This window comes from Sciurus carolinensis, chromosome 16 (assembly GCF_902686445.1).
Source record: "Sciurus carolinensis chromosome 16, mSciCar1.2, whole genome shotgun sequence".
Lineage (NCBI taxonomy): Eukaryota > Metazoa > Chordata > Mammalia > Rodentia > Sciuridae > Sciurus > Sciurus carolinensis.
This window is the reverse complement of record NC_062228.1, coordinates 55495594-55567682: the sequence shown is the minus strand read 5'-3', so window position 1 is coordinate 55567682 and position 72089 is coordinate 55495594. Positions and strand designations below refer to the sequence as shown.

General features: G+C 42.1%; 2 protein-coding genes and 1 long non-coding RNA gene across 4 annotated transcripts; 1 reads left to right on the top strand and 2 right to left on the bottom strand.

The window, feature by feature from the left end:
- Positions 1-20311: 20311 nt before the first annotated feature.
- On the bottom strand, positions 20312-31792 carry LOC124967274 (uncharacterized). Its single transcript, XR_007105501.1, has 3 exons — positions 31752-31792; positions 31503-31571; positions 20312-20788 (listed from the first exon to the last, which is right to left on the bottom strand). It is a non-coding gene; the product is annotated as an uncharacterized LOC124967274 (long non-coding RNA).
- A 3-nt stretch (positions 31793-31795) lies between these two features.
- Positions 31796-33625, bottom strand: LOC124966156 (insulin growth factor-like family member 2; the record flags this gene model as incomplete). Its single annotated transcript, XM_047527209.1, has 3 exons — positions 32528-33625; positions 32097-32150; positions 31796-32010 (listed from the first exon to the last, which is right to left on the bottom strand). Coding segments are annotated over exons 1-3 (450 nt in total), but the record flags the coding sequence as incomplete, so codon positions are not given.
- Positions 33626-50941: 17316 nt separating this feature from the next.
- Positions 50942-53562, top strand: LOC124967272 (insulin growth factor-like family member 3). 2 transcript variants are annotated; one of them, XM_047529388.1, is made up of 4 exons: positions 50942-51037; positions 52356-52406; positions 52523-52775; positions 52938-53562. In XM_047529388.1, exons 1-4 carry the CDS (start codon positions 51013-51015, stop codon positions 52939-52941), a joined length of 333 nt encoding a protein of 110 aa, XP_047385344.1. In that variant the 5' UTR covers positions 50942-51012; the 3' UTR covers positions 52942-53562. The 2 variants fall into 2 exon arrangements, with proteins under 2 accessions (XP_047385344.1, XP_047385343.1); XM_047529387.1 differs by lacking the exon at positions 50942-51037 and adding an exon at positions 52135-52215.
- Positions 53563-72089: the final 18527 nt, after the last annotated feature.

The window sequence follows — 72089 nt, the reverse complement described above, 5'->3', positions numbered from 1 at the left end:
TGGTGGCTGTGGGCACCAAAGTCTATGATCAACTGAAGTCTAACTCCTGCTTGAATCCTCCAGAAAGACTAGAAACTGGATCATTTCCTGCAGAAAGGACAAATAATCAGGAAGAGGAAGAGCGATGTGACTTTTATTCATTTTGCATCCAAATGTGGATTTATTTTGAGAGAGGGAGCTCCTGACCCAGACCATAGTTAGCTCAGGACACCCTCCCACGTGGCCTGGAAGTCCGCTTGCCCAGGTATTGGCGGGTGCCAAGTCCAAAATTGCTCCCAGGCCAGTGCAGGACCAACACCGGCATGATCCTGCTGTCACTGCGGCCATGCTGGAACTCTGCTTGGTGCACCGCTGTTGGGTCCCATCCCAGGCCGACTTTGCCAATGATACGTGAGGAAGCGATATGAATGTGACTACCAGGTGGCACCTGAGGACTGACCCCGAGGTCACTGGGTCGGATCTGGGTCTCCAAGGCTGGGAGGGCCACACTGCTGGCAGCCCAGACGCAGCGGGTCGCCCTCTTATGGCCTTTCTCAGCCCCAGGCAGTGTGAGGGCTACCCGCCCACCCCAAAAAGGGGACTTGGGGAAATTTGTGGGGCAGTTCCTGTGATCACTGGGCCCTGCAGACGTCAGCTGTTAATACTGTTATAGAAAGCTTGGTCCTTGTCCCAATGCCAATTCAATAATCTTTTCTCCTTTTTGAGAAAAAGGAAAAAGATGTTTTGCATTGCTATCAAAGGAGAAACACAAGGGACTCCTGTCCAGAGGCTGTGATTCTGCCCATCACGGGGAATAGGGAGTTTTTAAGGAGGTGATTCAAAGGTTCTCTGTTGGAGTTGGAGTTGACTTGTAATTGGCTTGTTTATTGGGGAGAGAGTCATTTCTGAGATCTTCTAGTGCCATCCCCAAAGTCTGAATTACTTCATTATTGTGAGGGTGTGTGCTTAGGGACAGATAACTCTACCTAGGATGGGGAAGAAAAGTAAACCTGTTTCTCCAAGGTTAGGGCAGGTGGGGAGATAGGCAGAAGCAGGGAGAGAGGCAGAGAAATAAATGTGTCTGTTTTACAAATAAGTTGCAAGGGCTACTATGTTCAAGCACAAAGTGAACACTGTCAATATGGGACAGACTTGCCTCATGTCCCTGGTTGGCACATGAGGTTGTCCTTCTCCAGAAGGGAATCTCATGGACATTACTGGGCACCAGAAGGAACAGAAGCCTGGCCCATGACACCCTCCCTGGACCTCTCAGGCAGGCACAGCTTAGTCCTGCCTTCGAAGGCCTGATGAAAGTTCTCCAAGGGGACAATGGCAGCTGCAGGACCTGGGGAGCCGGGCTGCAGGAGGGCTTGTCTGGGAACCCATTACTCTGGGCGTGAGGGGAGGCAGAAGGTCATGGCAGAAGCACCTGGTGGAGGAAAACTGCGCCAGTCAAGGCAGGGGGAGCAGAGAGAGCAAGGGAGGAAGAAGCCAGGAGAGGGAGATCAAATCCCCAAAGGAACATCCCAGCAACTGGCTTTCTCCAGCTGCACCCCACCCGCCTACAGTTACACCTAGTACCCTTTCAAGTTATTGATCCATCAAATGGACCAATCCATTGATTAAGTCACAGCTCTCACAATCTAATCATTTCACCTCTGACCTTTCCTGCATTGTCTCAGGGGTCACCTACTAGCAAGCAGAAAATGAAACTGGGAGAGACTGGAGGAGCTGGAGAGAGGCGGGTAGCAGAGAAGAGCAGGCACATGGTGGGAGGAGGGGCAGGTGGGGAGACAGCAGAAGAGACAGGAAATGGAAATTAGGAGGGGGGATAAACTGGAAGGCAGGGGGAGGAGGGGGGAGGTTGGGGGGCAGGGAGACACAGGGCCATACTGACGAAATGCCCTTCAGCCGGTGAATGGATAAATAAGGTGTGGTTCAGACATGCCACGGTCCTGCTCCTTAGCTCAGCATGTTTTTAAGATTTATCCATGTTGCTTTTTATTTCAGTGGTTTATTATTTTTATTTTTACATATTATTACTTCCTTTGACTTTATTTTATCCACCTAATATATCATTGTATTTGAAGTGAATTTTTATACATAGCATGCTTTTAAAAATTCACTGTTAATCCTTGCCTGTAATTAATTTAGGTAGACCACCTACATTTAATGCAATTATTAATATGGTAAGGCTTAAGTCTATCAAAATATTTTTGTTTTCTGTTTGATTGTAACTAAAAGCTTGGTCCTCATCCCCAGTGATAATCCAATAATGAAGACAAGGTTTTGAGAACAAGGAAAAAGAAGTTTTATTGCTCTGCTAGCAAAGGAGAAACACAAGAGATCCTGGACCCAAAGGCTGTGATTCTGCCCGTCAAGGGGAGCAGGGGTTTTTAAAGAGGTGATTCAGAGAAATGAGGTTAGGGAGGAGAGATCAGGGAGGAGAAGGTTGGGAAAAAGAAAAAAGCATGTAAGCGTTTAAATAATAGGGATACGGTCAAAGCACTTTAGTGAACCCCTGTGACATGATATCTATATATCCCTATTTTATTTCCCCTGTTTTCTTTTGGGGTACTTCAACATTATTTAGAAGTATGTTTCAGTTTATCTATACCTTTATTTTGGTACTGGGTGGAGCCAGGGCCTTGTACAAGCTGGCACCACTTCCTCCTCCCTCAGAATCACTTCTGCTCTATTGACTCTCATAAGAGATACTCAAAGCTTTGAAGTTGAAACTTTTTATTCAAAGTGCACAAAAGCAGTGAGTCTTCAATGGCATCAACTTTTATGGTGGGCTTATCAAAGCTGGCCAACTGCTAAAAGCAAAAGAGACATCATTAGATGTCTAGGTACTTGACTAGGACTTTCAGGAAGTTTGATTTTCTATGAATGATGAAAGAAACAGCTTACCAGAGTCAGTGTTTTCAACAAAAGCAGCCTTCGAGCACTGAACAGTAACCTAGATGACCATTATAATCAAAATTCACAGGTCAGATCTGTTACCTACAGAAAACCTAGTGGGAGACTAATAATGTACTGTCCATCTCTGCGAAACTCCAAATTAGTGATTTTTAAGTCAACTAAGAGCAAGTGGAGCTTGAGGGTTTATTTGGGGTTTTCCCCATAACATAGCCTGGCCCAAATGAATGGCTGCTGCTTCCTAACTGACCACTGCTTTAGTCCACTCGAGACTTTCCTCATTCTGGATAACATTATGAAGATACTTTGTGAGTCATCTTGGGCTGCCAGAAGAAAACATCACAGACTGGGTGGCTTCAACAATAGACATGTATCTTCTTACAGTTCTGGAGAAGGGGATAGGCCTTGGATCAAGGTGTCCATCAGTTCAGTTTCTGGTGAGGGCTGTCTTCCTGGTTTGCAGACAGCCACCTTCTCCTGTGTACTCTCAGGGTCTTTTGTTTAATTAAAAATTTTTAATTTGCACATAATAACTGAACATATTTATAGGGAACAGTGTAATAATTCAATATGAATGTACAGTATGTGATGATCAAATCAGATACTCCAATTCAATACATGCACAAAATGTACTGGAAATGAATGTTGAGGCTTCCCGTCACTCAGGTACTAGTGTATGCAAGAAAGGTGTTGGTAGGAGGAATCAAGTACATTCAAAGTCAGCCTGGAGGAAAATAAAGGGGCTCACTCCTCAAAGCAGGAGGGAAAATACAGTGAGGCTGCAGGATGGGCAGGGTCTCCATTAGCAAGGGTGCCAGTCTTCTTCAGAACCTTGAATCGACCTTGACCTCCTTGGATCAGCTCCTGCATTTTCTTTTCAGACAGACAGGTTACTCTTCTGATAGTTAATTGACCTGTTTTGTGTTAGTTGATGGCACAATAAATGCTGTTCACCATTGAACCATCTAGGTGGAGATTCTGTTTAGATTTTAGAATGGCAGACAGAAGGGAGGAGGAGCCCACTGCAATACTATCAAATGATCAAATATAAACCATTGAATGCTAAGAGACTAGCATTTCTATGTCCTCAAATGACCATTTCCTTGTGCTGGGAAGTTCTGACTTTCCTCCTCTAGTTATTCTGGAATGTGTAAGTAATTGGTGTAGATGAGAGCCACTCTATTTTGCTATGTAATGTCAGAATTAACCACTCCACCGCCCTCCCCACACTGTTTTGGAGCCCTTATCCATTCTCTCATGTTCCCCCTTTCCCTTTCCTTCCTGGCCTCAGGGTCCTGTATTCTACTCCCCACTTCTATGTGGTCAACTGTTTTAACTTCCAGAGTAAAAACAAGTGGTACTTGTCTGTGTCAAACTTACTTCAATGAACATAATGTCCTCCAGTTCCATTCATGTTACCTAAATGACAGAATTTCATTACTTCTTATAGGCATAGCATTTTATGTGCATGCAGGGAAGGAAGGAGAAAGAGAGGGTCGGGTAGAGGGAGAGAGTGAGAGGAGCTCTTTAGCAATTTTTTTTTCTCTTTGGGACACTGTTGCTGAAATTTTGACCTTGTCCCTGTTGTCAATTCAATAGTGAGAACACGGTTTTGAGAAAAGGGAAGAAGCTTTATTGCTTTGCTAGTAAAGGAGAAACACAGGGGACTCCTGTTCCAGAGGCTGTGATTCTTTCCATCAGCAGGAACAGGGGCGCTTTTATAGAGGTGATTCAAAGGTTCCATTCCACATGTGTTCTCTGTCTGGGGTGGTAATTCACTTGTTAATTGGGGAGATAGTCATTTCTGAGATCTTCTGAAACCATCCGCAAGGTCTGGATTACTTCATTCCTATGGTGGATGTGTACCCAAGGGCAGATAACTGTGCCTAGGATGGGGAAGAAAGGTAATCCTATTACCCCTGAGATTGGGCAGGGCAGATTAAAGAGCAGCAGGAAGAGAGGAAGAGAAAGAAGCATGGCCATTTTAAAAATCAGTTGCAGTGGCAGAGCAGCAAGGGCTGTGTTCAAAGCATAAAGAGGCCACTGTTCCAGCAGTAATCATTTTGGAACATAGTGCCACCCTTATGATCTCAATTAACCTTAGCACTCACTTTGTCCCATTGTCCTCGACGAGCAGCACCTAGGAAAACTTAAATATGGTATATAATATATAGCATAATTGTTAGGTCGGAATTTAGGTGACTGTAGAGGGCAGAGCTGAGCAGCTAGAACGAAGGCTCGTCCACCAAAGGGGACCAGCAAGGGGGCTAGAAAATTCCACTGACCTGTCACTCAACAGGACCCCCTCCCATCCCAGCCTATAAAAATCCTAGGCAGCCAGGGCCACGTGCGATTTTCTCTGGGTCCCTATACCCTGGGGGTCTAGGAATTTCGCTCAAGAGTCAAATTCCAATAAAGCTTGCTCTGGCCACTTTCCGTCTGATTTTATTTGACTGCTAACCGTGCCCACCGAGCCCGCCGAGCTTACATTTGGTCCCGCTGCTGAGCGCGCTGAGCTTACATTTGGTGCCGAAACCCGGGAGGGTTTTTTTTTTTTTTTTGAAGCTCCCCCACCGTTGGGGTTGAGACCCACCCCCTCCTCAGAAGAACCAGGAGATTCCATTCTGTTCCACCCAACTCTGCATCGTTCCGCTTCATCCTGCTTCTCTTTATCCAGCTTTAGTGTAAGTTCCCTGGTCTTTTTTTTCCCATTTGCCGTTCCAATGTCCCTCCGTTCCGTCGGGACTATGTTCTGTTGCGTGCACCACAGACTCCCTCCACCCGTCTGGCTCTGGTCGCCACAGAGATGTCTGGGCCTCCAGTTAGCCTCCGTGTTTATTTCTTCTTGGGCCCCCAAGAGTTGAGACATGTCTCAGCTTTTGACTTGCCCACCGTTTTCCCGATGTACACAAGCCAGAACTGGGACGCTTCTTCTGGTTTCTATACATCTATCTGGGTAAAATGGGATGGTTAATGGGAAATATCGGGAGCTTATTGGACCCCAAAAGTCCTTTGGGCTGTCTCCACCGTAATTTTACTAAACTGGGACTTCCCAGAGACTTAAGCTGTAAGTGGCTAGTTTTTTATTCAATCATGGCCTAGCTTCAGTATATCCTAGATAATAGCTCAAGATGGCCACCAGATGGCACTCTTGACTTACAAATTCTTACTGACTTGTGGGACTATTGTCGCAAGGCAGAAAAATGGCAAGATCTTATTTATTTGCAAGTTTTTTGGACCTTGTGCACTTGCCCCAATTTTCTTTCCTCCTGTTCTACCACCCAAGTCCTTCTTGCCAGGGAGGATCCTTAGTCTCCCCCTCATTGTACTCCTGATTCTGCATCCACATTTTTGGATTCCCCTGAAATGCTTTCAGCTCCACCCACTTGCCCTCCTCCTCCATACTCTGCCCAAACTCCTTCCTCCTCCTCCTTTCCTCCTCTCCTCCTCTGTTGGAAAGCCCACCCCTTCCTCACTCGGGTGCACCTCCTCTTACTCCCCAGAGCCCTCCCATTTCCCCTCCTCCTCCTTCTCCAGAATGTTCCTCCACCCACTCCATTCTCTCCTCCCCTGTCAGTGCACACTCTCGATCTCATCAGAATCTTTCCCCATCTGACCCAAAGCTTCTTTGCCCTCTCCGGGAAGTAGCTGGTACAGAAGGCATTGTACACATTTATGTCCCATTTTTACTCCAAGACCTGTCCCAAATTGAGAAAAGTTTAGGGTCTTTCTCTGCGAATTCCTCTACTTATATTAAGGAATTTAAATATCTTTCTCAAACTTATAGTCTCACCTGGCATGATGTTCATGTTATTCTTTCTTCCACTCTCACATCCAGATGAGTGAACCCATATCCAACAGGCAGCACAGGACCACGCTGACCAAGCCCATTTAATGGACATAACTTAACCCACAGGAGCAGCAGCGGTTCCAATAGCTGAACCAAACTGGAACTATCAGGAAGGCCAGCAAGGCCACCATTACTGTACTCGCATGGTCCAATATCTCATAGCAGGCATGCAAGCAGTCTCTAATAAGGTGGTAAATTTTGATAAACTGAGGGAAATTACCCAGAATCCAGATGAGGATCCAGCTCTGTTTCTTAACTGCCTTACAGAGGCCCTTACTAGATATACTAAACTGGACCCTGACTCTCCCTCTGGAGCTACAGTGCTAGCAACCCACTTCATTTCTCAATCAGTCCCTGATATAAGAAAAAAGCTCAAATGAGCTGAGGAGGACTCTCAAACCCCTATCCGAGATCTGGTAAAAATGGCCTTCAAAGTCTATAATGCCTGAGAGGAATCCACCGAATTGGCCAGGCAAGCTCATTTACAGAAAAAGGTGACACTCCAATCCCAAGCCTTGGTAGCTGCCCTGCAGCCTGCAGCTCCAGCAAGAGATTCAAAGGGGAGCCAGCAATCCTCTCCACCAGGGGTCTGCTTCATGTGCGGATACGAAGGTCACCAGGCTCATCAATGTCCAAACCCAAGGCTCCCTACCAGGCCGTGTCCCGCCTGCAAACAAGCAGACACTGGAAGAGTGACTGCCCGATGACTGGTCCCTCCCCAGAATCTCTATGCAGAGATGTGGCCAGCCAGGCAATCCCTTCCCATGAGATTTTGGGATTCGCAGAAGACTGAAGGAGCCCGGACTTGAGGACCCCTATAACCTTAGCCGAGCCCAGGGTTATGCTCCAGGTAGCAGGTAAATCCATAATTTTCCTTGTGGACATGGGGGCTACCTATTCTGTCTTGCCTGCCCACTCTGGGCCTTTATTTCCTTCCCAGGTTTCAGTTATGGGAATTGACAGAAAACCCTCCTTTCCAAGCAGAACAGCTAGATAAGCCTGTGCCCTGGAGGGACATCCTTTTACACACTCGCTCCTAGTTATTCCCTCCTGTCCAGTCACCCTCCTAGGAAGAGATGTTCTCCAACCCCTAGGATCCACCCTACAGCTCCTTCCCAGGCACACTGCTAGTGCTCACCTTCCTCTACCTCTGTTTCATACATTCTCTAGTGCCCCCACACCACCTACTCTACTGTTGTCCCAGACCTGGTCGACCCCAAGTCTGGGACACTTCCAAGCCAGTCATAGCCTCCCACCACAAGCCAGTCCTTATCCAACTGAGACCTCAAGCTAAGTTTCCTTCACATCCCCAGTTTCCAATTTCCTGTACTCACAGGGAAGGACTTAAACCCATTATAGACCAGTTGCTTACTCAGGGACTCCTTATCCCTACTGAGTCCCCTTGTAACACCGCCATACTGCCAGTACGTAAACCCTCAGGAACCTATCGCTCGGTCCAGGACCTCCGTCTAATTAATGAGGCAGTTATTCCCATCCACCCTGTGGTTCCAAACCCTTACACCCTTCTTTCCCACATCCCCTCTTCTAACACCCACTTCACAGTCCTGGATCTCAAAGATGCGTTCTTTACATTTCCCCTTCACCCTGACTCCTATTACTCTTTGCCTTCACATGGGAGGATCCTACATACTTTAGGTCTCAACAGCTGACATGGACAGTCTTACCCCAAGGCTTCTGGGATAGTCCTCACCTTTTTGGGCAAGACTTAGCTCAGGATTTGGCTACTTGTGACTTTGGAGGTAGCACACTTCTATAACATGTGGATGACCTCCTCCTATGCAGCCCATCCCTCAAGGCCTCCTGGACTCACACTGCCCAGCTCCTTAACTTCCTGGGATCTCGAGGCTATTGAGTCTCTCCAACTAAAGCCCAGCTCACCACCCCTTCAGTCACATATTTGAGCATACTCCTCGCTCCTACCTCTAAGAGTCTCACAACAGACAGAATCCAAGCCCTGTGTGAATTACAGCCACCAGAAATGGCAGATTACATTCTCTCCTTCCTGGGTTTGGCTGGTTTTTTCAGACACTGGGTCCCTAATTTTGCCCTCCTTGACAAACCCCTATATCAGGCAGCAAAGGAGATTCCACATGGGCCCCTTACCTCCCTCGAGATGATAGCTAACTCTTTTTACAAGCTCAGGGATGCTCTTATATCCTCCCCTGCTCTCTCTTCCCCCAACCCTAACTGTCCTTTCCATCTCTTCATGGATGAAAAACAGGGTGTTGCCACTGGCCTCCTTGCACAACCAACTGGACCTTCTTATAGACCAGTAGCATATCTCTCCAAGCAGCTTGATTCGTGGGTGGCTACCATGTCTCCAAGCACTTGCAGCAGCTGAGTTAACTAAGGAAGCTCTAAAACTCACCCTACTCCACCCAATAACTGTGTTTTCAACTCATCGACTGCAGGACCTCTTAAGCCATAAATCCCTTCCACTCCTGAGTCCATCACGGATTTAAGAATTTCATCTCCTTTTCATAGAAAACCCCACCATTACTCTCTGTTCTTCTTCTTCCTTCAACCCTGCTACACTTCTCCCACTGTCCCCTCCTCCCTCAACCATCAGTCAATCTTGTCCACAGGTCCTAGAAGCCCTACGTTCACCTTGTGAAGACCTCTTCAATTACCCACTCCCCTCACCTGACCTAACCATTTTTGTAGATGGCAGTTATGTGCTGGGTACAGACTGGATGCCATAAAGCCGCCTATGCAGTTGTCACCACCACCTCAGTCCTGGAAGCCAATTGCCTTCCAGAAGGCACCACTTCCCAAAAGGCTGAACTCTTTGCTCTGATTAGAGCTCTAGTTTTATCCAAAGGTAAACAGGTCAACATCTACACAGACTCCAAATATGCCTTCTTGCTTGCACACTCACATTTATTTGGAAGGAACGCAGATTTCTCACCAGGAAGGGGTCACCAGTGGTCAACGCCTCCCTATTTTCTAAACTCTTGGAGGCACTTCCGCTGCCCAGACAAGTTGCCATCATACACTGCAGAGGGCACCAAAGATCTTCAGACCCTATACCATGGGTAATAACAAGGCGGACTCTGTAGCACGGGAGCTAACAACAAAATCCTTAACAGCCCCTATTTTATTTCTATCCACTACAATTAAACCTAAATATTCTCCACAGGAACAGGAGGACCTAATGACCTGGGGCAGCCATCTTGGGGATGATGGCTGGATTTTCCTGGGAGACCAGATTGCCCTTCCCAAGCAGCAAGCTTACAGCTTATTGGTGAACATTCATAACTCTCTTCATATTGGCCCCAAGCCTCTTCTGCAGTTTCTCCAACTCCTCTTTTACCCTCCAGGCATGAAAGCCATTCTGGAGCAGATCCACTCCACCTTCCCAGTCTGCTCCACAGTATCCACAAGGTGGCTTCAAACCCAAACTCCCAACACATCAGCTGAGAGGTCATCAGTCAGGTGAAGACTGGCAAATCGACTTCACCCACATGCCCAGACACAAAAAGCTCCATTATTTACTTACCCTGGTTGATACTTTTTCAGGCTGGAAAGAAGCCTTCCCCACCCCCAAGGAAACTGCAGACACCATTGCCTCCATCCTCACTGAGCAGATTATTCCAAGATTTGGACTTCCTGCATCCATTCAGTCAGACAACAGTCCAGCCTTCACCTCTCAGGTTGTCCAAATAGTCTCCAAAAGCCTCAAAATCACCTGGAGACTCCATATTCCCTACCAACCTCAATCCTTGGGTCAGGTTGAAAGGGCTAACGCATTCTCAAGGACCATCTCACTAAACTTGCTGTTGAACTTAAATTTTCTTGGCCCAATCTCCTTCCATTTGCTCTTAACTGAATCCAGGCAGCCCCTAGGGCCCCCTCGGGCCTCAGCCCCTTTGAGCTACTCTATGGGAGCCCTTTCCTAATTAACCAGAACTTCCCAATCACCCTTCCTCCTTTAGCATCTTATCTACCCTACCTCACGCTTTTGCACAAACTCCTGCGGGAACACGCAGACCGCTACCTTCCAGCGCCTTCTACAGCCTCGTCTCCAGCTGGACTGCAAACCGAATCAGCCATCGCTCCTCTCCAACCGGGTGATGCAGTTTTGCTTTGAGAATTACATCCTCAATCACTACAGCCTCGCTGAACTGGACCTCATACAGTTATACTTACCACCTCAACAGCGGCCAAACTTCTGGGCCACTCCCCTTGGTACCATGTATCCCGCCTTAAAAGAGCACCACTCTGGGATACTCAGTCCTGGATTTCCACTGTGCTGGGACCCTCCAAACTTAAAATCACTCACCAGCCCCCTATTCCTGTTACTACTCATTGATTTCTCTCAAGCCTCTGTCCCAGCCTACAGGTGGTATTTCTATGCTCAGGAAATGTGGTAGTTAGGTGGCGCCTCCTTCTCCAAGATCGTGGCAGAAAAGAACTGTTCTCCCACAGGATGTGACCAGGAAATCACTCTCAACTTCAAGGATTTAAAAACTATATCTGTCTCCTCTTGTTATGCCTGTATGGTTTGCTTCCTATTTGACCAATACCAACCATACTGCAAGATGGAGTCCACCATATATGGACGGTGCCCCTACAATGCCTGCAGGAGACATTTCCCAGAGTCCCACTGGGGGAATACAATAAGGATCAACATCAAAGACCCCTGGACCCCAAGATGGGCCTCAGGGGTTGATGGTAAAGTTTATACAGGGCCAACAGTCAGTCATCCTGTGGCTTCACTCAGAATCTGGAGAGTTTATACTCAGGTAATTCCTCAGGTTCACCTAACCATTCACGAACAGGAAAAGGAAATCCAACACCAGCTCAACGCAGCTACACAACCTCATGCTAACCCTTTCTCATGGCTTACTTTGATACGTCAAGGTCTCAACTTCTCGATCTCTCCAGAGTCAATAACATTTCAGACTGCTTTCTCTGTGCAGGTTTGGACCGGACCCCCATAACAGCTGTTCCTATGAGTACACTCCTTAACACTTCCTCAAGACCTCAAGGAATCCCCTCTTCACCTTTGGAGGGAGTTTCCCTTTATCACAATTCCTCAGAAAACTTTGCTTACTGTTAGTCTTCCTCTAACTTAGCACCTTATAACTGAACTATACAAGTCTCTTCTCCAATATTTGCTCCTCCAGGATTCTTTTTCTGGTGTAATGGCACTCTGACAAAAGAATTAGGTGCCAATATGCCCTTTGCTTTCTGTGTGCCCTCTATTTTAGTTCCTTAACTGACACTACATAGTGAAGCTGAATTAATCTGGCTTTCTCAAAATCCCATCCCTAGGGTAAAATGGGCCATTTTTCTACCTGTGGTGGTTGAACTCTCCCTAGCCTCCTCACTGTGGTCTCTGGGTGGGGGCAGGAGGACTTGATTATGCAGTCAGCACCACCCAAAAACTAGAACAACAACTCCAAGAAGCAGTAGAGGCATCTGCTGCCTCCCTGGCATCCTTACAAAGACAAATAACATCTATTGCTCAAGAACCACTGAGCCTTAGATCTTCTGACAGCAGACAAAGGGGGGACATGTCTATTCTTAAGGGAAGAATGCTGCTATTACATCAATGAAACTGGACTAGTTGAAAAGAATGTTGAAACTCTCAGAAATCTGAGTTGAAAGGCTGAAACACCTTCAATTAAATGACCCCTGGCCAGGATGGCTGAAATCCCCTTTTGTCACCTGGCTAACCCCTATCCTTACTCCACTATTTGTGATAGGATTTCTGCTAATGATTGCTCCCTGTCTTCTCAGGTTTGCCCAGAACTACATGAGTGAGGTTGCCAGGGTGACCTACAACCAGATGCTCCTACACTCTTATAGTCGCCTCTCCACTGACCTAGAACCTGAACCTTTTTCTCCCCATGATGCTCCCTAACATGCAGACGGACTCCAGCACCCTATATCACCACAAAGATCAGGATGTTAGGTTGGAATTTAGCTCTGCCTGTAGAGGGACAGAGCTGAGCAGCTGGAACGAAGGCCAGCCCACCAAAGGGGACCAGCAAGGGGGCTAGAAAATTCCACTGACCTGTCACTCAACAGGACCCCCTCCCATCCCAGCCTATAAAAACACCGGGCAGCAAGGGCCACGTGCAATTTTCTCCAGGTCCCTAAACACTGGGGGTCTGGGAATTTCACCTGAGAGCCAAATTCCAATAAAGCTTGCTCTGGCCACTTTCTGTCCGATTTTATTTGGCCACTAACCATGCCCGCCGAGCCTGCTGAGCTTACATTTGGTCCTGCTGCTGAGCCCGCTGAGCTTACAATAAGAATAAGAATATAATTATAATATAATGATATTAAGAGTAATGCAGTAACATATATAAATACTACATTATGATTTACAACATATTTTAATCACCTGTGTTGATTTTGTTGAAATATTTGCAGAATTGAAAACATGGGACTTCATGGGCTCACTATATCCTTAGAGGCCCCACATCCAGTTATAATCATAGTTGTAATATAAAGCCGATACCCCGCCTCCCAACCACTTGTCAATCTGTGCTCCGCCCACCCCTTACATTACAGGAACTTCCGGCCTACGATAAGATCATTTCCTGCTTCCCACATTACGTCCTAACATGCTAGCTAGCTTTTGGTTCACCAGTCAGCTTGCAAGTATTCTCCTCCGCCATTGGTTCCTTCCAGCCTGGGAGATTCCAACATCTGGGAGAAGCATCCATGCCATCTTCCCCTTTTCCTTTTTTTTTCACCCCAGAAGGGACGTGCTAGTTGTCTGCATAATAAAGTCTATTGCGTGAGGCCTTGTGTCTGTGGTGGATTTTTCTGGGAGCTATTGTCGAGCCACAACAACTGAGACGGGCATGCGCAGTGGCGGCTGGAATCGCCCCAGGTCCCAAGCTTAGCTGCATTTTTTCCTTACAATAGTCAGGTTCAAGGCTTTAATAAAAGAATTTGGGGAGAGGCACAAACATGCAGTCCATAACTCTTTTAGGTTTATAAAGAGCTTGAGTAGAAAATAGAGTTCCACTCTGTGTGTTTTCAGTAGCTTGCTCTACTCATCAACTTCCACAGAAGTGTCACATCTGAGGTGAGGGTGATTCATGTTCCTGAAGAGGAGCTCTGTGACCCATACAGTCAAGTGATAGTCACCATGTAACAATGGTCCACTTGCCCTTTGAATATAGCTCCGAGGCTTAGTTTTTAAAGGAACAAGCTTTCATTTTTTCTTTTCCCTCTCCCACTCTCTAACCTGGAGGCAGGGAACAAGATTACCCTGAGCTATCTGTGCTCCACAGGAAGAAGATGCCTGCTGAGGATCTGGGAGATGACTATCTCCCAAATTAACAAGTGAATTCTAACCCATCCTGGAGGTGCCCTGGAACCCCCTAACAGAGCACACCTGAAAAGTAACCCTTGAAAATGCCCTTTTACCACCCCCCCACGCCTGTCCCTCCTAGTGGACAGAATCACAGCCTTTGGGACAGGAGTCCCTTGTGTTTCTCCTTTGCTAGCAAAGAAATACAACTTTCTTTTCCTTTTTCTCAAAACCGTGTCCTCGTTATTGAATTGGCATTGGGGACAAGAACCAAGTTTTGGCAACAAATTTAGTATGCCACGTGGGACCTGAGAGCAGCTTCATTCTGTCTTTCTTGGACAGGCCTGGCTCTCCAAGCAACTGCACTTCCATGCTGAGGATGTAAAGTGAGCTTTTGAAAGTTGACTACTGGAAAGTTAGTGCGCCTTGGGTCAAACCATAAGTTAAGGGAGGGGCTGAGGGACTCCCAGCAGCTGTTGAAGTCCCTTTTGCTCCAGGGAACTCCCACTTCCTTCCCTGCACTGTAAGGACTGCTCCATCTTGCTCTACTTTGAGAAAAAGAAAACTGAATGCAGTAAAGTCTCGACACCCTGGCCATTTGGTAAGTTCCCCCAGTGTGCACACCGAGACCCTTGATTCTACACATCTGCTTCCCCTTGGTGGGAATATCTGGTGCCTTTTCATGGGGACATCTGTGGCACCACTGGTGTAGAGGTCATAGTTAACTGGAGTTGGAAACTTGGGGGGAATTTTTCCCATCTGATTTGTCTGTTTTAAAGGTTCCTGTCTGTTTTCCATGGTTTGGGGATCCTTTAGGTTTGTCTGTCATTTGTTTACATTTGTTTCTGGCCCCTTAAGACATAGGCAATACTGTGTTGATTCTATAGATTGTTTCTTGGGAAAGATCTTGGCTGCATGGGTCACCTATAGGTACAAACCTGTCTAAGAAAAAAATGTTTTCTGGTCTTTGAAGGGTTTCCTGAATTATCATACAATCTTGCAGTTGGCAGTTGGTCTGTCAGAGATTTAAAAAAATGAGATTCTGTATGTACAGGAATGTATGCAATTATATAATGAGTCTTAATAGGCAAAAAATAAATTGGATGCAAAAAGGTGCTCCCTCTAATGTGTGAGTATAGCAGGACAGCAAAAGAGGATTAAACAAAAATTTTTTTTCTTTTCAACCTGGTGCTGACAGTCTGAGTACTACTTCTCAGTCTGGCCCCAGGCAACTGCAGATCATCCTGCTATGGGTCAGGGACACCAGTCCTGGGATAAAGGAGAAAAAAGAAAATCCCAGGAGAGCTGCCTGATTTGTTAGAGAAATGGGCAAAGAGAACCTGGCCTCTACCTTACTTTCCAGCCACTCTTTGCCCATGGGAAAAAAAAAAATTGGGGTTTGAGAACTGGGCTCAGTTTTCTGCTTCTGCAGGTACATGAAATCTATGTGAGCCATACAGGCCTCATTGATTTTCTTTCTGGGTTCTTGTCACATGGGTTCAAAGAATGAAACCCATGGATGGTGGCAGAGGACAAAATAAAAAAAATAAAATTAGTTTTAAATGAGAGGAAAAAAGATGGGACTCCCTGTGATGTGAGGGGGAAACTGGCAGAAAGCTTTTCCACTTGAGTATACTCGTTCAGGAACTTAGGCTTCTGTAAAAGGCATTCATCAGAGTTCAGGTTGAACAGACATCAAAAAGTATTAAGGCCAATTGTTGGAACCTATGCTGTACAGATGTTGGGAAGGTAGCAAGGCTGTTGGCTTGGCCCATGACTTTCTATTTGGCTGTGGACTTTTAGTCCTTAAGTCTGAAGTTTTTGTAACCTCCATTTGGGTGCACCTCCATTTACATCTTCCTGCACTCTAGGACAAATGAGGGGACTGAAATGCTTAACCTCATGGGGTTGCCTTTACACTTGAAAAAAATCCTTATCATTGGACCCATTACACTCCTTGTCTGAGGAGTAACTAGCCTATCTTAATGGCAATGGAAGATGAAAGCTGCCAATCACAAGGAATGGGGCAATGGGTTCCAGTATTATTAAATTATAATCTGGGGACAAAATAGCCTCGCCTTTTTAAGATCTGTCCTTTTGGGCAGGGGATACTTCTGAGTCCCCATGAATACAAACACTGGTGCCTTGGCCCTGCTGATTTCTGAAGAGAGAGGTTCCTAACAATCTCTCTATTGTCCTTCACTAGACAGAGTGCCCTAGATATATAAAGAGATATATAAAGAGAGAGTCTCTGGGTACAGTTGACAGTGGGGAACTCACTTAAAGTTGATGGCAATATGATCATGATAAGGAAGACTGGTCAAATAACCCGTGTTCCAACCCCTTGAATGCAAGCTGGAAGAAAAAAGATTAAAGGTACAGTTTTAAAAAAAATATGCCAGACTCTCTGGTCCTCTCCTGGGATAAAATTTGTGGTGTAAATTAAATGTATTTGTAACATACTCACCCAAAACAACTTCATTTGCAAGTACCTTCCAGGAAAAGCAAACAGAACCTGCTCTGCTGGAGGTCTACTTTGAGTGAGTGAGGTCTTTAGGCCAAAGGGACCCTGAGAAAGTGGTCAGTGTCATCCTCACCAAGATTGCTTTAGGACGAAATAACCTGACTCAGAGGAAAAACTAATAACCGCTTAAGAGAGAGGCATTCCTTCTTTTCTGGACAGCTGTTTAACTTGTACAATGAGTCAGCTTAGCCAGGTATCCTGCTCTGCCTCTTCTGCCTGTTAAACAATCTCGCACTGATGAGTGCCAATCTGCACGAGGCTTGACACCTATAAAATAATAAAATGTGATGTCCATTGCTTTTAGGATTTTTATTTGTCAGAGAAACAGATGACTGAAGATCTTGATCAGGCTTGATTTTCATGAATAACCTAAATATACATGACTAGAGATATGTACACATCTAAACTAAATATGTTTGTCTGAGCCTTATCTAAATGTTCTGTAAAAGTTTATAAAATGAAAGGTCATTTCAGTTTAAGCAATAAGTGCTATCTTTTATACATTGCATCTGGTATAAAAGGGCAACACTGCCATTTAAAATACTGATTTTCATCTCTCTGCTTTGACTTAGACTAATTCTAATTATTAACATTTTTCTCTAAGTGTATAAGAGATGTAAGACTATCCTTGATTTTTGCTAGTAGTGCTAAACTCTGCAAGCCTGTAAATATCTGTGGATTCTGAATTTTTACTGTGAAAATTAAACCTACTGAATATAAGGACAGTTGTGTAATGGTGACACTATTAGTTTTTGTCTATTAAGTACACTCATGTTCTTCTAGTATACAAATTTTAAGATATAAAGCTTGGAAGAGCACTTCACCAAGCTGGTGTTCTCCAAACTAAAATTGTCTAACATGGTAATTTTAAATCTTCTAGAAAGAATAAATTAAATTGGAAATTTATATCATTTAATGTTCTGTAACTGGACCTGTTATCATTAAGATGTATGTAAAATTTTATGTTCCTTTTTACACTGGGGTAGAAATTTAAATGTATTTTTAAAAGATAATGAGAGTCTGATCTGTTTAAAGGTGGATATTGTAAAACTTGCAAACATTTTGCTACTTCCCACAAAAAAGGGTCAAGAGTGTTGTAGGAAACAGACTGGTCCAGAAGCAGCAATCGGCACTTGGAGAGGAGAACTTCAAGATTTATTTCACACTGACAGGCCCAGAGGAAAACAAAAAGTCCAAATTCTGATCCTTGATCCACAGTTTCTCACAATATTTATAGGTTATTTGATGTCACCTTAGACCCATCCTATAATTGGTACTTTTCCCTCTTTTTAAAAAAATTCCTAGTCTATTCAGCTAAAGATCTTGTGCAGGGTCTCTAACATAAAGCATGCTCACAGAACAGATGAGAAGAAACAGCTCTTTCCACAGACATCTCTTACATTTCAGGAGGGAGTAGTCAGACTCTTAGGGCAGTTATTGACAATCTAAAGGTAGGGACCCATGGTTAATGAGGCTTCCTGGAGAAAGACTGAGAGAGGGGAGGGGAACTCACCCCTTCCACAGGCACTGGACTCTTACCATGACGGTTATGAGTGCCAATTTGCACAAGACTTGACAGCAGTTCATTTCACAACTACATCTTGTTTTACCATCACAAAAGCTCTCCTAGCTTTTCTTTGATTCATGTGTCAGATGTAATGTTGTATTGTTATTTGTGAAGAGTCCCACCGTACCTGAGATAAAGCTCAGTCTCCCACTTTACTCCATGTTAGAATGACTCCCAAATAGGCTAGACTTAAGCTCAGTTAAAGTTGTGTTCAAAAGATCAATTTTTGTTTTAAAGATTACTGTGAATTCAAAATAAACAGGAGATATAGTATAACTAAGTAAGGGGATCATAAAAAAAAGTTTCTTGGGCCATAGCTATTATACAAACTGAATGTGTTTTTGCTATTGTTAATTTCATTTTGTATTTTCCTTGTAAACCTTAACTGTTATCTGTTAGTGCCTTACAGAAGTGTAACTTCCTATATAACAACCAGAGTTAATTTGAGATATAGGCCATCATCTACAGAAGACAGACAGGATGTAAGGCTAACTTCCAGTACTAATACAGACTCCAATTAAATAGAAGGGGCAAATGACTGTAGAATTATAGATATTGAAGTTATAACTTGTTATTCCCTCTTTAAGACTGGTGAAACTGACTTGCTGGGTGTTTAAAACCAAAACCTTGGAGATCAAAGTCAAGGAAGTAAAAGGTTCAAGGAAAAAGCTGACAATATTTAGCCTTTGCCCCCTAAGTTCAGCGAGTACCCGGAGAATGACAGGAGGGACTCCTCTAAGGGCTCTGAAATTCCAGTGAGTCACCTCATCTGCCAATCAGGAAGATTGAGAGGACCCTAGAGAAGAGGAAGCCAACTGGTGGTGCACATTCTGCAAAGAGGAGGGTCACTGGAGACAGAAATGTCCCTGATGCTTCCAAGAGAAGCCACATATGGTCATTAAGACACTGACCTGACCCATCCTGCATATGGTACCACTGGTAGAGGAAAAATAAAGGAGCCAGGAGTCTTCACACATGTCCTCAAGAGTGATCCCTGAGGAATCTCAGTTGACCCTTAAGAGTAGATAGAAACAAGGTCAGTTTTGACCAGCTAGTCTTAAACACCTGGTAGGAGAGTATAGCCTGAGCACAGTCCTACATGGACAATTAAAAAGATAAAAATAGTTTTTTAAAATATATAACTTAAAATGTACACTTGTGTCTGCCTTACCAAAAGGAAGTAAAGCTGGAAGCTGTAAAGGAAGCGTTGTTTTATAAAATGCCTAATAACTATCACAAAGGACACTAAAAGCACAAGTTTGTCCTCTCTCAGAAACCAGCTGAAATACTAATTGTTTCGTATTGATTGTTTACCAAAAAATTAATGCTTTACTGTCATTTATTGTTGTGCTAGCATGAACTTTGCCCTGTGTGTACCTTGATCAGTCACCTTCCAACTGCCACCATAGACCTCTGGACTGCTGTGATGCTAAAAACCCCTAACTGTCCATGACCCACCTAACAGAAAACAAGGGCTTTCAAATTTGTCCTTTCTTAGCAGGAAGCAGCTTGGAGATGTCGGTGCCCATTTTACCACAGAAATGGAATGTAGAAATTGACAGTGGGGAAATGTAACAGTGGTCCTCTTGCCCTTTTGAATATATCTCTGAGGCTTATTTTTAAAGGAACAAGTTTTCCTTTTCCTATTTTCCCTCTCCCCCTCCCTAACCTGGGTGGCAGGGAACAAGACTATCCTGAGTTATCTGTGCTCCACAGGAAGGAGATGCCTGCTGAGGATGTGGGAGATGACTATCTCCCAAATTAACAAGTGAATGCTAACACAGTTTCAGGGCACCTTGGGACCCCTGTCAGGGCACACCTGGAATGTAACTCTTGAAGAGCTCCTTTAAAACTCTCCTATCCCATCCGATGTGGAGAGTCACAGCCTTTGGGCAGTAGTCCCTGTATTTCTCCTTTGCTAGCAAAGAAATAAAACTTATTTTTCCTTTCTCAAAACCATGTCCTCCTTATTGAATTGGCATTGGAGACAAGGACTGAGATTTTAGCAACAACCAGAAATCCCCTTTCCCAGTGCTGGGTGAGGAAGATTTAGGGATCTCTCAGACAACATCTTTAAGGGTGCACCAGCAGTCTGATGCACCCTGGAAAAATCTCATCTAGGTACGTTAGTGACATGAGCAAGCTGTGCCAGAAACAGACCAAACACATCTGTATCTTTCCACAAAGTCAGGATTTATTGAATGATGATAAATTCACAGGCTACAACACTTTCAGCAGTTGATGTTCAGTGAATACTCGTGGGTCACCTGATCGTCATAAGTCAGGCAATCACAGGTTCTTTCATTCCAATCATAGCTTCTACTAACTTAGGACACACATCACTCTTTACACCAATACACACTGTAGAAAGCCTAAGAAAGTGCTAGGGCAGCCTCTGAGGCTGAGGAGGTTGAAATGAGAACACGGGAATTAGAGAGCAGAGAGAGGCAGAGTCACTGCAGATGGTCAGACAGAATTCCCGAACCAGTGAGGAACTTGTTCAGGGAGCAGAACTGTCAGTCCAGAGCTAATTCCAGACCAGGGTCCTGACAGATGGCCATTCCAGAGTGTCAGTTTGGAGTCTTGTCTTGGAGTGGGCCACAGGTGGTCATCACATCACGGGCAGGAGAATCCCCGCTATGCAGGGGCCTGAGAAGAGAGATGCACAGACTTATTGCTGTGAGAAGGATGCTTACCTGTCCCAGTCCAAAGATGGACCAAGAGACACAAGGAACAGCAAAAAGCGAGGCTTTACTTTAATGATGGTCTTGCAAGACCAGGTGCCTGGAGGTCAGGGACACACAGATTGGGCACCGCCAGCATTTCATGCCCTAGAGGGCAAGATCTCTCCCGTCCTCCTGGGCTGAGTGCCCTGGGCGCCATCTTCCCCAGCACCACCTAGGTTTCACTCTCTCCTATTGGGTTATTTAAAGATGTGTCCCTTCAGTTGTCCCGCCTTCCTTTGTGTCTTGGGTGGGAAAGTCCCCTTGGATTGAGGGCCTTTTGGCACATAAACAGTTCAGCTCTGCTGGTCAGGTGTGGGGAACGCTTCCTTCTCCCCTCCTGTCTAGAGGCTGTGACTGTTTACATTCTCGTGTAACCTGTTTTAGCTGTACCTTTTCTAGTTGCCTGTCTTACATCCCAAAGCATTTCATATTTAAAGCTAAATACTATATTTTGAAAATGGAGCACCAAACTTTCTTTTTCTCACAGTTGCTATGGAGATTTTTTGGGCAAGATTCCTTTTTAGTGACCAGGTTCAATGTGCTGCCGTGTTCATTCTTGGGGTACTACTCCTTTTATGGGTCTCAGGTGAGGTGATTGTTTCATATTGCGGTCTTATGTGTTTTATAAACTCATGGGCCTGGTTTTTCCTGATATGAGTTTGATCTGCCCATGTATCCATGTACTTCTGATTAATTCAGTTGAAAAAGGAGCTGAACTGCTGCCATAACAGGCTGCATTTAGGGTATGAAAGATTTCAGGTCTAGGTTTCTATGGGGAGCTAACAAGTCAATGCCTAACATTCCAAACCACATATGTCAATATGTTAAGACCTGAGTACCCTAAGCCAATGGAAACATGCCAAACCACACATGCTGAAAGATCAGCTAATTTCCCACTCTACTGTGGAGCTCATAAAAATCCCGCTGAATCGAGACTCGGGGCTCTCAGCCAGTACCTGCTGCATCAGTGTACGCTGTGAGTATGAGCTTGAGCTTGCAATAAAGGCCCTCTTGTTTTTGCATGGGAGACAGCTCCCTGGTGGTCTTTGGGGATTCATGATCTGGGCACAACAGTTGGGTGCTTATCCGGGATCCCCCAAGACCCCCAGTATTCCTGAACTGAAGGGTTGATCACTGGCTGGTAAGTGTGTCTGTGTCTCTGTGTGTCTGGTGCCTGTTTCCCTGAAGCACTTGAAACTGGTCAAGTTCCTGTAGAGGAGTTTTGTATTAGAGTTGGCAGAGGACCTAGGCGGACATGCTGGAGGGTCACCAACCGAGGGTCTTGGAAGACGTTCCAGGCCCTCCTGGAGGGAACATAAGTCTCCCTGAAGAACTTGAAATTGGTCAAGTTCATATAGGATTTGAAACTGGTCGTGGGTCGCTCCCACATTACAGCATGAGGTCTTCGGTTTACTTTTGGTTGTGTTTTTGGTTGATCTCTAGCATTTTTCTGTTCTTCTTTTGTCTGTGTTCTTAAGTCATTTGTTAGTGGTTAGTTTTGTGACTGAGACATGGGACAAACTCAGATGACTCCCTTGACTCTGGTGACTGATCATTTTAAGGATGCGCGTGCTCATGCTTATAACCTCAGCGTGGACATAAAGAAAGGAAAACTAACGATTCTTTGCAGATCTGAATGGCCCACTTTTGGAGTAGGTTGGCTGCCTGAGGGAAACTTTGATGTTTGGAAGATCAGAAGTGTAAAATCAAGGGTCTTTCTCAGAGGACCCGAGGGACACCTGGACCAAATCCCCTACAGTTTAGTCTGGGAGGATCTTGTCAAAAATCCCCCTCCCTAGTTAAAACCATTTATTCCAGCAGAAAAGATTCTGGCACTAAAGGCACAATCTGTGGAGAAAGATGGCATTCTTCATGTTCTTTTTTTCAGGGAGGCATGGAGGAAGAAGTCATCTTTCCTCCCGTATCAACCCAGGGCTCCAGCAGCCCCTGAAAACCAGCCCCACTTGGCTAGAGCAGCTGTGGCCACCTAACTGGTTGCAGGACCAGCAGCTGGTACTCAAGCCAGGAGCCACCAGGCAGGTTCCCCACTGCTCAAGGACCAGCAGATTTAATGGTCCTTCCCCTCAGGGCCCTGGGGCCCCCTGATGAGGAGGGAAACCAGCAGTATCATTTTTGGCCCTTTGCCACCAGTGATCTCTATAACTGGAGGTCTCACCAAGATCTACACCGAGGTAAGCTTCTCTCTCCATGCACCCCACATCTGTTTGAGGTGCATCTTTCTGTCTCCTTATTTTTGGAGGGCAAAATGGGCACTCATCAGCTACTTAAATGCAGTTTAGTGCAGCCACCATCCTTTAAGACTCAGGTGAGAGGTTTCCCACCCCAAGCAGTTCCCAATCACCAACTCTGTACAAAGCAGGCATGTTGGACTCTGCCAAAACTGTTTCCTACTTTTTCTGCCCAGGCCTGGAGCACTACTGTCGTCAGTACACAGTATCGCAAGTCCTGAACCACCCAGGATGTGTGGAGGCAGATGAAGGGTTGGAGCAACTGTGGGGTTCTCTGGCCTGGGCTACTCTTGGGTGGATCCCAAAGTTCCTTCTCTGGACTCCCACTCCTGACTGCCCTAAGGGGTATCCAGAGTGATCAGTTGATGAATGGTACTGAGGGAAAGCACCAATTACCTTTGCCTTTGTATGGGCTACACAACACTCCCCCACACATCTATTCCCTCCTGGATGCTCTCCTTCCCTCGCTTGTCAGACATTAGGAATTCAGATTGTAGGATTAAAAGAAAGACCTGGGATGATTAGTAAGAAAATGCCCAGATTCCCTTTGTTCACATAGTTAGTCTTCACTAGTCTATCTAGAGTCTCCCTATTACTGTTCCTGTGCTTAAATGTTCTCACTGTGTTCTCTTTAAGCTGCAAGAGGGAGGCATTTAAAATCAACCCCTCCTGTGAGACCCTTCAAGAAAAGGGCATTATATGCCTAAGAACCAATAGATGTCCCCTCACCCTCTGGAGATTGTTTTAGTTTACAGGGCAAAAAAAAAAAAAAAAAAAAAAAAAAAAGGCAAAAATGCACACTTTTTGTTTGACATCAATAATCTCTACCATGAGAGGAGAAAGTTTTGAGGTCTTGAGAAATCACCTACTGAGGGAGAAAAATCAAGGGGACCTCCCAACTTAAGACAGATAAAAATAAATTTAGGGAGGTTTTTGGAGGATCCTAATAAATATTGAGATCTTTCAAAACTTATGCCAGGTATTTGACTTCACCTGGAAAAATTATGCTAGTACTTAACTGTAATACAAAGCCGATACCCCACCTCCCAACCACTTGTCAATCTGTGCTCCACCCGCCTCTTACGTTATAGGAATTTCTGGCCTATGCTACAGCCATTTTCCTGCTTCCCACATTACGTCCTAACATGATAGCTAGCTATTGGTTCATCAGTCAGCTTGCAAGTATTCTCCTCTGCTATTGGTTCCCTCCAGCCTGGGAGATTCTAATATCTGGGAGAAGCGTCCATGCCATCTTTCTCTTTTCCTTTCTTTCCACCCTGGAGCGGACACGCCAGTCATCTGCATAATAAAGTCTCTTGCATGAGGCCTTGTGTCCACCATGGATTTTCTGGGAGCTATTGTCGAGCCGCAACTGAGACGGGCGTGCGCAGCAGCAGTTCCGTGGGAGGGGCTGGAACTGCCGCGGTCCCGAGCTGAGCTGCATTTTTCCTTACATTAACCATCTAGAGTACAGGCAGTTCCCAGAAACCATCCTACTGGGATCCAAATAATGAGTAGGATGCCTGGAAAACTATTATGAGGCCTTCAGAAAAGTCCTGCTATTTTCATGGAGAGACTCAGGAAGGCAATAAGAAAACTCACCACCCTGAGTCCTGAATCCATAGAGGGCTCCCTACTTTTAAAGTATAAATTTATCATTCAGTCAGCCCCAAACATTTAGAGGAAATTACAAAAATTGGTACTTGGCCCTGATCAATCCTTAGATGATCTTCTCCAGCTTGCATCTTCCATTTTTAATAGAGATCAAAAAGAAAGAAAGGGAGCATAAAAACAAGAAAAAGATCATATTAAAGATCATTCAAAACCTTAAAGATCATTCAAAATGACAGAAACTTTTAATGCCTTGCAACAGCCCATGCAATTCACCCATTTTAGGAGTTAAAAAGCAAACTGCCTAGTCCAAAACCTTAAAATAATTTAATGAAGCAGTAATTTCCCCCACCCTGTAGTTCTTACTGCTGTCTGAAATTGCAGCTGCTGCTTGATTTACTAAGTTAGATTTAAAAGATGGTTTTTCCTGTATACACTAGGCTCTCAATTGCAATTTTTGCTTGCCTTTGAGGAGCCAGATAATGTATCTCACTTAACCCAGACAGTGTTGCCTTAGGATTTAGATGGCCCTCACCTGTTGGGACAAACCTTAGCTAAGGGCTTAACAAAATTCAAAGATAAAACATCTGTAATTATTCTCCAGTATGTAAATGACATCCTTTATTTGCCTTCACCCGGGAGGAATATCAAAAGGTCATTACAGAGCTCCTAAACTTCTTAGCTGTAGGAATTATAAGATCTCAAAAAATAAAGCTTAATTATGCCATCAGCAGGTTCAATATTTAGGATTGCAACTATCTCAAGGAACCCACAAACTAGGACAGGAAAATAGCCACCATAGGACAATATCCTCTGCCTCAGGAATACCAAAAAGGGGACTTACCTCAAGCTCCTGTCCTCAGCTTACCTATGAAGCAAGATTTAACCTGTTTGTCACTGAGGGGAAAATAAATCCTGGATAGGTAGCCATAGGCAGCTCAATAACCATTGGCATATTTCAGTGAGGAGCTTAGCATAGTAGCTTCATTCTCGAAAGTAATGGATAATAAGATCTCATAATTTTCTTTGACATCCAAACTTGTCCTGATAGAAATGGCTAAAATGCCCTAGGCATCAAGTTTCTGATTGAACCTGTTAGCTCTTTTCAGATCTCAGTCAAGGCTTACATTGAAATGTAAATAGAGGAAGAAAGAAGGTGCAGTGGGAGACTAGTCTCGAACCCAAGGGGGAAAAAAAAGCAAAAAGTTTTACCTGAACTCCAGCAGAAGTAAATTTTATGGTGCTTTACTAAAGTAATTAATGGCTGTATCATTTTTCCAGGACTCTTGTTTTTTTTTTCCTTAAATTCTATATATTTTTTGAGTTCAGACTTTTTTTGATCAGTTCTATATTTTTATTCAACTAGAGTTTTTGAACATCTGTTACATTGCAATGGAGATTCACCTATAAAGTTACAAAGCCTTTGATTTTGTGTTATTTTTATGTCATGTTGTTTGTATTTATATCTAAATATCATGTACATATCAAAAATTGAAAATTAAAATAAAAAAATGGATCCATATACTTTTAATTCACATGATTTAAAAAGGTTCAATTTAAATTGGGTAAACTAATAAAAGTAAAATGTCCTTGAAAATAACTCACAAGTCTCTAGGTGGTCAACTAATAAAATGTTGATATTTATAAAATGTCTAATATCTATTGTTTCTAGTGTAAGCTTGGCGGGCTTGGCGGGCTTGGCGGGCTCAGTGGGCACAGTTAGCAGCCAAATAAAATGGGACAGAAAGTGGCCAGAGCAAACTTTATTGGAATTTAGCTCTTGGGCGAAATTCCTAGACCCCCGGGGGTATAGGGACAGGAGAAAATCGCACGTGGCCCTGGCTGCCCAGAGTCTTTATAGACTGGGATGGAATTGTTGAGTGACAGGTGGGTGTGAAGGGTCAGTGGAACTTTCCATCCACCTTGCTGCAAACTTTCTGGTCACCTTTGGTGTGCTAGTCTTTGCTCCAGCTGCTCAGCTTCGCCCCCTACATTCGCCTAATTTCTGACCTAACATCTAGGACTTTTCTTCAACAGGAAAGAGATGGCAAATACTGTTCAGGACACTTGTCTGATATCTTGGTTTTTACAAAAAATAAGTGAATTAGAGTTAACACGTATGAGATTACTCAAATGTATTTGTAGAGACAGCTGATTAATTTACAAATTTAAAATGTTAATTATTAAATAACATCGAGTACTCTTAACTCCTTAAATTCCATTGGGTAACATACTTAAACATCATTGATATTTTCATAGGTTGGTAAATAAAAAGGGTTTAAAATTGCTTTGTGTCATTATTAAACTCAAAACAAGGTTACTAAGAGTTATGTCCTAACAGGTACAATTCTATATACAAAGGGTTCCAAAAGTTCCAACTGTGTTTCAATTAGAGTACTATAAATAACAAAATATTTAATCTTATTAAAGTGAAGTAATTTATCTAAATTCAGAAATTTCATAAGAGTTGTTTCAAAACATGAACAAAAAGAGGTCAACAGGAAAGGAAAAAAGGTTCTAGGTATAAAAATATATTTAGTAAAAGGAAAAATGTTTCTGGGTAAGGAAGTTCTTGTGTGATAAAATATATGAGGGTCAAAGTAATTGCTAAGAAAGTCTGTGTAAGTAAAGGGCAAATTTCAACAAATTTGCATGTAACTAAGTTGCCTATATGTATGTTAAATAATCAGTTAAAGCTATTTAAGTTTTTACCTAAGGTCAAATACTACTGTACTGATATAAACCAAAGTTTATTCTATATGTTAAAATGACAAGACTTTCTTAGAAACACTAATTTACTCTTAACATTATGTCTGTTAAGTTTCATTCTTTAGAACAATTAGTCTTAAAAATCAAGGTTTATACAATTATGGTTAAACAACTCTTAGAGTATTGTACTACATTAGAGTCTAAATTTTCTTTCAAAACTAAATTTGGTTAATATAAAGGTATCAAGGTAATTGTGGAATGGTCACTCTTTGTATATTGAATGTGTTCGTATTTTCCCAGTATACAAGTCTTTAAAGCAGGAAATTTATCAAGCTGCTATTCTCCAAACTAAACTTGTCTGTAGTGGTAATTTTAAATTTATAAAAATAGCAAATTTTATTGGGGACTTATGTATATAATTTAATGTTCTGTTTAGGACCTGTTATCAATAGGGTATATATATAAAATTTGTTACTTTTTACACTGAGATAAAAAATTTAAATGTAAGTCTATTTCTAAAAGTTAGTGAGAGCCTGATTTGTTTAAAGGTTAATATCATGAAACATGAAAGCATTTTGCCACACAAAAAGAAAGTTAAAAGCTCTCTCATCCTTTCTTTAATTCATGTTTCAGATATAATGTTAAATTATCTTAACTGATGTTCATATAGATTCAGGAATCAACATATGTAAACTTCTTAAAATGACATTTAAGAAAGAAGCAAAGATCAACATCAGAATTAGAACACTACACTTAAGATTTGTAAAAAGCCATGCCTTACCTGAAATAAGGCTCTGCCTCCCATCTTACTGCATGTTAGAATGGTTCTAAAATAAGCCAGACTTTAGCTTCTTTAAAGTTATATTCAAAAGATTCATTTTTGTTGTAGAATTACTGTGATCTCAAACAGGGGATATAATGTATAGCTCAGCCAAAATTCAAGATAGCTATTATACAAGCTGAATATATTTTGACTCCTGCTAATTTCATTTTGTAAAACTGTTTCCTGTTAATGTTTTTCAGAAGTAGGTGCTTCAAGAACACACAACCTAGGTAACTTGTGATAAGAAGCCATCACCTACAGAACAGATAGTGGTAACTTCCAGTACTAATACAGACTCCAGTTAAAGAAAAGGGTAAATAACTGTAGAGCTATAGACATTGAAGTTAAAGCCCAGTACTCTTACTTTATGACTGGTGAGACTGGCTTGCTGGATGTGTAAGATCAAACTTAGAGATTGAGATTAAATACAGAGCCAAAAAACCAGTATTTGGTTTTTACCCCTAGAGTCAACCTGAATCCAGGGAACAAGAGAACTTCTCTAAGGAGCTTTGCATCTCTGGGCCACAAGACCTCCCAATCAGGGAGATTGATGAGACCACTGGAGGATGAAAAGTCAATCAGTACACCTGCTGCAGAGGAGGATCATTGAAAAAGGGAGACATCCCTGATGCTTCCAAAGGAAGCCACTTCATCAAAGAGACCCTACCTAGCGAATGGCACTAAAGGAGCTAAGAAACTGCTTTCAAGTTGCCCATGAGTGACTCCTGTGAGAACTCAGCTGACACTTAAGAGACAGGAACAGGTCAATTTGACCAGCTTGATCTTAAACACCTAGCAAAACAGTTAAAAGCAGTTAATAGCCATTATTGGGCATTTAAAAGAAATAATAAATGTAACTTAAGATGCACACTTGTGTTAACTCCCTAGAATAAGTAATGATTGGAAGGTACCAAAGAGAGATTCTTAAACAAATGTGCCTAATAACTCTCAAGAGAAACTGCCAGAGTCAGAAATTTTTAGTCAGTTTAAGGCCTACAGACCTTCCTAAACTACACAGGTAGGCTTAATCTATGTTTGCTACTATAATTATCTAGCCCTAAGTAACAGAAATATAGAGATCTCTACTAAACACAGGTTCTACCAATAAAAGAATATTTTACAAAAGTCATATGACATTAAGTAGCTTAACTGACATTTTATGGGGACATCAATGACAGTAAGAGTTAAATGCTGTGTTTACATTCATGATAACTTGGACAATGTTTAAGTTCCCAAATAAAGGCCTTATTCTCTCCAGCCTTTGTTAGGCCTTGTTATGGGAACAATTTCTCAGTTCTTCCACCTCCTGGTGAGAGATTATTCATTGGCATGTTCCAGATGCTGCAACATTTATTTGGTATTAATCTCATTTCAGTACTCACATCTTTTGTTTCTCTCTCATAGAAGCACCCACCCCCAGATGACTTTACAACCTGCTCTTCCCCAACTACCATGGACCCCTTGATTGACCCAATTTTTAAAAGGGAACTCAAAATTGCTTGCCCCATGCTGCCCCTTTCCAGCTCGAAGTAGCCAGAGTGGTTGTTGCTTGCTTTCCTTTCGGTAGTAGGAGTTCCTAAAGCAAAAGGGGGAAATTAAGCCAGAATTGGGAACAGGCATTTAGTGTAGAAATAGGGGATCATGTCAAATTGAGGAAATGGAAGCCATGAAAGTCATCTGCCTCTGGGCCCCTTATTTTACTAATGTTGTTTACCTTTGGTCCCTGTATCCTTAATAGATTTGTTAATTTCATGATGGACTGCTTAAACACAATTCAACTTATGGTGCTTAGAACTCAATATAGCCAATACAGGGAACAGAAACTGAATTTTCAACCCAGGATTCATGATTGGCTCCCCTAGGTACAAGAGAAAGTGGGAAATGAAAAGGGAGCTGAACCGCAGGCATGACAGACTGCATTTAGGGCATGAAAGATTTCAGGCCTAGGTTTCTATCGGGAGTTAATGAGCCAATGCCTAACATTCCAAACCACGTATGTCAATATGTTAAGACCTGAGTACCCTAAGCCAATGGAAACATGCCAAACCACACATGCTGAAAGATCAGCTAATTTCCCTCTCTACTGTGGAGCTCATAAAAATCCCGCTGAATCGAGACTCAGGTCTCTCAGCCAGTACCTGCTGTGTCAGTGAACACTGTGAGTCCGAGCTCGAGCTTGCAATAAAGACCCTCTTGCTTTTGCATTGGAGACAGTTCCTTGGTGGTCTTTGGGGATTTGTGATCTGGGCATGATTAATTAATTTACCCATTTATTCCATTTACTCCTAGGGTTTAAAACAATCTCCATAGTGACAAATCTCTGAATCTCTGTTCTATGCTCTCTATCTCTGTATCTCTCTCTCTCTCTTTCTCTCTGACTCTGTGTGTGTGTGTGTGTGTGTGTGTGTGTGTATGCAGGCTATGACTTTACCATAGCATGGTTTCTCCTGCTTGTGACAATCATGCACGGTCCACTCCAAGGTGACACTCTAAATCTGCAGCCTGTTGGGACCTTGACCCAGAATAAGTTCTGAGCTCTGACACTTTTCCTCCCTGAACAAGTTCAGTAACATTATCTGACCACCTCTGGTGACTCTCTGCCTTTGCTCTCAGTTCAGTGTCCTGGGCCCCAGTGGCCACCCTAACTTAAAGTGTGTTGTGTGACATGAGTTTTATAGATATTAGTAGTTGAGATTGAAATAAAAGAACCTGTGATTCCCCAGCTTATGACTATCAGGTGACCCTCAAGTATTTGATGAACTACAACAACTGAAAATGGTGTAGCCTGGGAATTTATTGTTATTCAGTCACTTCTGATGGTTGAGAGACACAAAGTGTCTGGTCTGCATTAATAGCATAGACCACAATAGGACAGCTCACACCCAATAGCACCCAGAAGTGAGCAATGACTTGGTAAGAGTTCAAAACAAGCAGAGTCGGTACACTTGTACATGGAAAAATGTCCCCATTCCCATGAACTCACTGCCCTCCTGGACTGCTCTGTATCTGAGAGTGAGTGAAGCTCTGGGCTCTCCTTAATCAGTACTGTGGTACAAGGAAGCTGATGGCCTTAAGACACTGTGGAACTTCACCCATTAACATGCCACAGAGCAGGTGGCTCTCATTCAAAGGGTCATGAGTCAACAAGTAGCAGTTTGCAAGGTCTCTGGGTAAATTCCTCAGATTAGGTCCTCTAAGTTCATCTCTGACTTCTTTTTAGCTATTGTACACATTCTGAAGCTTACCTCAGTCTCTCTTGGTGAGTTGCCTTAGAGAAAGTTGGGTTTCTTCCATGTCTTTGGGAAACTATCTCTCTGTTGCAAAAAGGGAGAAAAGAAATTATGAATCACAGACAAGAAGACAAATTAAAGGATTTGAGTAAGAGTTAGAGGTCAGACCACAGGGCAAGGGATGCTCAAAGGAGAGGTGTAGACATCCAGACTGCCCTTCTCTTTCCCTCCCCCTGCCTGCCACAGCCAGGGGCAGGGTCCTACCTGCCACAGTCCCTGGAGATGGGGGCTGAATGGCACTGAGAATTCACACCCAGAACTTTCAGCTTCAGAATGAAGTTCTTCTGGGGACCAAAGGACTCGGGACAGCAGAGCTCAAAGCAGGGCCAGTAGATGCAGTTGAGGCCACAGAGTTGGGTCCGCTGCAGGGGCAGAATGGTGTCGTCCACACAGCACTGCTCCAAGGGGTTGTAGATCTGGTCTCCACACCGGAGCACCGGCTGGCACAGCCACGGGGCAGCAGCTGGAAGAGTCAGAGTTGGGTGGGCTCGAAGGACCTGCCCCCATGCACAGAGCTGCCTCCTCCCTCCTTAACAACCCTGTTCTCACCTGTGCCTCCTTCTGAGCCTGATGAGACCAGGAGTTCAGACATGAAGACAGCAACTGAGAACAGAAGGGAAACGAAAGTGATGCTGGAAGTTTAGCTGACTTGCCATGGTCAGGGGCCACAGGACCATGTCACTGAGCTTCTTGAATTGCTGGTAATGGCTGAGTGGCTTTTGAGACAAACGGTGGGTTTGACTCCTGGGGTCTGGGTCGATAGATGAGGAAATGCAGGGAGGGTCCTTGGAAGAGGGAAGCTGCTGAATTTTGCGGGTGAGCAGAGACTGTGGTGCAGTCAGAGATGATGGGGGAGGGGAGGGTTATTAGCAGTAGAAAGCTGAGAACTGAAAAGGGAAGAAAGGATTAAGGCTGAGACTGAGTGGCACCCCAGGGATGCAGTAACACTTAGGCTTGACTTGGGGCTGGAGTCTCCTTACCCAAGAGTCTGAGCACCATAGCTCCCGTGAGGCTAGGGAGCAGCAGGTAGTGGAGCAGCAGCAGAGCTGGTTTGGGGCTTGTGAGCTGTGACTTATACAGGAATTCTGTGTCATTCCCAGGGGAGGACTTGCCAGCTTCTGTTGCAACAGAGGCCGCAGTGTACCGGAAAGGGTGGTGCATGAAGTCATACTTATGTGTAGGATAAAGTCATACATCAGTGAATTGAGCTGTTCTGTCTGTCCATTGGCTGACCTCTTCTCAGATCCCCTTGAAATCCCACAGCACGTGCTAGTGTGGAAGCTTTCAAAGTTGTGACTCTGGAAAGAACTCTTATTTGAACCTCATTGAGGTTCCAATCCCAGTTTGGAAGAATCCCCAGGCCCTCCCTCATCTGCCTGCACACCACACATGGGTGACTGGCTGTTATAGGCTTCTTGCACTCCTCAACCTGCAAGTTGCAAAGGCTCTTTTAACCCTGGGCTCAGTCTATATCCATGTCCTGATCTTCTCTGCTTACGATTCTTCAGAGTTATTTGGGGGGGATACCAAAGTTATACCATGATCTGGAAGACCAGGGGCTGTGGAAACTCCCTTAGAGAGTTGGAAAAAAAAAATAAAAAAGAAGAATAATTGATGAGTCACAGGATAGACCTCTGGGATGGAAAGGCAGTGCCTTTATTTTTTGTAGGGTTCTTCAGTCAAAGAAATGTTCCATCCAGGGTTGGGGTCGTGGCTCAGTGGTAGAGCACTTGCCTAACGTGTGAGGCACTGGGTTTGATTCTCAGCGCCACATACAAATAAATAAAGGTTCATTAACAACTAAAAAAATATTAAAAAAGAGAAGTGCTCCATCCATGTTTCTTAGTATTGTTATATTGTCACCATAATTATTATTTGTGTGATGAGACAATTTATGGAGCATTAATAAGGCAATCTTCATTTCCTGTTGTTTTCCTCCCCAGCTCACAGTGAAAACTTTAGGATGATTAAGGAGGGACAAGGTGGAAGCATGGAATTGTACAAGTGCATCATTAGTAGGAGAGACTCCCCTTCTGTCCTCTCTTAAATTGGATGTGCGATACTTCATATTGGTATATGCATATCAATTATTATCCCTCCTCTCACTTGGCAGGTGTATGTGTGTGTGTGTGTGTGTGTCAGTGCCTTCTCCTGGCCAAGGCACACTAACAGAAATTCCACTGGTGATGATGGTCCTGTGTCCCTGGTGCAGGGTGACACCAAAATTAAACGGACCCAATGACTACAACAATAATGAATATTTTTTGCCATGTAAAGTTTGCCACGTTGGAGCTGAACAGTTTCATGGCCTGCAGCATTGGTCTGAGTGGGGTGAGACATAAAGTCTCAACCCATAGGTGTGTTTAACAAGAAAAGACTTCCTTGTGACAGCTCCTGAAATAGACACTAATATCAATGACTTTATCAAAGCTGCTCCTGAGCCTCCCAGATTCTTCTGTGCTGGAACAATCAGAGTGCTCCACCCAGAAGTAAATCCTTGCCTATGTTTCCCAGTGGATCACCAGGGAACAAGGAGAGCCATTTCCCTGACTCTAAAGAAAATCTTGTGGAACTGATCATCATAGACATTAGGAAGGTTTAAGATAAAAATTCATAACACAAATATTAAACATTTACCTATGTTAGCTTGAACATCTGGAAACTGAAAATTTAAAAAGGGTCCCATGAAATACTTTGGCATATGTCCAGTAAAACACAGAGAGGGGGTGTGCAGCTGATGCTCAAAATAAAAGAAAAAATAAATGTTTAAATAAATGGAGATTTAAATCATCTTTGTGTTGTGATTTGGAAGACACAACAGAAATAGAGTTGAGATGTCAGTTCTCTTTAAATTAATCTACAGATTTAACACAATCTCTAGTCAAGATTCCAGCAGGAATATTTATGTATTCATTATTGGTCCTTTTTAGTTATACATGACAGTAGAATCCATTTTGACATGATCATACAGGAATGGACTATATCTTCTTCTAACTCTGACCCCAGTATCTCTCCTTCCCATTTCTTGTCTCCACCCCCTGCTCCCTCCCCTCTATTGATCTTTCTATCATTCACCCATAGTTATTTTTTGAATTGATTTCTTGTGGATGTACATGGTGGTGAGGTTCATGGTGGTGGTGTACTCATGTGTACACAGGAAAGTAAGAGTAGACAGAGGGGAATGAAGGGAAGGGAGGGTAATAGGAAGGAATTTTTTAAAAAAATATATACAAACTTATTTTAAAATGTGCATGGACAGGTGAGACAAATCAGAACAGGCAAGACTATAGTAAGGAAAAAAGACATTCCAGAAGACTCACACTTCCCAGTTTGAAGAATCAATATAAATCCACCATCATAAAGAAGGCACATGTTTGGCAAATGGATGGGCATAAAGACCAACAGATCATGAGATAGACCAGAAATAGACCCAGTTAAGGCCGTGTGACTCTTGACAAGGCAGCCAGGCAATTCCATGGGGAAATCACAGTCTTTCAATGAATGGGGGTGAGAGAATTAGGCATTCATCTTCCAGGACAAAAAAAAAAAAAAAAAAAAAAATCTGTAACTATACTTCTTATAAAATTTAAATCAGAATTGATCCAAATATAAATGTAAAATTATAACTCTTGAAGAAAACATTGGAGAAAAAAATCTGTGCCTGGAGACATAGCATGAAAAACAAAGCATAAAAGCAAACATTGATAAATAGAATTTCAAAAAATATAAAACTTTTGGGAGAATATATTGCACATTATATATCTGACATAGGAGTATCTCAAGTCCTGTGTAAGTTACAGAGTATAATGGATGGAAAACTCTCCAAATCAATCAGTAAGAAAACCAAACAACTCAGCACAGGCGAGAGCAGCACCTTGCCAAAGAAGATAACAAACTGCAAAGAAGCACTGGAAGTGTGTGACATCCTGAGTCACAAGGGACTGAAAATAAAGGTGGCAATGGACTGCCCCTCAGTTTTTCAATGTGGTTGCCATGCAAAATGTCACAATGTTCTGGGAAACATTTTGACTGTTCCTTATAAAATTAAAGACTCATTTGTGATAGGGACGTTCTCAGAACAAAGGAAAGACAACATGGTGCCATCGGTATCAACGTGCACATTCCACAACTCCACTGCCACTCTACACTATAAAAACAGAATGCCCAATCAGAATGTGTATTCCCTCATATGGGACACAGAGCCAGCAAGTGAGCAGGGACCAACAAAAGGTACATGAGGCAATGCCTCCTGTGTTCAGGGCTGAGCCTTTGGGCCAGTGCTGATACTAATAAATGCTGCTTCCTGTTGAACATCCTGTGCCCTGTCTGTGCATGAGAGTCCCACAACACATGTACCACATAACCCAGCACCCACACTCCTGGGCACTTCTCCGAAAAAGTAAAAATTATGTCCCCCACCCACACACACAAAAAAGAATGTTTATGACTGTTTTACTTATAGTAAACCAAAACTATAAAAAGCACAAATGTCCGTCAACATGTGAATCAATAGGCCCTAGTGGATCCATACAATCGGATGTGACTCAGTAATAAAACAACAACCACAAAAAGCTACTGACAAAATGAAGTAAAACCTATCCCTCACCCTGCAAAAACTCCACTCTGACAACTTAGGCATTAGATCCTGCACCTAATTGAAGAAAGAGTAGGCCCAAATTTACATCATGTTGACTTAAGATCTGACTTCTTCAACAAGACTAAAGTTAAAAAGTAAAATCACGAATCAATAAGTCGGATTGATTCAAACTAAAAAGTTCTTCCCAGCAAAGAAAACAATCAAGAACATGAAGAGAGAGCCTACAGAATGGGAGAAAATCTTTGCCACATGCACCTCAGATAGAGCATTAATCTCCAGTATATATAAAGAACTCAAAAAACTTAACAACAAAACTACAAATAACCCAATTAATGAATGGGCAAAGGAACTGAACAGGCACTTCACGAAGAAGAAATATGAATGGTCAACAAATATATGAGAAAACATTCAATATCTCTAGCACTTAGAGAAATGCAAATCAAAATTACACTGAGATTTTATCTCACTGCAGTCAGAATTGCAATTTCAAGAATACAAGCACCAATAAATGTTGGTGAGGATGTGTGGAAATAGGTACACTCACACATTGCTGGTGGGATTACAAATTGGTGCAACCACTCTGGAAAGCAAAATGGAGATTCCTCATAAAACTTGGAATGGAACCACCATTAGACCCAGTTATCACACTCCTTGGCATATACCCAAAAGAATTAAAATCAGCATACCACAATGACACAGCCACATCAATGTTTATAGCAGCTCCATTCACAATAAACTATGGAACAAGCAACAAACCTAGGTGCCCTTCAACAGATGAATGGATACAGAAAATGTAGTACATATACACAAAGGAATATTACTCAGCTATAAAGAGAAATGAAATTATGGCATTTGCTGGTAAATGAATGGAACTGGAGAATATCATGCTAAGTGAAATAAGCCAATTCTAGAAAACCAAAGGCCTAATGTTATATTATTATTATTAATATTATTATTATTATTATTCTAACTCACGATAAGTGTGGGGGGCATGTAGGTAAGAATAGAAATACCTTGGTTAAGACAAAGGGGGAATGAAGGGAAGGGAGGGGGAATGGGAATAGGAAAGATAGTAAAAGATAGTCACTTTCCTACGTGCCTATATAATTACACAACCAATGTGTACAACCAGAAGAATGAAGAGTTATTCTCCACATATGTATAATATGTCAAAATGCATTTTACTTTTAAGTATAACTAATTAGAACAAATTTTTTAAAAAAACTATTGATTCAGACAACCTCGATGAATCTCAAAGGCATTGGCTGGGTCAAAGAAGCCACAATCAAAAGGTGGATATGGTGAGATCTCATTTATATAATATTCCTGGATGGACCAAAGTGTAAAGATGGTGAACAGACCATGGTTTTTAGTGGTTAGGTGAGGAGAGGTGTGACCACAAAGAGCTTTATGACATGAAGAAGCTGTTCTGTGAAAAGACAGCACATTTAAAGCCAGACACACAGGAGGGGACTCAGGAACATGGACCACTGCTATCAATGTCAGTCCCTACCCACCCACCCAGCAGCCTCACACCAGTTCATCTATGGGAGTGAAGGGAAATTCTGAGTTTTGCAACACATGGCTCTACAAATCCTATGTGTGGACCTTCAAAATAGAGCTTCACTCAAGTTTCAAAAAACCTTCTAGTTCTGGGGACAGTAGGTCCTACCTATACTCCCAGCAACATTGGCTGAGGCAGGAGGATCACAAGCCTGAGGCCAGCCTCAGAAATTAAGTGAGATCCTCAGCAATTCAGTGAGAGCTTGTTAAAAATAAAAATTGAAAAAAGAAAAGAAAACAAACAAACTGGGGATATAGCTCAGTAACTCAGTGGTAAAATGCCTCTAGTTTCAATTCTCAGTAACAAATAAACAAAACCTCTCTATCTCCTTCTTTTCCTGCAATAAAGCCACAGACTCCAGCTGTAATAATACTTTTTGGTACTTATTCAAATGGCCTCAACACTCCTCTAAGCCATCATTACACAAGGTCAATAGTCTTTACAATTGTACATGTGCCCTACCCATACTCTACTTCAAAAGTACATGAGAGATTCACAACCACTGTGAAAATAATGGGTCCACAGTCTACATTAGTCCATGAACAATAAAGGCCTCTTTGAACCTTCTTAAAATCACAAGCCTATCTCCATTAAGCAAATGAAATATTGACCCTTCACTCACTCCTAAAGATAAGGTAGATGCTAGTTTTGAACAAGAACATCTATGCTTACCTAGGGGCACAATCCTTGTGACACACACACAAAAAGCCATCCAGGGTTGTATGAGAATGTGCTGTGCAGAGCATGGATTGAGAAAAGATGGCCAGAACATGGGAGAGGGATATGTTTTCAGTCCATCAAAGTGACAAGTTTTCACCAATGATCCCCTGGGCACTATCTCCTCTGCAGGATGCAGGCTTCGCAGGAAGACAGGTCCAGGTCTAAGTACAGTTAGGGTATCAAACTAACGGGACCACCTATTGGACAGGTGGAAGGAATAGCTTAGAAAGAAACTGTGGGGTCATTGCCTTAGTTACTGGACAAGACTTTAAACAGCTAGGAAAATCTTTAGACTCACTCACCCAAATGGTAACAGAAAATAGGATAGCTCTAGTTTAATTGTTGGCTCAGGAAGATGGAGTATGTGCTTTGGACAACAACCCCTGCAGTTTTTATGCTAGTGTGTCTGGACAAATAGGAACTAGTTCTGAGAGCAACTTTATAAGACCCTTAGCAACTTAATGAGACCCTGTCTCAGAGTAAAAAATAAGGAAAGGATGACATGGAGCTCAGTGGTAGAGTGCCCCTCGGTTCAGTACTGGAGAGGGGGGAGCTTCCCTTATTATGGACAAAATATACACCCCACAGGCATGTCCCCAATGCCCAGCTCCTCCAGCCACATCCTACCTGCCTACGGGTACCATTCAGCTAATCGCTATCAGAGAATTAATGTACTGATTAGGTTAGGGCTCTCACAACCCAATCATTTGACCTCTTCACTTCCGGGGGACATCACATGTCTAAAACATAATGCTCTGCAGGAATGTTCCAAACATTCCAGTCAATGTCTTTGTCTCAGAAAGTGGGATGAACCCAAGTACAGGCTACAGAAAATTCCCAGCTCAAGCAGTGAGAGAGCACAACCATTCAGAATGTCATGGGCCTGAACAGCCTTGGCAAGTCTCCAATACCTGATCAGCATAAATAGTGAGCAGTGCCTCTACCCAGTGGCCATATGAGCCCCAAGACTAGTACACTCAAGTGGCAATCCCCTGTGGGGACCCCTCTTGCTCAGTGAGAACCCTGTTTCCTTCTTCTTATTTGAATAAGCCTTACTCTTTCACTCTGCAACACTAGCAGGCATAGTCTATGACAGATAGCTGTAACCCAGACAGATCCTCTCCACCCTGGTTCCTGCAGCAGAGGATCCAGTTTCATCTCTAAATCTGGTTTCACTGTCACAGTTATCATTACATAAAGGCAACATTTCCCTCAACTTTTTATCTTTGTTTATATATTAATCTAGTTAAATAAAATATTGGTTTGCTGATGTTGGAGACAGTTCTCCGTGATCTCTTGCATTGTTCCATGCCTTGAGGTGAGGCATGGATGATTCCTTTGCTCCACAGTCTTTCAAGGACATTTATTCAGTGAATAACCTGGGAAAATAAAGTAACATCTCCCTCCAGAGCAAAGAGTTAATTGTTTAGTGTCCTGCATAATAATGATGCTATCCTCCTTTGGGACAAAGGCCACATAAGCTTACTGCTTATTAGGAAAAATTCATATTCCCTAACTCTGGGGCTAATGTCTGGCAAATGCAACCAACTCTATGTGCCAGCATCACCTGGACCTCTGTGGAATGCCCTTGGAAATGCATTCAGGGAAGGCATACAAATGCATATGCTCTGGCTACTCTCTGTTGATCTGAAGAAGACACTGTCCTTTGTCTCTACCTGGAAGTCTTGCTTTTCCTGAGAGAAAACACAAAAATATGACCAGTTATAGTAAGGCACCATCTCAATTCCCTTGTAGTTTTTGACAGGCCCTTATTTAATTATAGCTTCATATACACTACCTTGTTTCAAAAAGGTCTCTGCATGTCCTGCCATTGGCTTCACAGTTAAAGAAAGACATAGTTGTATATAAGTGATTTTGTGTTCTTAATATAATTTATACTGACTGCATTTTAATCTCTTTATCGAGATGTAGTTTACATATCATAATTGCTAAGTCAGGACTTGAGTGGCTACATGAGAGACAGCAAAATGACTGAGGTAGTGGGCAGAGTACCAAGAGTACCAACAGCCACCAATCAAACAGGGGCAGATAAACTCCACTGACCCTTATGACCACCTGTCACTCAGCATGACCCCCTCCCCACCTATTCCAGCCTATAAAGACCCTGGGCAGCTGGGGCCACGAGCGATTTTCTCCAGCTCTCCACCCTGACCTATACACTGGGAGGCTGGGAATTTCACCTGAGAGCCAAATTCCAATAAAGCTTTGCTTTGGCCTCTTTCTGCCAGCTCTTGTTTGGCCACCAGCCCTGCCCTCGAGCTTACATTTGGTGCAGAAACCCGGGAGGGTTTTCAGGCTTTCCCCCATCAGGATTGATGTTCACCCTTTCCCTCAGATGAACCAGGAGATTCCGTTCCACTCAGTTCTTCTCTGTTCTGCTCCGTCCTGTTTCTTTTTATCTGGGAACAGACGGGGTAAGTTCCCTGGGGTTTCCTATTTGACATTTTAATCTTTACCATCTGATCCGCGCGGGTTCTGTCCTTGCGTGCGCCACAGACCCCCACCCATTTCATTTGGTCTCTGATAGCTGTGGAGTCATCCTAGCCTCCAGTTAACCCCTGTTTATTCCATTCCTGACCCCCAAAAGTCGAAAGACATTTTGGCTTTTGGCCCACCTGTTGTTTTTCAGGTATACACAGGTGGGAATTGGGACGCCTTTTTCTGCTTCTGTGCATCCATTTGTGTACAATTGGAAGGCTAATGGGAAACACGGGGGGCCCCCTAGACCTCAAAACACCTTCGAGCTGTCTCTTCACTAAACTAGGACTTGCCCAATACTTAGACTGTAATTGGCTGGTTTTTTATTCGACCATAGCCTGGTCTCAGCATATTCTAGAAAATGGCTCAAGAAGGCCACCAGAGGGCACTCATGATCATTTGCAAATTTTTTTTTTTTTTGGATTTTGGTATTCACCCCGCCCTTTCTTCTCCCTATTCCAGCACCCAAGTTCTCCTCACCAGGCTGGTACTGAAAAGGGAGCTGAACCGCGGGCATGACAGACTGCATTTAGGGCATGAAAGATTTCAGGCCTAGGTTTCTATGGCGAGCTAACGAGCCAATGCAACATTCCAAACCATATATGTCAATATGTTAAAACCTGGGTACCCCAAGCCAATGGAAACATGCCAAACCACACATGCTGAAAGATCAGTCAATTTCCCAGTCTACTGCGGAGCCCATAAAAATCCCACTGAATGGAGACTCAGGGCTCTCAGTCAGTACCTGCTGCATCAGTGAACGCTGGGATTCTGAGCCCAAGCTTGCAATAAAGGCCCTCTTGCTTTTGTATCGAAGATGGCACCTTGGTGGTCTTTGGGAATTTGTGATCTGGGCACAACAGTTGGGGGCTCATCTGGGATACCCCAAGGCTCCCCAGGACTCCTGAACTAAAGGAAAAAATGGGAGCCCCAGAATCTGGTATGGCAGAGTATCTCTTTGACAAGCACACCCTGGAAGACAGTGATAATGAGAGCTAAACCTCAGGGTGAATTCCCATGGATATGGAAGTGACTTCCCTGGTCACCAAGGCAGTGCATGCATGTTGGGGTTACCTTCACCTTTTCTATAAATTATACCAAAACATCCACTTATTTTCTTTAATTTTCAGAAATTACATAAGAGTTGTTTCAAAATGTGAACAAAAAGGGGTCAACAGATAGGAAAGGAAAAATAGAAGGTTCTAGAAATGGAAATATATTTAGTAAAGAATAAAATGTTTCTGGGTAAGAAGGTGCTTATGTGATAAAATACATGAGGGTCAAAGTAAGTGCTAAGAAAGTCTGTGTAAGTAAAGGGCAAATTTCAACAAGTTTGCATGTAATTAAGTTGCTTATATGTATGTGAGACAATCAGTTAAAGTTATTTAAGGTTTTTCCTAAGGTCAAATACTACTGTACTGATATAAACCAAAGTTTAATCCATATGTTGAACTGACAAGGATTTCTTAGAAACACTAATTTACTCAACATTATGTCTGTTAAGTTTCTTTCTTTAGAACAATTAATCTTAAAAATTGAGGTTTATACAATTATGGTTAAACAACTCTTAGAGTATTGTACTACATTAGAGCCTAAATTTTCTTTCAAAACTAAATTTGGTTAATATAAATGTATCAAGGTAATTGTGAAATGGTCACTCTTTGTGTATTAAATGTGTTCATATTTTCCAGGTATACAAGTCTTTAAAGCAGGAAATTTATCAAGCTGCTATTCTCCAAACTAAACTTGTCTGTAATGGTAATTTTAAAACATAAAAATAGCAAATTTTATTAGGGGCTTATGTATATCATTTAATGTTCTGTTTTAGGACCTGTTATCAATAGGGTATATATATATATATATATATAACATATATATAAGATATATAATATATATATATATAAAATTTGTTACTTTTTACACTGAGATAAAAAATTTAAATGTAAGTCTATTTCTAAAAGTTAGTGAGAGCCTGATTTGTTTAAAGGTTAATATCATGAAACATGAAAGCATTTTGCCACACAAAAAGAAAGTTAAAAGCTCTCATCCTTTCTTTAATTCATGTTTCAGATATAATGTTAAATTATCTTAACTGATGTTCATATAGATTCAGGAATCAACATATGTAAACTTCTTAAAATGACATTTAAGAAAGAAGCAAAGATCAACATCAGAATTAGAACACTACACTTAAGATTTGTAAAAAGTCATGCCTTACCTGAAATAAGGCTCTGCCTCCCATGTTACTGCATGTTAGAATGGTTCTAAAATAAGCCAGACTTTAACTTCTTTAAAGTTATATTGAAAAGATTCATTTTTGTTGTAGAATTACTGTGATCTCAAACAGGGGATATAATGTATAACTCAGCCAAAATTCAAGATAGCTATTATACAAGCTGAATATATTTTTACTCCTGCTAATTTCATTTTGTAAAACTGTTTCCTGTTAATGTTTTGCAGAAGTAGGTGCTTCAAGAACACACAACCTAGGTAACTTGTGATAAGAAGCCATCACCTACAGAACAGATAGTGGTAACTTCCAGTACTAATACAGACTCCAGTTAAAGAAAAGGATAAATAACTGTAAAGTTATAGACATTGAAGTTAAAGCCCAGTACTCTTACTTTATGACTGGTGAGACTGGCTTGCTGGATGTGTAAGATCAAATTTAGAGATTGAGACTAACTACAGAGGCCAAAAAAACCAGTATTTGGCTCTTGCCCTCAGTCAGCCTGAATCCAGGGAACAAGAGAACTTCTCTAAGGAGCTTTGCAACTCTGGGCCACAAGACCTCCCAATCAGGGAGATTGATGAGACCACTGGAGGATGAAAAGTCAATCAGTGCACCTACTGCAGAGGAGGGTCATTGAAAAAGGGAGACATCCCTGATACTTCCAAGGGAAGCCACCTCATCGAGGAGAGGTGGCTAGCAAATGGCACTAAAGGAGCTAAGAAGCTGCTCTCAAGTTCCCCATGAGTGACCCCTGTGGGAACTCAGCTGACTCTTTAACATACAGGACCAGGTGAGTTTGACCAGCTTGATCTTAAACACCTAGCAAAACAGTTAAAACCAAAATATAGCCATTTTTGGGCATTTAAGAGAAACAATAGTTAAATGTAACTTAAAATATAACTTATTAGCCCACTAGAATAAAGACTGGAAGGTACAAAAGAGAGATTCTCAGACAAATGTGCCTAATAACTATCAAGAGAAACTGCCAGAGTCATAAATTTTTAGTCAGTTTAAGCCCTACAAATCCTCCTAAGCTACACAGAAAGGCTTAATCTATGTTTCCTAGTATGATTATCTAGCCCTAAGTAACAGAAATATAGAGATCTCTACTAAACACAGGTTCTACCAATAAAAGGATATTTTACAAAAATCATATGACATTAAGTAACTTAACTATATTTTCTGGGGACAAAATTGGCATTAAGAGTTCAATGTTGTGTTTCCATTCCTGATAATCTGTACAATGTTAAAGTTCCCAAATAAAGGTCTTGTCCTCTCCAGTCTTTGTTAGGCCTTGTTATGGGAACAATTTCTCAGTTCTTCCACCTCCTGGTGAGGGATTATTGACTTCTGTCATCTTCATGATATTCATTGGCATGTTCCAGATGCTGCAACATTTATTTGATATCAATCTCATTTCAGTACTCATGTCTTTTGTTTCTCTCTCTCATAGAGGCACCAACCCCCAGATGACATTACAACCTGCTCTTCCCCAACTAGACTTCTACCATGGACCCCTCGATTGACCCAGTTTTTAAAAGGGAACTACAAATTGCTTGCCCCATGCTACCCCCTTCCAGCTTGAAGCAGCCAGAGTGGTTGTTGCCCACTTTCATTTCGGTAGTAGGGAGTTCCTAAAGCAAAAGGGGGAAATAAAGCCAGAATTGGGGACAGGTAGTTAGTGTAGAAATAGGGGATCAGGTCAAATCAAGGAAATGGAAGCCATGAAAGCCATCTGCCTCTGGACACCTTGATTATTTTGCTAATGTTGCTTACCTTTGGTCCCTGTATCCTTAATAGATTGGTCAATTTCATGAAGGACCTCTTAAGCACAATTCAACTGATGGTGCTTAGAACTCAATATAGGCCAATACAGGGAACAGAAACTGAATTGTCAACCCAGGATTCATGATTGGCTCCCCTAGGTACAAGAGAAAGGGGGAAATGAAAAGGAAGCTGAACCACGGGCATGATGGGCTGCATTTAGGACATGAAACATTTCAGGCACATGGCTCCCCACTTAGAACCCTGCAGCAGCCCCACCTGGGGAGGAGATCCATCTGGTCTGTTACAACGAAACTCCAGACAACAATATTTCCCATCCCGTTCCACTGTATACTGGTGAGAAGGGAAGTTGAAATCTATTTCAATCAGCTTTAGTTTTAGGCCACTCCAGCTGCCAGCTTGGTGCACAACACAAAAAGAGGAAGAGTAAACAACCTCCAACCCTTGTTCTAAAGGAGTACATGACCCAAATTAAATGAGAAGAAGGTCTGTTGGTCACAAGAAATAACCATTCATCCTGTTGACTGTTTCTTGGTGGAGAAAGAAAATTCTTTCATTTTTCATTAAGAACCTTCCCCCCCTTTCTGTGTGTGTACTTTTGCTGGACTGATTGGTTCATGGATATATACCTTTCTTTTGTCTCATGTTATGGTTTGGATGTGAGCTGTCCCCCCAAAGCTCACATGTGATACAATGTAAGAAATTTCAGAGGAAAAATGATTGGGTTTTGAGAGCCTTAACTAATCAGTGAATTACTCTCTGATGGAATTAACTGAGTGTTAACTGGAGGCAGGTAGGTTGTGGCTGGAGGAGGTGGAACTGGGGCATAGATTTGGGATATATATATATTCCAGTGGAGTCTCTTTCTCTGCTTCCTGATGATGTGAGCTACTTTTCTCTGCCACACTCTTCTGCCATGATATTCTACCTTCACCTGAAGCCCTGAGGAATGGAGCCAGCCTTCTGTGGACTCAAACCTCTGAAACTGTGAACCCTCAAATAAACTTTTCCTCCTTCATAATTGTGCTTGTCAGATCATTTAGTCACAGCAGAGAAAAATCTGACCAAAACATCTCATATTTAGCTTTTCTAAATGTTATTTTTCCTTGTCTTTTAGGGACTAAGGGTTTTCGTTTGTACTGTTTTGTTCTGTTTTGTTTTGCTTGTTTCTCTTGTTTGTCTTCCTTTCCTGTCTTCTCCCTCTAACAGCCAAGTCTCTTGTCCTCACTTTCTCCTGTGACTTACTTTACTTTTTAAATCTATTTTTCCTCCTTCTTTAGAGCCATCATGTGTTAAATCTCTTCTGCTTCCTCTCTGTTAACATTTTGAACATGCTCAAATTTCTTTTGCCTTCTCATCATATTTATTTTCTCTTAATGAACAATGTTTTTACCACATATTATAACTATCTGCTTGACGTGACTCTGCTCCCATCACTCAGGTTGTTGCAGTTATTAGTAACGTAAATGGCACAGTGGATGCCTGTTGTTTACTTTAGCAACAGATCTACTTTACAGTTATGTATTGTTTTTGCTTTTGATAATTACTGACCCTATCATTTCTGTTTTTGTAGTATTTAGTGTTGTAGATGTCATAGCAGGCACTGGGTATTTATTTTAATGCTGTGCATTGTTTTCATTGGTTATAGCTATTGCTTTTTCCCCCCCCCCTTTTCTGTGAGGGGCTGGTAATCTACTGGGACACCACAAGCTCACAGGGTAGATACTCTGCTGCTGAGGTAGACCCAGTCAAGAGGCAGTATACCTTGTTCCATACAAAAATTAAAAACACTCAAACTTCAACAATACTTTAATACAAAGAATAAGAGAGACAAAACCCCCCAAACACCCAGACCCCAAGTAGCAATCACTGGAGGGGGGCCCTCCTACTCATGGACATTCACTCTTACAGCAAAAATAGAATTAGCATAAAAACTGTGGGCACCACACCTATGAGGGCTGAAACCCCAGAGCATTCTGGAACACTTTGACAAGAGAAGGTTGTGCTCTAAAATGATCCACAGATAAGAGTGGAAGGAAAATCTATCCTAACAGACATATAAATCCCAACACAGTAATGCAATATGAAAAAACAAGCTACCTTCCAATGTTCATAATTCACCAGCAACTGACTCCAAAGTATTGAAGTGGATGAAATGCTAGATAAAGAATTCAAAAGAATGTTTATAAAAATGGTCAATGAATTCTAAGAGAATACACACAAAAAACAACTGAATGGATTAAGAAAGTCAGTCAGGATATGAATGAGAAATTCAATAATGAGAGTGAGATACTGAAAAGGAGCCAAACAGAAATCTTGGAAATGAAAGACACAATAAATCAAATCAAATATTCAATATTAATATAAAATATTAGGGTCAATGTCTCCCTCATAGAGTGGACCATGCTGAAGACAGAATATCAAAGCTGGGAGACAAAAGTGGCATCCTTGAATGTCCAGAGAGTATTAAAGAAAATAAGTAACCATTATCAGAATACACAAGAACTCTGGGACAACATTAAGAGACCAATTTTAAGAACTGTTAGACTCAAATAGGGTTGTGAGATGTGGGTTAATGGCACAGATATCCTCTTTAGGGAAATAATAACCAAAAAAATTTCCCAAACCTTGAAAACAAGATGGACATCCAGATACAGGAGGCATTTAGAACCCCAAATAGACAAGATAAAAAAAAAAAACCCTTTATACCATGCATTATAACTAAAATGTCTAACATAAAGAAGAAGAATAGAACTTTAAAATTCTCAAAAGAAAAATGTCAGGTCACATTTAGAGGCAAGTCAATACTTCTGATTTCTTGGCACAAACTCTAAAATCCAGAAGGGCTTGAAATGATGTGTTTCAAGTTCTAAAAGAAAGAAAGTAACTGTCAACCAAGATTTCTATATCTAGCAAAGCTATCCTTCAGAATCAAAGAAAAATAAAAATTTTCCAAGGTGAGGAGAAACTGAAAAAATTTATAACTGCTAAACTGACACTATAGACGATAAATAAACACTACACACAGAAGATATAAAACACAAACCCCAGAGCTCACAAATGGACAAATATCACTTGAAGAGCACATAAGCAAATGAAAAACAGGACAAAATTGAACATTATAAATGTTTAATCAAAACATGTTTAATCAAAAAATGCAAATCAAAATGGAAGGAATTAATTAACATCTTTCTATAATAGCATTGAATGTGAGAAGTCTCAACTCTCCAATTAAAACACATAGGTTGGCAGAATGGAGTAAAAAGCAAGACCCAGTTTTATGTTGTTTGCAAGAGAATCACCTCACAGGTAAAGGTAGCCACAGATTGAAGGTGAAAGAAGGATGGAAATTGATACACCATGCAAATGAAGCCCCCAAACAAGCAGAAGTAATTACTCTCACATTTGACAAAGCAAACTTCAAGCCAAAATTAATTAAGATATACAATATATAGAAAACTCAAAAACCTCAAGACCCAAAAGCCAAATAACCCAATCTTTAAGTGGGTAAATTAATTAAATATACATTTCTCAAACGAAATATTACAAATGACCAAAAAGCATGTGAAAAAAATATTTCACATCTAGTCATCAGGTACATGTAAATCAAAGCTACACTTTAATCTCACTGCAGTTAGAATAGCAGTCATCAAGAATACAAACAATAATAATTACTGGAGCTGATGTGGAGAAAAAAGCATTTTTACACTGTTGGTGGCACTGTAAATTAGTATAAACACTACAGAAATCAGTATGGAGGTCCTCAAGAGACTAGAAGTGGAATTACCAGCTGTACCCCTCCTCAGTATTTATTCTAAAGAATTAAAGTCAGCCATAGTGTAGCAATAAATGCATACTCTCTTTTATAGCAGAATAATTCACAAGAGTCAATCTATGAGAGCAGCCTAGGTGTCCATCAATGGGTGAATGGATAAGAAAAATGTGGTGTACATACAGAATGGAGTTTTATTCAGTCGTAAAGAAGAAGGAAATTACATCATTGGCAGGAAAATAGAACTTGAGAACATTATGTTAATCAAAACAAGCCAAAATCCAAAAGTCGACAGTTGTGGATTTTCCTTCACATGTGGAAAAGGGAAAAGGCAGATAAAGTTGGTGGGGGAGAGAGCTCATGAAAATTGAAGGCATATCAGTAGAATAGAGGGATGGGATCACGAGGAAGGAAGAAGGGAGAGAAAGGGGAATGATATTGGCCAAATTACATAGTTACAGTGTGTGAATGTATGAATACTAACAATAAATTCCACCACTAGGTGCAACTATAAGCAGCAATAAAAGTATGGAAAAAGAAAATCACATGAGAACAAATGAATTGACAGAACTTGTAAATTTTTATGTCTTTTATTTAAAACAGTTTTTTTTTTTACCTACTTATTTTTGTTTTTACTTTTTTTTAAGTACAAGGGATTGAACCCAGGGATGCTTTACCATTGGGCTATAGTCCTAGCCCTGTTAAATTTTCTTATTTTGAGACAGGATCTTGCCAATTTGCTGAACCTGGCCTCAAAACTGTGATCCACCTGCCTCAGCTTCCCAAATTGCTGGGATTACAGGTATGAGCCCCTGTACACTGTGGATTTCTCAGTCTTACAGTGAGTGAATAAAATTGTCATCTCCTGGCAGACCCTGGAACCTCAAGAAAGTGGGTACTGCAGGCGAAAACCTAAACTCTCCCTTAGTTTGGCTTCCTAACCTCAAAATATTTCTAAATCTGACAGTGCTGTAAGGCAAATCGCTTTTCTTGCTGCAGTTATGTAAATTATCAAGCCCAAACTAAACTGACTCTGAAAAAGATTTTTTAACTATATTTGGTAAAAACTGGCATTACTATAGAGGAAAAACAATTACATTTCTAAAGAAAAACTAAAATCTGCTATTATTTGATTATAGTGCTGCTCTTAATTCAACCCAATCATGAGCTATCGAATAATAATTTTGCTGCAGATTATCAATTTAGTTAAATAAGATAATGAGCTATTAGCAGAACTATATTCAATACATAGGCAACTCCTTTGGGGAAATTGAGGCCCATGAGCAAAATCATCAGAGAACAGGCTGGATGAGTAACAGATCTCACCCAGTTCCCGGTGGACATTTAACTTATTCAGATGGTTACTTTCAAGCTTAGGTCATGGCTCAAGACAGTTATGGAAACTGCCTTTGGTATTGTCTTGTTGGTTTCATTTACATTTTGCCTTTTAAATACTGTACCTGTTGCCAGGTGCTGTGGCTCATGCTTATAATCCCAGCAGCTCAGGAGGCCAAGGCAGAGGATCAGAAGTTCAAAGCCAGTCTCAGCAACTTAACAAGGCCCTAAGCAACTTAGTGAGACTCTGTCTTAAAATGAGAAGGGCTGGTGATGTGGCTTGGTGGTTACGCACCTCTTGATTTAATCCACAAGCCAAAAAAAGAAAAAAAAATGTACCTGTTGCCTGACAAAATTCAACAGAAGTACAACTCCTAACAAAAGTGTTTGGCACTGCACTGTGAAATGACGGCCCTCACCTACAGAGCAGTTAGAACTGAACTTGAAAATGGACTCTGGGAAAACAGCCTCAGAACCACTCCCACCTTGTGACTCAAGTGCAGATAAAAGGATTTGACACTGACCCCTAAACTGGTCCATCAGTCCCCACTGACCGGCCTGCCTCAACTGCCGTCTGTCCACTGGCCTCACACTCCTTCCCACCCTCCCCCTTGCCTCACTGCACTGCCTTGCACCTGCCCACCTGCTTCGCTGGTCATCTGGACATGATGCAAATGTTCCTGGATCAAGTTTGAAAATGAAACCTATTTCAACAGCGTGGTGATTACAGCCAGGCTGCTCCTGTCTCAGAGGTGGTACTGAGGGGTTGCCTGAGAGGTTCTCTGTACTCTCTGCCACTCTTTCGTGACAGCACTGGTTGGTCCTGTGTTACCTTTTTCTCAAAGTAAACAGTCTCCACCTCTCATCCCCCACCCTCTCATCTATAAATGCGCTGCCTTTCTTCTCTGAGTTCTCTTGAACTCTGAGTCATCCTTGCAGCATGAAGCTGGAATTGACCATATGAAGACCAGAGATCCCGTACTAGGTAAGGAGGACCCGGCCCAGCCCAGGCCTGGCTGCTCAGGCCCTCTCCCTCCTGCAGACCTAACTCTAACTCTGCCCTTCAGAGACCCCACCTCACAGCCAGCACTGCCCAGATGGCTGCAGCCCTGCTGCTTGGCCTTCCCCTCCTCTGCTGTCTCTCCCTCCCCTGGTCTTCTCTGCCTCTTCCCTGCTGCTGTTGCTCTCTCCTCTCCCCTGCCTTCTTTCCTACACCCAGATGCCTCCCGTGTCCCCTGCCTCCTGCCTGGCTCTCCCTTCCTCCCAGGTGTCTCCCAACACTTCCTTTTCCTCTCATCGCCGCTCTCCCTCCACCCCTGCTCTCCTCCTGTGTCTCTCCCCACCTCTCCATCTCTCCCCATCTCTGCTCATTTCTCCCTCTTTCCCTTTTCTCTTTTCTTTTCTCCTCTCTCTCCCTCTCCTACCCCTTCCCCCCAGTACTGGGAATTGAAGCCAGGGACATGCACATGCTGACAAGTGCTCTACCCCTGAACCACATCCCCAGCCCTAGAGTCTTGTCAGGCTGCCTGGGGTAGACTCACGCTTGTCATCTCCCTGCCTCCATCTCCCGAGCAGCTGGGCTACAGGTGGGCCCACCATGCCGGGCTCTTCCTGCCTTTTCCTCCCCTGGCCTCATTGGTCTCTTCTCCTGCTCTCTGAGACCCTCCTCTTCTCTCTTCACACTCCTGATCCTCCCATCTCTGCCCTCTTCTTTCCAGGCCTCTTCCAGGGATCCCACCAGATGCTGTGTCCCTCCACTATGCCTTTCAGCAACCTCCCAGATTGTTCTCTGGCTCCTGCTGTTTACAACCCCCCCCCAACCCCAGACAAATCAGGATGAGACCTGTCAGAACTCGTTAGTGCCAAGAGTGTGAGCTCTGATTTGAGTGGAACCTCTGTTCAGGGCGGGGGTTGGGGGAGAAGGCTGGCAGAACAGCGATGAGGACTCTGGTCCAGGCTGCCAGTCATTTTGCAAAGTCTGCCTCACCCTGCCCCACCCCACATAGCTGCCTTACTCAGCCACCTGTTCCTTCCTGCCTGTGTGGAAAGCATTTCTTCATCTCCTGTCTGTTCCTTCTGCAGTAGACAAATAGTCCAGCTAAAGCTCAGCTCAGCCCATGGCTGTCCTGCTTTCTGTCTCTTCTCAGGGACACATTCTGCAAGGTCAGTTCCCCCATTATATATCCCAAAGTGCTCCAACCTCTCCTGAATCTAAGTTGAAGCCAACTTCCGACCACACCTGCCTTCCCAGAGGGTGTCCCTCTAGCCCCAACCCCACTAAGTTCTTTTCCTCACCATTGCAGTATGTGTGGGCATTGTCTTGCTCCTGGCTGCAGGCACAGGTGGAAGCACAGGTAAGGACAACCTGGAGGGAGGGGACAGGAGGCCTCTTGGCAGGGGTCAGTGATTGCCACCTGTTTCCTGGGGACAGACACAAACTCTGGGTCTCCCACGCATCCTATTCATTCAGAACTATGGCTGTGCCAGCCGGCGCCCAGGTGTGGGGACAGGATCTACAACCCCTGGGAGCAGTGCTGTGACTATGACACCATCCTGCCCCTGAACCGGACGCAGCGCTGTGGCCCCACCTGCACCTACTGGCCCTGCTTTGAGCTCTGCTGTCCTCAGTCCTTTGGCCGCCACAAGAAGTTTGTTGTGAAGTTGAAGATCCATGGTGAGACGTCTTGGTGTCCCACGTCCCCCACCTCCAGGACCTGCAGGAGGTAAGGACCTGCCTTAATCAAGGTGAGACTGGAAGAGGGACTGTGGCAGGGAGGGGGCTGGGCACTTGGCCCTCTGGGAGGGTGAGCCCTACATCTCCCCAGCCCCCTCCAGGTCTGTATCTCTCCCAGTTGCTCAGTCTCTGCCTCTTTCCTGTCTTGCAGCTGATCTGGCCAACCACACCATCCTTCAGTGTTTCCTCCCTGGAGCCTGGGAACACGTGGACAGGATGCATTCTAGGATATAAGTGGAATGGGGGGCATGGTTCTGTGAACAGCATTAAAACAACATGTCCCACAAGGTGGTCTGGCTAAGTGTGTTCTCTCCAGATGTCCTCAAGGCAACTTGCTGAGAAATGATCAAATAGGAAATTTTCCGTAGGAAGGCAGTTATTAGTCAATTTGGTGATGGAGGTAGGACCATAGGGTCCTGTGTGATAGAGAATTTGTCCAGCCTTCAAACCCAGTTCTGGAGCTTATGTCTCTGTTATGGTTTGAATGGGATTGTCCCCCAAAAACTCCTGTGTGAGACAATGCAAGAAAGTTTGGAGAAGAAATGATTGGGTTGTGAGAGTCTTAACCCAATCAGTGAAAAAATCATATGATGGGATTAACTAAGTGGTAACTGGAGGAGTTGGGGTATTGTAGGGGCGTGGCTTTGAGATATCTGGCAAGTGGAGTCTCTCTCTGTTTCCTGATCATCATGTGAGCTGCTTCCCTTTGCCACACTCTTCTGCCTTGACGTTCTGCCTCACCTTGAGCCTCATGGTATGGAGCTGACCTTCTAAGGACTAAGACCTCTGAAACTGTGAGCATTCAAATAAACTTTTCCTCCTCTACAATTGTTCTGGTGCAGTATATTAGTCACAGTAGTGAAAAAGCTGATTAAAACAATCCATTTACCAGGAAATACCATAATTTTATTTTTCTTTATAGCTGAGTAATATTCAATTGTGTATATATAGCACATTTTCTTTATCCATTCATCTGTTGAAGGACACGTAGGTTGATTCCATAGCTTAGCTATTGTGGATTGAGCTGCTATGAACACTGATGTGGTTGTGTCTCTACAGTATGCTGATCTTAAGTCCTTTGGGTATATGCCGAGGAGTGGGATAACTGGGTCAAATGGTGGTTCCATTCCAAATTCTCTGAGGAATTTCCTTACTGCTTTCCAGAGTGTTTGCACTAATTTGCAATGTATGAGTGTACCTTTTCCCCCACATCTTCGTCAACATTTATTGTTACTTGTATTCTTGATAATTGCCATCCTGACTGGACGAGATGGAATCTCAGTGTAGTTTTAATTTGAATTCTCTAATTTCAGCATGTGTTCTGACACGAGAATCTTTTCTGAATTATGGCAGTATTAAAGAGTGCTAAAAATAAACTTTGTTATATAAATCTACACATATGCAGGTGAGGTGTGCAAAGTGTGGGGCGCCTGTAGAAAAGGAAGGAACATTTTGTGGAACTTAGAAAGTAATTTAAAATTGTTTATCTTAGGCAGCAGGAGCCCTCTCCCTTCACTACTTCCTTGTTTCAATTTCATCTGGGTTTGTGAAGAATGATATCATCTTGGCATCTTCAACTTTCACATTTCTCCTTTTGTAAAAAATATTTTATTTATTGCTGATGAACCTTTATTTATTTATTTGTGTGGTGTGTTGAGAATCGAACCCAGTGCCTCACACATGCCAGGCAAGTGCTCTACCACTGAGCCACAACCCAGTCCCAACACATTTCCCTTTTTGTTTTTTTTAATCAAAATATTTCTTTAAGCTGGGTGTGGTGGCACACATCTGTAATCCAAGCACCTTGGGAGTATGAGGCAGGAAATAGCACGTTTCAGGCCACATTCAGCAATTTAGCAAGACCCTCTCTCAAAGTAAAAAATAAAAAGGATCCACTGATGTGGATCATTGATGAAGTGTCCCTGGGTTCAATTCCCAGTACTGCACACATGCGCGCGCACACACACACACACAAATATTTCTCCAAAAATGTTGCTGATTGATCAATTTTGCTGATAACAGTGATAGGATAATATTTGAAGTAAAATCTTTACCAGCAATTGTGTTGTGCTCTCAGCTCTTGTGCCTTTGCACCAAGCAAGACAAGGATTCAGTAAAAGTATAGCAAAACATATAGTGCTAGAAATTCTAGCTAGAGCAATTAGGCAAGAGAAGGAAATAAAAGGAATAAAAATAGGAAAGAAGAAGTAAATTAGTACTCTTTGCAGATGATGTGATGCTATACTTTGAAGACACAAAAAGCTTTCCCAAAGACTGCTAGAACTAACACATTTAGCAAAGTAGCAAGATGCAAAGTCAAATACAAAAATCAATAACTTTATTATACATCAACAATGAATCTGTTAAAAAAATGAAACAATTTCATTCAGCATACTTAAAAAAATAAAATAAAATAAAATACCTAGGAGTAAATCTAAGAAAGGAGTTGAAAAACCTCTACAGCAAAAGCTATAGAACACTGAAGAAAGAAATTGAGGAAGATACAAAAAGATGGACAGATCTCCTGTGTTCATGGATAGGCAGAACTATTATTGTTAAAATGGCCATACTACCAAAAGCAATATATAAATTCAATGCAATTCCCAGAAAAATATGAATTGAATTCTTCACAGAATTAGAAAAATCAGTCATAAAATTCATTTGGAAGAATTAAAGGCTCAGAAGAGCCAAAGCAATCCTAAGTCAAAAAAGCAGTGCTGGAATCATCACAATGGCTGACTTCAAATTACACTACAGAGCTATAGTAATGAAAACTGCATGGTACAGGCATAAAAACAGATGTACAGAATAGAAGACATAGAGACAAACCCACACAGATATAATCATCTGAACCTTGAAAAAGGTGCCAAAAACATACATTGGAGAAATAGGTCTTTTAAAAAACTGGTGCTGGGAAACTGGTTATCCATGTTTGGAGAATGAAAGTAGACACTTACTTTGATAAAATAGTCACTCAAAGTGGATTGAAGACCTAGGAATTAGACCAGAATTTATGTAACTGCTAAGGAAAAAGGTAGGCTCAACACTCCAGCATATAGGACCCTAGAACTCAGGAATTAATGCCAACTGTTAATAATTGAGATGACATCAAATTTAAAAGTTTGCACAGCAAAGGGTGCAGTTAAGAATGTGAAGAGAGAAACTACAGAGTGGAGAAAGTCTTTGCTAGCTACACTCTGACAGAGGGTTAAGATATTGTTACTTTCTAAACCATGACTGGGATGAAAGGTGTGTGAACTGCTTCAAAGAAAGACATGCTGAGAGTATTTAGGTTCAGTCCAGAATTAACCCTTTCAACTCCAAGTTCACATGGCTCATGTCCACCTACTACCTAACATTAGCTAGACTGTCCCTGTCCCTGTTGCTTGGTTGGACCTGTCATAGTTGGTTGGTGACATTCCATGTGGGACTGGGGAGAAGTTAATGGCTGGAAGTGAATGTCAAGATCCTTTTACTCACATTTGAGTAACAAGGAGACCAAAATGAGAACTGTAGGTCTGGTTCTGTGGATTTCATTGCTAAGCTCAATCTTCTCTGTTGTATGGTTGCTGGCTGTCATCTCAAAGTGTGAGGCAAACCATACCTGTGCAGAGTTGTATTTCTGCAGAGATCTGACAGAAAACAGGTGCTTCATTTTAAAGGGAAATAATATAAAGTGATTTTTTTATTATTAGCATTTTTTGTGATACTGAAGTTTGAACCCAGGGAAATTCTACCACTAGGCTACATCTCCAGTCCCCTTTTCTAATTTTATTTAGAGACAGAACCTCACTAAATTGGCCAGGCTGGCCTTGAATTTGTGATTCTCTTGCCTCAGCCTCTTGAATCACTGGGATTATGTAAAGTAATATTAATAGAAGTATCATAATGCCAGTATACATAATCATTTTGATTTATGACTTAGGCTTGAAGGTAACCATCTGAATAAATCAAATATCCAAGGGGAACTGAATGTGGCTTGTAATTGCTGACCTTTTTATATGATGTTTCATAGTTGGGCTTCAATTTCCCCAGAGGGAGTTACCAATATATAGCATGTAGTATTGCTAATAGCACAGATATTGTCTTATTGGCAATACGCATCAATGTTATCATTTAGAGGCTAAATAAAGGGAGTGTAGTATTTTTAAAAAAAGGACCACTTATATAATTTTGAACAAAATGTTGTATTGGGATGTTGTCAAAGTTACCTGCATGGTGGTCGAAAAGGTTTCTTAGGTTAGGTTCTGCCAAATTACAAACAGCAGCTATTTTTTCTCTCTGCTAATGACTTTCCTCATGAGATCAGTATGAGAAACTATGTACTAATAAATTAGAAAACAAAAAATAAAGGGGATAAGTTTTTGGACACATATGGCAAGCCTAAATTGAACCATGAGGACAAAAAACCAAACCAAACCAAACCAAAACAAAAAAACCTTTAATAGACTATAACAAGTAATGAAATCGAATCATAGATACATGTATATATAGCCCAACAAGCAAAAGAGCCAAAGACCCAAAGACCAGATGACTTTATTATACTAAACCTTTAACAAAGGGACTCATGCTTTTTAGAGGTGCGAGGGATTGAACCCAGAATCTTGCACATACCAGGCAAGTGTACTACCTCTGAGTTACATCCCCAGTTCAGAATTTTACCAAATCTTTAAAGAAGAATTAACACCAAGTATTCTCTAAATGTTCCAAAGAATTGAAAGGAAGGTAACCCATCCAAATTCAATCTGTGAGGCTGGCATTACCCTGATAACAAAAATACTGAAAAGTATGCAACAAAGGAAACTATAGACCAACATCCCTGATGGAAATGGATGCAAAATCCTCAACAAAATTCTAGCAAATTCAGTTCAACAGCACATCAATAAGATCATACACTATGGTCAAGTTGGTTTCATTCCAGGGATGCAAGAATGGTTCAATATATGTAAATCAATAAATATAACACATCATGTAAATAGAATGAGGATCAAAATCCTATGATTTGATCTGGGGATGTAACTCAGCTGATAGAGTTCTAATCTAACATGGGTGAGGCCCTGGGTTCAATCCTCAGTAACACACACACACACACACACACACAAACACACACACGCACAATCATATGATCATATCAATAAATGCAAAAGAGCATTTAGCAAAATTGAACATCCCTTCATGATAAAAGCCCTAGCATATTAGACATAGAAGGATCATGCCTCAACAAATAAAGGGACATGTGACAAACCCACAGCTGACGTCATGCTGTGTGAGGAAAACCTGATAATTTTCCTCTACGATAAGGAGGAAGATGGGATGTCCACTCTCACTGCTCTTATTCTGTAAAGTACTAGACATTTTAACCAGAGAAATTAGGCAAGAGAAATAAATAAAAGTCACTCAAACAGGAAAGAGAAAGTTAAATCATCCCTGCTTGCAGATGATATGATTCTATATGACTCCACCAAAAGATCCTTACAACTGATTAGCAAATTCAATGCAGTAGAGGGATGCAAAATCAAGACACTAAAATCGGTAACCCTTTAAATACCAGCAATGAATTCACCAAGGAAAAAGTCATGGAAGCAATTCCATAGTGGAAAAAAATGGAAACAACAAAATACCATGGAATAGATGTAACCAAGGAAGTGAAAGTCAGGTAGAATGGAAATTGCCAAACACTGAAGAAAAAAATTGAAGAGGACACACAAACAAATGGAAAGACCTCCCATGCTTATGGATTAGAAGAATTAATATTACTAAAATGTGCATACTACCTAAAGACATTTATAGATCTGATTAAATCCCCATCAAAACACCAATGACATTGTTCATAGAAGTAGGAAAAAATCCTAAAATGCTTATGGAACCCAGTCAGGCATGGTGGTGCATGCCTGTAATCCCAGCAGCTCAGGAGGCTCAGGCAAGAGGATCACAAGCTCAAAGCCAGCCTCAGCAACTTAGCAAGGCCCTAAGCAACATAGTGAGACCCTGTCTCAAAATATAAAGGAGTGGGGATGTAGTTCAGTGGTTACACCCCACTGGGTTCAATTGCTGGTACCAAAAAAATTTCTTATGGAACCAGAAAAGACCCTGGATATCTAAAGCAATCTTAAGCAAAAGAGAACAAAGTTGGAGGCATTGCAATATTAGTTTTCAAGACATCCTACAGAGGCAAAGGAACCAAGTGCCAGCATGCACTGTCATATCAGGGGTTATACCATTTATTGCACACCAGATAAATTCTTTCTGAACAAGAATATTTTCTTTGAGTAGCCCTCACTGAGGCATGCTATTGTAAACTTGGTATGGCAAAGACTTCTGACAAGCAAGAAATTCAATAAGAAATTCTTCCCTCTGTCTTTATTCCTTTGTTCTCAACGTGTTAACAAGAGTTTACTTTGGGCTTAAGTTCAACTAAATCCAGATAAGCCCTTTCCAACACTATACCAATACCCTTTGCAGAAAGAAGCTACCTGCTCCATAATTACATCTCCCATAAAAGAGCCTTTTTGCCACAAGTTCATAAAGTCATCTAATTCCTTCATCTACAAATTGAATATTTCCCAAAAAATGACTCAGGACTTCTGTGCTGTTATGTCACACTGCTGCCTTTATATCTGTGTGTTCCTCATCTAGTCACAGTGCTAATCAATACACCAGCCAGTGATAGATATATCACTATAAAGCTCCTTATTCTTCTCAATATCTATTCATATTAACAGTCAATTTTACTTGCTTGCCCATACCAAGTTCTCCTGAGGAATATTCTGACGAGAATGTCTGTTCTCTAAGGTAACTTTAGGTGCTACTGAGTTTCATGGCCTCTGCTTTATTAAACGTGTGTCACCAAGCTCCTATAATTCATCAAAAACTATTACCCTAGGTAAATGTATGATTACACAAATGGTATGCCTCTACTTCATGTACAGAGACACAAGATGTATCCCATTTGTTTACAATACAAATAAATTAAAAAATAAAAAATAAAAAAAATTTAAGCCAAAAAAAAAAAAAAAAGCTCCTGTAATTCTACTTTTCATCTTACTGGCTTGCAGTGGCCAGTAGGCTTCTAAAGAAAATGGCAATCTGCTGGGAGCTGTGTATGACTAGCAAAATCAGGCTTGGTGGAGCCATCAGTCATGGAAATCTGGCTTTCAGGAACTGGCAGTCATGGGAGATTGTTCCAGATGGCCTGAAGTATGTGTCTTCTGTGCAGAATGGCTCACTGTGTCACATGATGTGGATGTGTTACGTGACCCACTAAAGCAAAATGGCTTCCTTAACTCTACCCCATCCTGTTTCCCACAGAAGAAGCTCCCACAGGTCCCCTTTGATCTGTACTGCTATAAATAAACAAAGCATGGGCTCCATATTTGATTAGAGTCAGGTCTTAGCATGTCTTAATCCATCACGCTCCCTAACTCAGAAGAAAATTATCTCCTGTGGTTTTTTTCTATTAAATAAGTTTCTTGGTGATTAATTTACAGCTGGCTCATTCCCTCTGACAGAAACCCTTTCCCTCACCCATACTGGACGTGTGGGTAGAGCAATCTACACCATCACTCATCTTTACCATAAAGGTAATACCAGAGAAATCATTTTTCTAGTTGAGTTTCAATGAACATTTTACTAATTTTAAATCTCCATATCAGTTTTGCAATTTTAAGAAACTTAAACTCTGCAGATGCTATTAACCATGTTTCTGTAGTTCTGTAGATCCAGAAATATCCCACCAAATCTGGAGGAGTTCAGTACATGTACAGCACACTCCCATGGAGGCTTTCACCAAAGCCCCTGGCATTCATATGATCATGGGAATGCTGACTCCACACTTACCTCCAAGTTCACTGGGCTAAGGCACTAACCACATTTCTTCCCCAGACACACTGAATAGACAGGGGAGAAAAAATACCCTGTTCCCCCTGCCTTCCAATATCCTGTCCATATGCTGCCTAATAGAGCAGAGGATGGCAGAGTGCCAGTTCCTCCCACCCACCCATCAGCATCCAATTACTCCTTAGAAATCACAGAAGCCAGCCATCAGTGACATGGCATGAAGTTCTGAATGAAAAAATCATCGAAAATGAAGTTGAGCTGCTATAAATATTATACAATGGAATATTACTCAGCTTTAAAGAAGAAAGAAATTATGGCATTTGTTGGTAAATGGATGGAATTGGAGACTATCATGCTAAGTGAAATAAGCCAGTCCCCAAAAAACCAAAGGCTAAATGCTCTCTCTGATTTGTGGATGGTAATGCACAACATAAGCCAATCCCAAAAAACTGAAGACTTAATGTTTTCTCTGATATGTAGGGGGGCACTAGGGAAGAATAGAATTACTCTATATTAGATAGAGGGGAGTGAAGGAAGGGGAAGGGGCATGGGGATAGGAGGGACAGTAGAGTGAGACAGACATTATTACCTCATGTACATATATGACTGCATGACTGATGTGATCCTACAACATGTATAGTAAGAAAAGTGAGAAATTTTACTTCCTTTATGCATGATTAATCAAAATACATAAATGTATTCTACTGTCATGTATAACTAATAAGAACAAATAAAAAAATAAACTTGAAATTATGTTTTCAGATATACAAAACCTGAGAATATTTGTTCTTAGTAGATCTGCCATGTAAGGAACACTAAAGGGACACCTAGGTTGGCTCCAAAACTTGGCTATTGTGACTGAATAAAGAAAATGTGGTTCCAAGTTATCCCACTCCTCAGTATACACCCAAAGACTTAAAGTCAGCATACTACAGTGATATAGTCACATCATATTTATAGCAGCTTATTTCACAATAACTGAGTTCTGGAACTAGCCTAGGTGTCCTTCAACAGATGAATGGATGAAGAAAATGTGGTTTATATACACAATGGAATATTACTCAGCCATAACAAGGAATGAAATTATGGCATTTGCTGGTAAATGGATGGAATTGGAGACTATCATGCTAAGTGAAATAAGCCAGTCCCCAAAAAACCAAAGGCTAAATGCTCTCTCTGATATGTGGATGGTAATGTACAACAAAGGAAGGGAAGAGAGGGACTGGGGAGATAGCTCAGTCGGTAGAGTGCTTGCCTTGTAAGCACAAGGCCCTGGGTTCGATCTCCAGCACCAAAAAAAAAAAAAAAAAAAAAAAAAAAAAAAAAAAATGGAAGGGAAGAGAATAGAAGTTCATTAGACCAGACAAAGGGGAATGAAAGGAAGGGAGCGGTGATGGGAATAGGAAAGACAGTGGAAAGAATTGGGCATAAATTTCCAGTGTTTGTATATGAATACACAACCAGTGAAATGCCACAAAAGAATGGGAAGTTATACTCCAGTATGTAAGATATGTCAAAATACATCTTACTGTCTGTGTATATGTAAAAAGAACAAACTTTTAAAAAATGTGGTATATTCGCACAGTGGAGTTTTACTCTGTCATACAGAAGAATAAAATGATATCATTTGCTGGTAACTGGATGGAACCCAGAACATCATGCTGAATGAAATGAGCTGGACTCAGAAAGTCACAGGTGGGGGGGTTTCAAGATGGCGAACTAGAGGGTGACTGCATTCCATGTCGCTCCACGACTCAGGATTCAAGAAGAGGAGGTATTCAGAGACTCAGGACCAACTCAGAGATGCTGGGAGAGTCTCTCCCACTGGGCGAGGCTCCCCAGCCTGAGTGGTAGGTCCAGACCACAGGCAGCTTCTCGGAGGAGGGCCACCCAGTGAGAGATTCCCTGCACAGAGCAAGTTCCCTGGGACAGGCAGTAGGCCCTGGCTGCTGGCAACTTCTCAGAGGAGGGCCGCCCAGCGAGGTACTTCCTCGCAAGGCGAGGCTCCCTGGCCCAGGTGGTAGTTCCGGACCGAAGGGAACTTCTTGGAGGTGAACTGCTCAGCAACACTTCCCCACCAGGTGAGGCTTTCCTACTGGGGTGGTAGAACCAGTGACCCAAGGCCAGACCAGCCATGCCCCAGCCCGCAGTCTAGCCCCCTTTGGCTCACCATCGGTCAAGTGGAGGCGCCTTTGGCCACTAGCCGAAAATATAACCCACCAGAAGGTCAGCACCACTAGAGGGGCAGCTTCCTTGTGGAGAACTGCATTATCAAGTCCCTCCAAGACTTCAGGCTACTGAAGACTAGGAGGCGAGTTATTGAAAATCTACAGGGACACTATAAGTCTATAGGGGAAATCCGCACTATCTCAGAATTTCACTATTAGAGGGGAAGATACCTGAGTAGTATTAGAAAACAAGGGAAGAAAATGTCCCAAACAAACCTAGATGCTAAATCAATAAAATCCAATGTCAGTCATGCAGGAAGAAATGTCAGAAAGGAAGTTTAGAATGTACATAATTAAAATGATCAGAGAAGGAAACGATGAGATGAAAGAGCAAATGCAGGCTTTGAATGATCACACCAATCAACAGTTAAAAGAGCAAATACAGGAAACATAAGATCATTTCAATAAAGAGTTAGAGATAATGAAAAAAAACCCAAACAGAAATCCTTGAAATGAAGGAAACAATAAACCAAATTAAAAACTCCATAGAAAGCATAACCAATAGTATAGAACACCTGGAAGACAGAACCTCAGACATTAAGACAAAATATTTAATCTTGAAACAAAGTTGACCAAACAGAGAAGATGGCAAGAAATCATGAACAGAATCTCCAAGAATTATGGGATATCATGAAAAGGTCAAATTTATAATGTCAAGAATCACATGATTATTTTGATAGATGCAGAAAAAGCATTTGATAAAATACAGCACCCCTTCATGCTCAAAACACTAGAAAAAATAGGGAGAGTAGGAACATTCCTCAACATTGTAAAGGCTATCTATGCTAAGCATATGGCCAATATCATTCTAAATGGAGAAAAACTGAAAGCATTCTCCCTAAAAACTGGAACAAGGCAGGGATGCCCTCTTTCTCCACTTCAATTCAACATTGTCCTTGAAACTCTAGCCAGAGCAATGAGACAGACCAAAGAAAATAAAGAGATACAAATAGGAAAAGAAGAACTCAAACTATCCCTGTTTGCTGATGACATGATAATATATTTAGAGGAAGCAGGAAATTCTACCAGAACTCATAAGTGAATTCAGTAAAGTAGTAGGATATAAGATCAATGCTCATAAATCTAATACATTTTTATCATAAGTAATGAATCCTCAGAAAGAGAAGTTAGGAAAATGACCCCATTCACAATAGCCTCAAAAAAATAGTTGGTAATCAATCTAACAAAAGAGGTGAAAGACCTCTACAATGAGAACTACAGAACACTAAAGAAAGAAATTAAAGAAAACCTTAGAAGATGGAAAGATTTCCCATGTTCTTGGATAGGCAGAATTAATATTGTCAAAATGGCCATACTACCAAAAGTGCTATACAGATTCAATGCAATTCCAATTAAAATCCCAATGACATACCTCACAGAAATAGAGCAAGCAATCAGGAAATTCATTTGGAAGAATAAGATACCCAGACTAGCTAAAGCAATCCTTAGCAGGAAGAGTGAAGCAGGGGGTATTGCAATACCAGAACTTCAACTATACTACAAAGCAATAGTAACAAAAAACAAGCATGATATTGGCACAAAAACAGACAGGTAGATCAATGGTACAGAATAGAGGACACAGAGACCAACCCAAATAGTTTTCTCATACTAGACAAAGGTGCCAAAAACATGCAATGGAGAAATGACAGCCTGTTCAACAAATGGTGCTGGGAAAACTGGAAATCCATATGCAACAGAATGAGACTAAACCCCTATCTCTCACCCTGCACAAAACTCAACTCACAATGGATCAAGGACCTTGGAATCAGACCAGAGACCCTGCATCTTATAGAAGAAAAAGTAGGTCCAAATCTTCAACATGTCAGCTTAGGATCAGACTTCCTTAACATGATTGCTATAGCACAAGAAATAAAAGCAAGAATCAACAACTGGGATAGATTCAAACTAAATAGCTTTCTCTCAGCAAAGGAAACTATCAGCAATGTGAAGAGAGAGCCTACAGAGTGGGAGAAAATCTTTGCCACTCATACTTCAGGTAGAGCACTAATTTCCAGAATATATAAAGAACTCAAAAAACTCTACACCAAGAATACAAGTAATCCAATCAACAAATGGGCTAAGGATATGACACTTCACAGAAGAAGATCTACAAGCAATCAACAGACATATGAAAAAATGTTCAACATCTTTAGTAATAAGAGAATTGCAAATCAAAACTATCCTAAGATTCCATCTAACCCCAATTAAAATGGTGATTTTCAAGAATACTAGCAACAATAGGGGTTGGCGAGGATGTGGGGAAAAAGGTACACTCATACATTGCTGGTGGGGCTGCAAATTAGTGCAGCCACTCTGGAAAGCAGTATGGGAATTTCTCAGAAAACTTGGAATGGACCCACCATTTGACCCAGCTATCCCACTCCTTGGCCAATACCCAAAGGACTTAAAATCAGCATACTACAGAGATACAGTCACATCAATGTTCATAGCTGCTCAATTCACAATGGCAAGATTATGGAACCAACCTAGATGCCCTTCAATTGATGAATGGATAATGAAACTGCAATATATATATATATATATTGAGCCTTTCAGGGACAGCCTTGGGCAATGTGTGCATGCATGTTTGTACATAGATATTTACGTACACATTGTATACATATATATTAATTTCTAACTCAGTTTATCTATGTATATTAAAGCCTGCAAATTCACACTGTACCCACTACTCTAATCCAGTACCACAAGATTTATTCCAGTGTTCCCCTTTCTGTGTTTGTAACTCCCTGCTTTGTGAGACACCTGGCTTTCATGGTTCTCCACATGTTGTGTATTTCCTCAGTCTCCATATACTTAACGAATCTCCCTCCCACATGGGCTGTCTCCTCAGTCCAGCCGTAGCTCAGTCCCACAGAGCACACTGCAGGCACTTTGGCTAAGTTAAATAATTAGTGTTTTTTTTTGTTTGTTTGCTTTTTTGTGGTGCTGGGAATTAACCCAGGGCCTTGTGCATGGGAGGCAAGCACTCTACCAACTGAGCTGTATCCCCAGCCCAATAATTAGTTTTGAAAGCTTCTTTTAATCCACTGTTTCCTTCTTCCCAGTTCTACAGTTGCTGTTTAATTACTTCAGTACCTCTCTTTGTTTCCCTCAATGTGTAATTGCAAATCAAATTTGGAAAGAAGCTTTTAAAATAGGTGGTCTAGATCTAACCAATGGAAAGGGAACACAAAAGCAAGCAAAGAACTGAGAGGCATAAATATTAAAAAGGAAAAAGACCCAAACTATTGTTATTTTCAGAAACAAGATAGTTGGCCTCCAGAGCATCTAGGAGAATGAACTGAAAGTTGAGTGAACTAAACGAATTGAAAAAGGTAGCAAGGCATAAGGTGCATATGAAAAACCTTCAAAGTACGAAGGCTAAATGTTTTTGGTGGAGGAATTCTTAGCATGGCATCCACCACAGAACTTAGCCACAGCAACCTAAAAGAAAACTTTTATTCTGGTAAAATAGGTCCAAACCATAGGTCTGTACTATGAACATATTTCAGAAGCTAGAGGACAATTTCTGTTTTATGTACTAGCAGAGAACCATGGGGGGCCTCTCTGCCATGTCCTGTGTGGAGGAGAAAAGGGTTAACTGCCGGAGGAGGATGTTGGCGGTTTTTTGAATCTCTACCCAAAAAACTTATCTACTCAATGAACACACAAGAGCCAATACTCTTTTCATGTGAGAGGGGGTGTGATGGGTCTGGCCACACCAGCTCTGGCCTCTTACGACAGCCACATGGAGTCGCCCAACTCTCCTTATTTATAATATACAGGTAAGGGGGGGCAGGAGGATCGCAAGTTTGAGTCCAACCTCAGCAACTTAGCATGATCCTATCTCAAAATAAAAAATAAAAGGACTGGGGATGTGGCTCAGTGATTAGGTGACCTTGGGTTCAATCCCTTGATACCCCCCCCAAAAAAACTGACAGAAATGAAGGGAGAAATAAACAGTTGTACAAATATCAAAATCCCATCTTCTATAATGCATAGAATTGAATAGCACTGAAGACCAATTAGACCTAAAAACACACTCTTTTTTTTTTTTTTTTTTGCAGTGCTGGGGATTGAACCCAGGGCCTTGTGCTTACGAGGCAAGCACTCTACCAACTGAGCTATATCCCCAGCCCTAAAAACACACTCTTTACCCAACAACACAGAATACGCATTCTCAGGTGCATATAAGACATTTTCCAGGATAGACCAGTGTGCTGGGTCATAGATCAAGTCTCAGCTGGGTGTGGTGGTACATTCTTGTCATCCCAGTGACTTGGGAGGCTGAGGCAGGAGGATTGCAAGTTCCAAGCCAGCCTCAGCAACTTCGTAAGGCTCTGTCTTAAAATAAGAAATTTGAAAAGGGCTGGGGATGTGCCTCAGTGGTTAAGTGCTCCTGGGTTCAATTCCTGGTACCAAAATTTTATATATATATATAAAACCAATAATTCTACATCAACAAATAATAACCTAGAAAAAATGGAATGTTTTCTATACACACACAAACCCCCAAATCTCACTCAAGGCAACACAAGAAAACCTAAACATATCTACAGTTAGCAAAGAGACTGAATCTGTAATCAAAAACCACCCAGAAAAGAAAATCCTAGGACCAGTTGGCTTCCCCAGTGAGTTCTACCAAACACTTAAAGAATTAAAAACCAGTCCTCCCAAAACACTTGCAAGTGAATAAAACGAGTGCACCCTAACCTCCCAGCTCTCAGTAGCACAATGAAAAGTTTGAGGGGGAGGTGATGACAGTATTTTAAAGATATTATTTTTCCTTTGTATTTTATCTGATCAAACCCACAGTTTTTAATGTTTGGTGATAAGCTCATAGGCTGGCTTATTAGCAATCTCTGTGCTGTTGGCCTTCACAGATTCTGGGACAAGAGGAAGCAGCCCCACACTCCCAGACTCCAGTCCCACTTCCACGCCACCTGTGCTCGGGAAGCTGGGAATGAAGCTTGGATGAGAAGAACTGCCTGGCAGGCTGGAGGGAAGAAGGGGTGAACGTACACCAGCAACCTGACCCCACACAGGGCAGAAGGGAAAGCCAGGCACGTCCTTAGTCCTCTCCTCACAGGAGGATCACCACCGCCCAGGCTTTGGGATCATTTGAACTTGTCCAGGTCCTTCTGTCGCTGGCACTTTCCTCTGCCCTGACCCTCTCTCTGTCTGGACTGTACCCCTGAGTGCCCCACATTCCAGTGGCTGTTGACATAATCCTGAGATGGAGCAAAAGGACAGTCAGTATGGGTACTGGATGACCCAGTCAGGAAGATGGGGGCCGATTCAGAAGGAAAGAAAATGCTAAAACCTCCAGAGCACTTCCCCCTCCACCAACCTGTTGCCAAGGTCACCTGCCTCCAGGGAACTCTTCCTCCCAGCAAGGAGCTGTTCATGACTGTCCCCTGGGCTTCTCCCTTCCTGCCTTCCTCAGCATATGAGGAAAATAGGGAGAGGTACCCCTGGGAAGGTCCTCTCCTGGCTTTGGTCACATAGTAAGATAAGAGGAGAAGGGGACCTGAGGAGAAAGGAAAACTAAAATCCATAAAAGGGGCAAGACTCCCCCACTCCCTCTGGCACCAGTTCTGGATCCTCTCCCCTGCAGAGGAGCCTCCTTCTCTCTCTGTTCTGTCCTTTAGGTAAAACTTTTTGCTTCTGCCTCAGCGTTTTCTCAGGTGTTCGGTTTTCCACACTGGGGAACAGGATCCGATTCTGATTTTCAGGACAGCTTTCAGTGTTACTATGAAAAGCGCATGTCCACACTTGCCCTTGAAACTTAGAGAAAGGAGCTCTCTGGATCCTCACACCACAGGCATTAAGATGATGAGACCATCACCATTCTTTACCCAGATTTCTCTGTGTGGAGTTTCTGTGGCCCCAGGTCATCTTCTGTACCATGGTAATGACTGTGATGAGTCCTTAATGAAAAAAAAAAAGCGACTTGATAATGGCGTTGACATTTCCAGAGACACTGCTCCTGCAAACTATAGAAACAGCAAATATTGGGAAGGAGAGACTTGAAACCAGGTGAGAAGGAGCCAAAGCATTTCTGTATGATTAGAAGGTAGTTGACCACCTTGCGCTCTTCAGTGCCTGAGCTAGAAAATTTGGAAAAACCCAAGTGTGGGGCAGGACCAGCTGGTACTCCTTCATCATGAGGTAAGTGAGTAATCAAGGGAAGAAGCTCTGAGTCATTCAGCAAGCTTTTGGTTTCTGGCCAAAAAGGTGTTTGCACCTGAGATCAGACCATCAAAATCTCCTGAGGAAATTATGCTCAGGTGATTCTCAAAGAACAAGTGGGAGAGACTGAGGGTGGCCTGATCCAACATGATCCAACATGCCCAGCCACTGAATTGGGTGATTCCAGGTTCATTTATATAAAAGTTCCAACTTTTGCTACTTTCCTTTAACTTTTCTAGGGTCTCTGAAGGGATGACATCAGGAAGGTGCATCTTGGGTAAGTGATACTGAAGGTATTCGCCCTTGTCCCTGAGGCTGATCCGATAACAAGCAAAAGGTTTGGAGAGAAAGGAAAAACAAGATTTTATTAGCAAAGGAGAATATACAGTGACTTCTGTCCCAGAGGCTGTCATTGTAACAACCAGGGGACACAGCTAGTTTTTAAGGAGGGGATACTTAAGCTATGCTCCAGGTGTACCCTGCCAGGAGTCACAATCCACTGTAGCCTTGAGAGAGAGTTATTTATTAAATCTTCAGGGTGGCAGCCCTGAAGTCTGAGATAGGGGACTCGCTATTTACAAAGCTGGACCTTTTCAATTGGGCACCTTATATCCACATGGGAGAGGTGGTTTAATACAGCAATAGTGTCTGAAAGGCAATCTTTGTAGTCAGGACTGGCTAAGAGCAAGTCATCCATATATTTCAAAGGATTCCTAGATCCAGCGGTAACCCTTGCAGGTCTTTTGCTAGACTCCCATTAAACAGAGTAGCAGAGTTTTTGGGTTAGGGTTCAGCAGTAGAGCCCTTGTCTCTCATGCATGGGGCCCTGGGTTCCATCCTCAGCACCACATAAAAATAAATAAATAAGATAAAGGTATTCTGTCCATCTACAACTAAAATTTTTTTAAAAAAACAGGAGGAGAGTTTTTAAATTCCTCAGGTTAGACAGTCCAGCATCATGGGGTGCTTACTTTTTGTCACTCAAAAGAAAACAGTAATTGGGGCTTCCTTTCCAGTGAGATACATAAGAACACATCCTTTAAATCTAGCCTTGTGGACCTCTTATAGTTACCTGGCATTGCAGTCAGCTGGGTGCATGAATTAGCTTCTGTGGACAGAAGAATACATGGAACAATATTATTTATAGCTCTCTATGGTAATAAAAACTGCATGGTATTAGCATCAAAACAGACATTGAGTCCAATGGAATATAATAGAAGACTCAGAGACAAAACTACAAACTTATAGCCATCGGATACTTGACAAAGGTGCCAAAAACACATTGGAGAAAAGAGTCTTTTTAATGACTGATGCTGGGAAAACTGAACATCCATATATAGAAGAATTAAACTACATCCCTCTCTCTGACCCTGCACAAAAGTCTTCTCAAAGTGGATCAAAGACTTAGCAATCAGACTAGAAACTCTACAACTGCTAGAAGAAAACATGGGATCAACACTCCAGCATGTAGGTGCAGGCATCAACTTCCTCATCAAGACCCCTAAAGCTCAAGAAATAAGCCAGGAATCAAGAAGTGGGATGGCATCAAAATCAAAAGCTTCTATACAGCAAATGATGATTGAGAGCAGGAAGAGAGGGCCTACAGAGTGGGAGAAGTTCTTGGCCAGCTGCTTCTCTGACCGGGAATTAACATTCAGAATACATAAGAACTCAAAAAACATAACACCAAAAAAATTTATAAATAACCCAATTAATAAATGGGAAAAACAATTCAACAGGTATCTCTCAAAGAAGAACTCAAAGGTTAACCAATGTATGACAAAATATTCAACACCTCTAGCAATCCGGGAAGTGGAAATCAAAACTACGAAAAGGTTTCACCTCACTCCAGTCAGAATGGCAACTATCAAGAATACACATAATAATAAATGCTGGTGAGGACGAGGGGGAAAAGGCACACTTGTATATTGGTGATAGGACTGCAGACTAGTACAACTACTCTGAAAGTCAGGGTGGAGGTGTTTCAGAAAACAAGGAATGAACCACCACAGGACCCAGATATCTCACTCCTTGGTATTTATTCAAAAGAGCTAAAATCAGCCCATTATAGTGATACAGGCACATTAATGCTTTTAGCAATGCAATTCATAAGAGCCAACTTGTGGAATCAGTCCAGATGCCTGTCAACAGATGAATTAAGAAATGTGGTGTATGTACACAATGGAGTTTTACTCAGTCATAAAAAAAGTGAAATTATGGCATTTGCTGGTAAATGGATGGAGATGGAGAACATCTTGCTAAATGAAATAAGCCAGATTCAGAAAACCAGAGGTCATTATTTTCTCTCATATGTGGAAATTAGAGCAAAATAAGGGAAAGAAGAAGAGATTGAATATGTTAAAGACACAGAATAGGTCAGTGGAGTAGAAGGAGACTGAGAGGGAGGAAGAAGGGTGGGAAATGGGGGGCGGAATGTGGGATGTACTTAACAAACTCGAGTTCTGTGCATTATATAAATATACCACAGGGAATGGCCAACCTCCCATGGAATCGCACTGTCCCATTCAACTCGCTTAACCCGCTTAACTCAACCGGAGATCACATATTCCATGTCCCAACACACGCAATTACCTGTTGTGCTGCTTCTTCCTGCCCTTAGGTATCCTTGGAGAAGGAAAACTGGGTATGGAGGTCGAAAAGAAAGCAAGACCCCACTGTCCTGCAGGCACCTAGCCTGGGCCCCCTTCTCTCTGGAGAAACCCATCTCTGTCCCTCTCTCGAATAAAACTTGCTTTCTACACTTGCCTCTGATTTCTGGGTGTTTAATCTTCAACACTGGGGGACCAAGGACCAATCCTGATCTCCAAGACCAGTATCACTAACACTGATCACCCTTCCCAGGGTCCCTTCAGCCCAAACGGCCTTACTAGCTTTTTGAGTGGAACTCCAGCAGAGCAGGCTCAGTTTCCTCTTTTGGATCGGCAAGTGAAAACTGGAATCAGAGTGAGTTTTCTGCTGGCACTAGTGAATGGCGTCCCTGTGCTCAGTGAGGAGGCCAGCTGTGTGTTTTAGTTTCATGACGTCTC

Bases quoted from the DNA above. Each gene is read 5' to 3' on its own strand.
- LOC124967272 (XM_047529387.1), top strand. From the start codon at position 52,170: ATGGCTGTCCTGCTTTCTGTCTCTTCTCAGGGACACATTCTGCAAG. The intron at 52,216-52,355 runs GTCAGTTCCCCC...TCACCATTGCAG, and splicing joins TCAGGGACACATTCTGCAAG to TATGTGTGGGCATTGTCTTG. The intron at 52,407-52,522 runs GTAAGGACAACC...CTATTCATTCAG, and splicing joins AGGCACAGGTGGAAGCACAG to AACTATGGCTGTGCCAGCCG.